This window comes from Saccostrea echinata, unplaced genomic scaffold (assembly GCF_033153115.1).
Source record: "Saccostrea echinata isolate AGI-Se365-2 ecotype Australia unplaced genomic scaffold, CSIRO_AGI_Sech_v1 ptg000062l, whole genome shotgun sequence".
NCBI classification, from domain to species: Eukaryota; Metazoa; Mollusca; class Bivalvia; order Ostreida; family Ostreidae; genus Saccostrea; species Saccostrea echinata.
Genome location: NW_026889811.1, coordinates 2,671,450 through 2,742,750, shown reverse-complemented (window position 1 = coordinate 2,742,750; position 71,301 = coordinate 2,671,450). Strand labels below are relative to the sequence as shown.

General features: G+C 33.9%; 9 protein-coding genes and 1 long non-coding RNA gene across 11 annotated transcripts; 6 read left to right on the top strand and 4 right to left on the bottom strand.

The window, feature by feature from the left end:
• The first annotated feature begins 675 nt into the window (after nt 1-675).
• On the top strand, nt 676-2,209 carry LOC133175385 (CCAAT/enhancer-binding protein delta-like). Its single transcript, XM_061310483.1, has one exon. The coding sequence runs from the start codon at nt 785-787 to the stop codon at nt 1,874-1,876; it is 1,092 nt and encodes a 363-aa protein (XP_061166467.1). The 5' UTR covers nt 676-784; the 3' UTR covers nt 1,877-2,209.
• A 21,102-nt stretch (nt 2,210-23,311) lies between these two features.
• LOC133175401 (CCAAT/enhancer-binding protein beta-like) lies at nt 23,312-25,055 on the bottom strand. The gene has a single exon (XM_061310504.1). It carries the CDS (start codon nt 24,781-24,783, stop codon nt 24,001-24,003), a length of 783 nt encoding a protein of 260 aa, XP_061166488.1. The 5' UTR covers nt 24,784-25,055; the 3' UTR covers nt 23,312-24,000.
• A 2,595-nt stretch (nt 25,056-27,650) lies between these two features.
• On the top strand, nt 27,651-29,084 carry LOC133175293 (putative nuclease HARBI1). Its single transcript, XM_061310389.1, has 2 exons — nt 27,651-27,802; nt 27,968-29,084. The coding sequence occupies exons 1-2, from the start codon at nt 27,651-27,653 to the stop codon at nt 28,977-28,979; spliced, it is 1,164 nt and encodes a 387-aa protein (XP_061166373.1). The 3' UTR covers nt 28,980-29,084.
• Nucleotides 29,085-29,435: 351 nt separating this feature from the next.
• On the top strand, nt 29,436-30,259 carry LOC133175292 (uncharacterized). Its single transcript, XM_061310388.1, has 2 exons — nt 29,436-29,665; nt 30,082-30,259. The coding sequence occupies exons 1-2, from the start codon at nt 29,436-29,438 to the stop codon at nt 30,257-30,259; spliced, it is 408 nt and encodes a 135-aa protein (XP_061166372.1).
• A 514-nt stretch (nt 30,260-30,773) lies between these two features.
• LOC133175463 (uncharacterized) lies at nt 30,774-31,618 on the top strand. Its single transcript, XR_009719290.1, has 3 exons — nt 30,774-30,919; nt 31,150-31,253; nt 31,532-31,618. It is a non-coding gene; the product is annotated as an uncharacterized LOC133175463 (long non-coding RNA).
• Nucleotides 31,002-34,741, bottom strand: LOC133175461 (uncharacterized). 2 transcript variants are annotated; one of them, XM_061310563.1, is made up of 8 exons: nt 34,131-34,741; nt 33,618-33,770; nt 32,761-33,480; nt 32,398-32,584; nt 32,039-32,281; nt 31,685-31,856; nt 31,433-31,581; nt 31,002-31,312 (listed from the first exon to the last, which is right to left on the bottom strand). In XM_061310563.1, the coding sequence occupies exons 1-8, from the start codon at nt 34,509-34,511 to the stop codon at nt 31,125-31,127; spliced, it is 2,193 nt and encodes a 730-aa protein (XP_061166547.1). In that variant the 5' UTR covers nt 34,512-34,741; the 3' UTR covers nt 31,002-31,124. The 2 variants fall into 2 exon arrangements, with proteins under 2 accessions (XP_061166547.1, XP_061166548.1); XM_061310564.1 differs by having other exon boundaries at nt 31,166-31,312; nt 31,449-31,581.
• A 7,011-nt stretch (nt 34,742-41,752) lies between these two features.
• LOC133175221 (transcription factor ces-2-like) lies at nt 41,753-42,928 on the bottom strand. The gene has a single exon (XM_061310330.1). It carries the CDS (start codon nt 42,926-42,928, stop codon nt 41,984-41,986), a length of 945 nt encoding a protein of 314 aa, XP_061166314.1. The 3' UTR covers nt 41,753-41,983.
• Nucleotides 42,929-43,481: 553 nt separating this feature from the next.
• On the top strand, nt 43,482-44,557 carry LOC133175548 (CCAAT/enhancer-binding protein gamma-like). The gene is made up of 2 exons (XM_061310666.1): nt 43,482-43,635; nt 43,992-44,557. The coding sequence occupies exon 2, from the start codon at nt 44,000-44,002 to the stop codon at nt 44,372-44,374; it is 375 nt and encodes a 124-aa protein (XP_061166650.1). The 5' UTR covers nt 43,482-43,635; nt 43,992-43,999; the 3' UTR covers nt 44,375-44,557.
• Nucleotides 44,558-48,177: 3,620 nt separating this feature from the next.
• On the bottom strand, nt 48,178-64,081 carry LOC133175562 (large ribosomal subunit protein mL38-like). The gene is made up of 8 exons (XM_061310682.1): nt 63,905-64,081; nt 57,468-57,611; nt 56,319-56,527; nt 54,639-54,757; nt 52,186-52,344; nt 51,446-51,582; nt 49,253-49,340; nt 48,178-48,432 (listed from the first exon to the last, which is right to left on the bottom strand). The coding sequence occupies exons 1-8, from the start codon at nt 64,068-64,070 to the stop codon at nt 48,225-48,227; spliced, it is 1,230 nt and encodes a 409-aa protein (XP_061166666.1). The 5' UTR covers nt 64,071-64,081; the 3' UTR covers nt 48,178-48,224.
• Nucleotides 64,082-64,615: 534 nt separating this feature from the next.
• Nucleotides 64,616-70,900, top strand: LOC133175229 (heat shock factor-binding protein 1-like). Its single transcript, XM_061310337.1, has 3 exons — nt 64,616-64,773; nt 70,196-70,262; nt 70,458-70,900. Exons 1-3 carry the CDS (start codon nt 64,702-64,704, stop codon nt 70,541-70,543), a joined length of 225 nt encoding a protein of 74 aa, XP_061166321.1. The 5' UTR covers nt 64,616-64,701; the 3' UTR covers nt 70,544-70,900.
• The last annotated feature ends 401 nt before the right edge of the window (nt 70,901-71,301 follow it).

Genomic DNA, 71,301 nt, shown 5'->3' with positions numbered 1-71,301 from the left:
AAAAGGTCTACGTGCTAATAATATTCTATTCGAGATAATAGTATCTAGGTCGCATATTTGTGACGTATAGGGATTCCCGTTTTATGAATGGAGTCTCGTGATTTTTAGTAGGCTATGACGTCACAGAGCAGCTTGCAAACTTCTTTGCGCCAATATTGCATGATACTAATTTTAACAACAGTTACTGTATTGAAAAAAGCATGTGCTTTTCATACACAACATACATATAAGCGATATTAAAGAGACTTTATTAATACATACCCTTGGGTAATAAACATCACCACAACACATATCAATTATTGTGTTTTAAATTTATTATAGTTTATAATACATTTAGCAGTACACTGTCTATTATAATAATCTTTTGAAAACGACCTGAAAACATCTACAAAACATTTAAATACGTGGATATTCTTTAACATATAATGTAAGTATCTCGGAAATAATTAAAACAGCAATTTGCATGAATCACATTTTACGCCATACTAGCGTTCCGATTGCGTAACTCGTGCACTTCACTTTTCATTCATTTATTTTTATCAATCGATGAGTGCGCATGCGCCTGCTTACTCTAGGATTCCCCTTTCCAGTGCCGACGAAGACTATTTCAACATATAATAGCTTGTATATTGTAGGCGGGTTAAAGTTATCAAGTACCAAATAGCAAATATCAAACAAGAGACGGGCCAAATACAATACTTTCGCAACATCTCCTGTATATTTCCAAAGTTCAGTTTTTCTTGAATGTTTTCATTTCTCGTCAGTCGGTGTTTGCTCCTTCTCCATGCTGGGTCTCCACCCAGATCCGGGGACCTATATGTCCATGAATTGTAAGGGTAGCATTTCAGATCATTCAATGCCCCTTTCTATTCTGCTCTGGACCACCAGTGATGAAAGATACCCCAGTGATAACATGAATACTTCTGAAAATGGCGATAAATTGACCAAAGACCCGCCTTCCAACTCCGACATGTTTTCAGAAGACTTTTCCTCTCATCTTGAATACGGAATAGGTGGAAATTCTAATTCTCAGATCGTGTACACTGGAAAATTTCGAACCGAGTCTGGAGAAAATATGGCCGAAGTTGATCACTTGGCATATTCTTACGAGGTAGAACGTTTACTGATGGGAATATCAGAGAGCGTTGGACAAAATTTTGACACAAACCAAGGGGACACAGCACTTCCGGAGGACCTTGCCTCAGTTTCACTCATGCAAACAGACACTCCCTTCTCTCATGGACCCATAGTAGGTAGTGCAGTACAAAACACGCCATCTTCCACGTCACCTAGTATAAGCTATGACCAACCCATGACAAGTGCTTTAGATAGCGTATTTTCAGTCCCCACCACCACTGACTCGCTTGTTATAGACTTACTAACACACGGACAGTACAGTTCTGGGGCAGCCAAAGCAGCTTCGTCTGCCCCACAGCGCCAGGATTCCCTCATTGAAAGCCTCCCAAGCACATCTAGTCAGCTGTCCGATCCGCTGTCCCCTGTGGATGTAACTTCGGATTCTTCCTCCCATAGTATCTCTGACCATCTCCAAATTTCACAGCCATCATCATCGACTACGCATAGGTCGTTAAACCTTCCACCCCCGGGTCGCCCCGGCCGAAAACCTGGACCTAATAGTAATCGCACCTATAAAAGAAGAACTGTTCCAAAGGATACCGAGGAATACATGATCAAACGTGCTAAAAACAACATTGCTATCAGAAAATGTCGTGAAAAGGCTAAACGTAAACAAGAGGAGATGGAGGAGAAAATGAAAGAATTAGAAAATGAAAATAAAGTGCTCAAAAAACAAGTGGAGGATCTAAGAACGGAGGTGAGGAGACTGAAAGGCTTTCCAGAGGGGAAAACTCAGTGATACATCAGATGTGAGAGGTACCGTACGTATTGCCCGTACATGCTTTGTTGTCCCAGTGAGAGAGTTTTTCATGATTAAGCGCAGCATTCTCTCTTTTCTACGAGAAAATATGTATACATTCTACATGTATATACAAGAATGGTGATCCCTGTGGCTTACACTTTTTCATCAATAAATTATGTGTGAAAGGCATTATTCTATAATGTGACAAGTTTTAAACACTATTTTTGGTGACAACTTTGGAGAAAGTATATTAGATATAAGTATTTTTCTAACACTTTCATTAATCCATACACAAACTACAAATATGCTGTGTTCAATAGCTAGGCCATAAGATATAATAAGTTCAAGTTTATAAAGTATGGTTTGTATTCAATATAAAATATTTTTATTATAAAGTACAATGTGTTGTTTCTTTGAATTTGCAAAATATTTTGATAAATATTCCTGATGTACATGTATAAAGAAATTTTATTAAGATTTTTTTAAGTAATTGAGTAGACTTTTTTGAAGCATAAAAAGTATTTGATGTAAACTTGATTTTTTTCTTTTTCAATGAAAATATATGTAAACTTTATTTTAGTAAATAACTGTCATATATGCATTAAATAATTCACCCTTGAAATATGTACTTCTAAAAATATTAACTTAATACTGAATTAATACTGAACTAATACTGAAGTTTTTTTTAAATGAATAAAATGTGCTAAATAAAGAGTCAACATTTTGTTTATTATACTTAATTTTACTCTGATTTTTTTTAAATTCAATTGCTTAATAAGTTTTTTGCAGACAACAAAAACAAAATGAGAAAAATTTGCAAACAATTAGATTTTAGTCGCATATTTTTTGTTTATTTGTTTGATTATGTTTTGTTTGTTTGCTTGTTCTGTTTAGTTTTGATTTGAATTCTTAAAACATGCATCGTGGATCTCGTAAATACATGAAGATTTCAAATGTATATTATTAACTTGAATTTATATTTTTTTGTTTATATATATTCATATGTATTTGGTTTTTTTTATTGTTTGTTTTTTTTTTCCTAAAATCGCTGTTATTCTCTTTGTTTTCCACAAAAGGTTTTGGACAGTGAATGAAATGAATGTTTTGATTTCCAAACAAAACCACTCACCGCCATTTTGTTTCGCCATATTTGTAGTGATGATAACTTTGTTCTACTTGTATATTTGATAATGATTCGCCTCTGACACTTTAAAAATTAATTTTAAAATAAGCTTCTATCTAAACGCTTACACAACCTTTTTCTTTTTGAAGGGGGTTGGGGTATATGTAAATGTATTTCATATAAAGTCATACTGTTGTTTTGTAGGAAATATTTTTAATTTTTAGTTATTTATGAACTGAATAAAACTAGATTTTTTTCTTTAATGTTTCTTTTTTAATATATCCTTATTGGTAACTCTATAATTACTTCCATGATGTTGGCAGTATACTCGTTATGATTACGTAAAGGGTAACGTTGTGAAATGTCAGTGATTCATTTTAGCTGGGAAGTTGTTTGTAAATGTTTCCATGGTTACTTTCCTAAAATATCCTATTGGAGATGTAAAAAAAAATGTTTTTGTTGATTGTGTATAACTGAAGGGGTCTCTGTGCTATTGATAAAATAGGAAAACCCCACAGTTAACAAACATTGATTGATTGAGTTGTTATAAATATGCCCATTTTAAGATTGTGATTGATGATACTATAATGACTATAGAGTGTTCCAAGGAACGCAAGTGTCGCTATTTAGCATCATTAAAGATATAAAAATAAATCTTATAGTGGTATTTATTTGCTACTAGTATTATAGTTCATGCATTTGCTTGCAAAGAAAAGACATCCACGGATAGAAAATCTTCTTGTCATATTAATTGTGACAATTAAATAAAAATATGAAACCTCAGCCCTCAAAAGTAAGGTAAATAAATTGAAATGATTAAAAATAGTTATTTTTCATTTCATTTATGCGTGTTTAATCCAACAATCCCTAGAGGGATTTTCCTTCAGTCTACCTCTACCGCAATTGTCAGTCTACAACGAAGCTGTATGTGCTATACTTGAGTTTCGAACCCAAGCAATGAAAGTCCTGAGTGTCATTTTTCTTAATTTGTCAACTATGTTACACAAATGCACTGATGTGCATGTACGTACAAATATTGGGATTTAAATCACGTTTGTGATATGATCCTTGGCTGAATGGCAGACTTCAAATATTCTTGGAAAGATACAAATGTTGGGTAATAAAAGTGTAATTTTAAGGTATAGTGGAGTCTTTGCTCCTTTTGTTTGTTAACCAAAAGATGTATATTTTTACGCTAACTTTGAAGGTAAACATTCAAAAAAAAAAAAAAAAAAAAAAAAAAAAAAAAAAAAATGGAGCAAAGACCATGCATGGAATCTTTGTATTATAGTAATTATAGTAAAATGAAATTTACAGGAAATTATCATTTTTGCCCTCTTTAGTGTGTGTCTGCTATTTCATAGCCAAATCATTTCAATTTTTGTTAGATTTTTGCAAACTGTGGAGATTTTACATAAAATATACGTTAATGTTAAATGAAATATCAAAGAAAATTTGTTATAATTGAGATTTAATTTTTCATCTTTTATTTGTCGCACCATAGGCATTTTGCTCGCTTTATTCGCTCATCTTTATTTAAAAAACGATCCATTTTCGTATATATACTGGTCATGGTGTTTTTTCAATGTATTTGGAATTCAGTAATTGTGGTAAGTATTTATTACACAGTTTCAAAGTACAGTGTCATGAGCCTATAAACATGTGATATATATGTTACATAAAAGTTTTAATCTTATGTTTTAACTTATCTATAATTATAGATATGCTTAAACTTTAGATTTAAACTTTTAATTTTACATATATGCTATAGTTATCGAAACTCTGCCTCTCGAAATTCAAAAGACACGTTTTAATTTAACTGTTCCAAGTTTTTTTGCGAATGAGGTCAAGGTCAAGTGGACTGTTCACACACATCGCACATACAATTACATGTAATTCATGAAAAAAGCTACAAAAAGATTAAACATTTTTAGAATGCTTAAGTATAAGGTTATTTAACTTTTCGCAAGTTTTTCGGTCGATACAATGACCTTGTCAGCACATACAACCTGTTATTGAGTCAAATGCTGACTGACGTTTTTCATACTGATTGTTAGGCCATTATTTATCCCATGTTTACCCCTTTATCCCGTGGATATGACTCATTGGATAAATTTTTCATAATCCACAGTTGTGACGTCACAATGGTTTTTGCGTTAGCGCGATGAAGTAAAATAAAGTGGAGTCCTATATAAAACAGTGTAAAACATTGGTTGTGAAGTATTAAACATGGGATAAAAAGAATCTCCCATGATTTTTTTCGCCAAGGCTCGGGGATAAAAAAACACACAACTCGTTGGATAAAAATCATATCCAACTACAAATCATGGGAGATCCTATATTTATACACTGAACTGTCTACGGATATTTCCGGTTTTTGTTTCCCGATCATGAAAAGGAGCACACGGCGGATGTGACCGGTCGGTAGGGGATGCTCACTCCTCCATGGCACCTGATCCCTCCTCTAAATTTTGAGGTCCGTGTTTGCTCTGCTCCAAATTTGTATCGTGTCATTGGACTCTCGAGATTGAATACTGCATATTTCATTCACCTCAATATGTGTATGATTTTATAGAATATCTTAACGCCCATCAAGTCATTCTTAGAATCTCGGACCCATTGATGTACAATTCAAACTTACTCACATTAGACAACATCTGATATGGAAAGCTTTCTTTCCTCCACAGTCAAACAATGGAATATCTTGCGAAATTATATTAAAAATACTCCTGGAATATTTTCATTCAATTTTTTTGTAGAAAAGGTAATGAACTTTATTCAAATTTGTTGGAATAAAAAAGTACAATATAATTACATTATGTATTATTACACGGAAGTCCTAATCATGGACTTGCTATCGATATTCAAATATTTCAAGCTGTGTATACATTTATAGCAACAACAAGATTTTTTATATAAATAATGACAAATATATGTAAAATTTTTGAATATTTCCAAACCGATACTTCTCTGTAAGGAGATGGGTGAACAAGGCGTGCAGAATGCATATAGCTTCAAAAAGGAGATGGGTGAACAAGGCGTGCAGAATGCCTATAGCTTCAAAAAGGAGATGGGTGAACAAGGCGTGCAGAATGCCTATAGCTTCAAAATTAAAAAAAATCGTATTCATTTTGTGAATTCAGTATTTAGGGTAAAGTTCTCATTATTGAAATTTATGAAATTATGATATGCAAAACTTTTCTGAGGAAAATTTCTCGGCAAAAATTATTCTGTTTTAAAAAAAAAGTGGTATTCGTGGGGTTCGAAGCCTAGCAATAAAAATACTGAGTATCCTTTTCCTTTGGGACTAACGCGGTATCCACTACGCTACACAGCTCCGGTTGAATAGTGGCATTAAAATCATGTTTGTGACAGTGTGATATGACCCTTGACTGATGCGAATGTTGAGTTATAAAATTGTATTTTCAAGGTATAGTTGGTCTTTGCTCCATGTTTTTATTATCCAATATATATATACGCAAACTATGAGGATAAACTTTCAACAACAACAAAAAAAAAAACAAAAAACAAAAACAAAAAAAAAAACGGACCGAAGACCCACTCATATTTAAAAAATTGTATAATAGTATGAGAAAATGATCCTTTTAGCCCTCTTTAGTGTGTGTTTGCTATTTCAAAGGCAAATAATTTCAGTCTTCGTGAGATTTTTTGCAATTTTGGAGATTTTGCATAACGCATTCTTTAATGTTAGATAAAATATCAAAGAAGATTTTGTTATAATTGAGATTTAATTTTTCACCTTCATGTTTGAAGCACTATAGGCATTTGGCTTGCCTTGTTCGCCCATCTTCTTAGCTTATTTTTTTCTTTTAGTGCATTTTTTTTTTACTTTTTGTTTTGATTATTTAATATCAAAACTTATTCACCTTGTATTCACCTTGACTCTTGATGTAGGGAGAGGGTTAAAATAACTTTTGTGAATAAAATATTATTTAAGTTACGTGTTTTTCTTTCTTTTCTTTTTTAATCTGCTCAAAATTCTACTTGGTTTCCATAATTTCCCTCATTTTTGAGATTGGCTGTGACGTCAAAATGCATGTTGTCCAATTGTAATGATATGTTTTATTTATTTTAAAAGAAACATCTCAGGTATTTCTATTAATATTTTGGAGGTTTCCATTTCTTCTCATTAATATTAATAATCCTACGTTTTCTATATCGGAGGCCTTTCGCGTAAAAGTCACAAGTAAACATTGAGCAGTCAAATTTGAAGTAAAACCTTTCCCGTTTCCGGAAATCATACACAGCAAAATTGACATTAATTACGCAAATTATGTGCGAAAGCTAGGGGTAAAAAATATTCTTTGCATAACAAGTAGATCAGTGCAAGTTAATGATGTAAATTAATGTATAAAATTATGATTAAATTTTATTTTTTATTTATTTTTTTATTTATTTATTTATTCATTTTTTGGTGTGTTTTTTTTGTTTTTGTTTTTTGTAATTCTATATTGTACTTACCAAAAGTTTTTTTTTGTAATTACCTATATTTATTGAATTTTATTTATTTATTTTTTATTTATTTATTTATTTCCTTTTTTGTAATTACCTATATATTGTACTTACCAGAAGTATGTTAATTACGATGTGAATGCTGACAATCTATTTTTTTTCCTTTATCCCGTCTGCATGGAAATAACAAAGTTTGAAGCTTGTACATTTGAAGAGACGAGAAGAGGGATTATAATTCAGCCTATGTTATTGCCTTAAATATTAAAATGAAAATTACTGCTTTATTGCCTTAAATATTAAAATGAAAATTACTGCTTTACTGTATTTGACAGTAAACAGAAATCTTATAAATGCTATAGAAAAATTTTATTTTATTGACAGTTTTTAGTATTTGTTTAAACAAGAATGGCCTGCGTTTAATGGATTTTTTTCTATTGGTATTTTGTTTGTTTGTTTGTTGTTTTTTTTTGATCATCAAACCATGACATTCACCTTTAATCATAAGAAGTTTTGGTAGGTAGGGGTTGTTGATAATAGTAACCTTCGAGTGACCCTCTTCATGAGAAAGTTCATAAAATAAAACAACTATAGTAACTTAATACATAAATATGGCAGTATATTACAACAACCAAAGTCCTCAATTAGCAGAAAAATCAATTAAGTTATCAGATAAATTTTTATTCATGTAAAGAGATAAGCAGCATACCTTTGTCTACAAAATGAGTTTCACTGTATTGTATGTTCAATCGATACAATTAATAAGGACGTTTGTTTCTTGACTATTCATAACATTTCTATGAAAAACCAATCCCCTGTTGACACGTTGTCATGACTGATATTCAAAACGAAGATTGTAAAAATACTGACTTTTAAGTTGGTGGTTAATTAATTCAAAATATATATACATGCAATTTTCTTAGCAGTTCATCATCAAAGTTTATCATATCATATGGGGAAAGTTACAAAATCTCAAATATTTATTTTAATGAAATATGAAAAACATGAATAATACATTTTAATGAACTGAATTTATTTAATAAATTTAGCTCTTTGAACCTCAATTCATAAATACATGTAACGTGTAAATAGTATATGGAATCATAGCAAGATTTTGAAGAATTCTGTGCCAACAATCATTGGTATGTAAGACGGGATCTAGAAGAAATATATATTTTCAAAATTTGACTGACCTTTATAGGAAACATTAATATTTTTTTACAGACTTCAAACTACATGTACCTCGGATCATGCATACTTAAAAGAAGCATGGAATGAAAATACAAATTGGTGAGAAATATGTCACTGTGTCATGACCTTGACTTTCCCAATGATCATAACTTCACTTTTCAAGGTTTTTAAACCTTTTTCACAGTTACATATTGGCAAGAGCAATCTAACTTTATCATTAATTTTTGACCTTGACCTTCCTTATGACTTTGTTTTTCCATTGACCTGGACCTTTATTTTTAAAATTTTTCATCGAACTTCTTATACTTAGATACATATTGGTGAGAGCAATTCCACTGTGTCATTATTTTCATACTTTGAGCTTTTTATTGACCTTGACTTCCAGTATTCCTCCATTTTGCAGTTACCTGATTAAGTAAAAAGATAATAAATTTAAAAAAGAAAACAAGATGTGTTTGTGAAACATTGATACCCCTGCAGGGCAGCTTACGGCGAAGGTTAAAGTCTATCAAATGCAAGTCAAACTCCAGGTCAAAAGATAAAAAATGTTAGTACCCAAAGAAAGGTCTTGTCTCGAGGAATATACCTGTGAAATATGAAAGCCCTAACACCAACCGTTGAAAAATTATGGCGAAGGTTAAAGTTTTTCAAAAGTAAGTAAAACGTCAAGGTCAAAGTCAAAAGGTGCCCAAGGGAAGGTCTTGCCACAAGTGATACACATGTACGTGAAATATGAAAGCCCTAGAACCAAATGTTCAAATATTATGGCCAAGTATATGTTTTTTCCAAGTAGGTCAAACTCCAAGGTCAAAGGTCAATGGGCCAAAATTGTTGCTATCCAAAGGAAGGGCTTATCCCAAAGAATACACGTGTGAAGTATGAAAGCCTTAGCACCAATTGTTCAAAAAGTAAGACCAAGGTTAAAGTTTTTCAAAAGTAGGTCAAACTCCAAGGTCAACTACAAGGGTCAAAATTGTTGGTATCCAAAGGAAGGTCTTGTCACATGGTATACACATGTGAAGTATGAATGCCCTAGCACCAACTATTCAAAAGTTATGGCCAAGGTTAAAGTCTGATAAAATTTAGCAAAAGTGGGTCAAACTCCAAAGATAAGGTCAAAAGGTCAATTTTATAGTACCCAAAGAAAGGTCTTGTCACAAGGAATACACATGAAATATGATAGCCATAGCTCCAACCAATCAAAAGTTATGGGCAAGGTTAAAGTTTTTGCGGACAAACAGACAGACAGCTAACCAGATAGACAGACAGACGGACAGGGAAAAAATATATGCCCCCGAATCTTCGGTTACGGGGGCCACCGAATCTTCGGTTACGGGGCATAATAATATGTTTGCATCATATGCTACGGAAGATTAGGTAATAAGGAACATGAAGAGGTCTGGATGTAAGGAATGACAAACTAGAAATTTATTTATATTGGCATTTTTCTAAGACGCCTTGGAAATTGTTCTTGTCTTTTTTGCAAATGTTAAATAAAATTTACCGAGTGGCAGTAAATACCAAATTTTCGAGACAAATTTTGTATTTACTGCCACCAGGTCATATAAAAAGATTATTACAACATGACACTATGTCGCAAAAAATTAACATAATAAAGTGTTAATTTACGTCATCCCTTGTTATTATTAGTCCCCTACCGGTGAAACCGATGGGGACTATAGGTTTCCTCTGTGTCTGTCCGTCCGTCTCTCTGTCTGTCCCTCTGTCTGTCTGTAAGTCTGTCCCACTTGGTTTTCCGCACTTTTTTTTTCTAAACGCTTGCAGATACTGAGCTGATTTTTGGTATGTGAGTGTATCTTGATGAGTTACAGATCAAGTTTGCATTTTGTTTCGCTTCATTGATTTTTTACGGAATTATGGCATTTTCAATTTTTAACGGGAACCAGATTATACTTGCCGGTAGGGGACTAGTATTGCTAACGCAATACTCCCAGAATGCTTGTTAGTCCCCTACCGGTGAAACCGCAGGGGACTATAGGTTTCCTCTGAGTCTGTCCGTCCGTCTAGCTGTCTGTCTGTCTGTCTGTCTGTCCCTCTGTCTGTCTGTCAGTCTGTCCCACTTGGTTTTCCGCATTTTTTTTCCCTAAACGCTTGCAGATATTGAGCTGATTTTTGGTATGTGAGTGTATCTTGATGAGTTACAGATCAAGTTTGCATTTCGTTCCGCTTCATTGATTTTTGACGGAATTACGGCCTTTTCAATTTTTAGGGGTTTTCCGCAATTTTCTTCTAACGCTTTCAGATATTGAGCTGATTTTCGGTATGTGACTTTATCTTGATTTGTTATAGATCAAGTTTGCATTTCGTCCCGCTTCATTGATTTTTGACGGAATTATGGCATTTTCAATTCTTAACGGGAACCAGATTACACTTGCCGGTAGGGGACTAGTATTACTAATGCAATACTCTCAGAATGCTTGTTTTAATAGGTTACACAGCTAGATATTTGAAATAAGAAATCGACATAATGTTATTAAGATTAACCTTGAAAAATTTACGTGTACTCTTTTATACAAAAAGGTTTGGAACTTCAAGTAGGTTAGTATGTGCTCTGTATTGTTGTATGAAATAATTCTTATGGAATTATTTAATGTTTCCGACTTCAAAAAAGGTTATTGATATAATAGTACACGCTGAGAATTCTTTTATGAAAAAATAATGTTTTCGGTATATATGTTGATCAAAAATAGACACAAATTGTGTCTCAGTATGTTATTACTACACGTAGAATAGATATAATTGATTTCATTTTCCTCCATGGTGGGAATAAAGTCTATACTATGGATAATTAAAATTTGACAATAAGTAAGGAATGCGTACATCTATCTCTCTCTGTAAACAATTTTTCAGATCGCTTAAATCTTCGTAGACAGTTTTTGTCTGATATCAATAAAACATGGCATACAGCTAGACTTAATCAAGATTCTATTGATCGGTTATAGATTTTGGTGAACAGTATTATATACCAGGATCATAAAAATAAATAAATAAATAAAAAATAAAAACTTTAAAAACGTTAGTCTCCACAGTTATTGTCTGATTGCAATAAATCTTGGTAATGTTTTGTTAAATAAAAAAGTACTCTAGTATAATATCTGTATTTGATTGCAAAAAATATTAATATTGCTGTCATGGCTATTAAAACAGAATAATTTGTGGAATTCTTTTAAAGCATACTTGATACAGTTTTGAACAGAGAACTTGGTGAACAAGTAGATCTTACTATTCCAAAGCTCAGTTTAGCTTTGGATAGTTTAGCTTTGGATGAATAGTGTTACCATGGTTATTTTAAAAAGTTTATCAGTGAAAATCTTTCATAATTCTACTCCTTCGACAGTTTTGTTTGATTTCAATAAAACTTAGTTGCAGTTTAGAAACATCGAGATTCATAAAAACAAAATAGAGGCCATAGGCCACAATGCTCACCAGAGAATTTTTAGCCCTTGTTCATCTTAAGATTTTTCAAGATTTTTCTGCTTGATATTCCCAAGAAAAATTGTAACTCGATATTCTGGCCTATCCTTACTCTAAGGGGTCTCTGAATCTACACAACGTAGGGATCATTCAATATGAATATGACTAACATGACCTTGCAATTTTGGTGAAGAAATTTCTTTTCCTGCATACATGCATTATGTAAAATTTGATTCTGGATTTAGTCAACTTTAACCCAGGGATATAATGTGGTCCTTAAGAAGATCTTTTTTAAAAAAAATTATATAGTTCAACTTTTGTAGGACTTTGATCCCCTATTGTGTCCTCACCCTACCCCGGGGTTACGATTTGAACAATTTAGATTCTACATTTTCTAAGGAAACTTTCACATAAGGGAACAGACAATGTTTATCACAAGGGTGGAACCGGTTCCAAAAAATATAAAGAAGTCTTTGTCCAATACCCTACAGAATGAAAGAAGTATATGTATATAACACAACCTTAACAAGCATTCTGAGAGTATTGCATTAGCAATACTAGTCCCCTACCGGCAAGTGTAATCTGGTTCCCGTTGAGAATTGAAAATGCCATAATTCCGTCAAAATTAATGAAGCGGGACGAAATGCAAACTTGATCTATAACTAATCAAGGTAAAGCTACATACCAAAAATCAGCTCAATATCTACAAGCGTTTAGAAGAAAATTGCGGAAAACCCCTAAAAATTGAAAAGGCCGTAATTCCGTCAAAAATCAATGAAGCGGAACGAAATGCAAACTTGATCTGTAACTCTGTAACTCATCAAGATACACTCACATACCAAAAATCAGCTCAATATCTGCAAGCGTTTAGGAAAAAAGTGCGGAAAACCAAGTGGGACAGACTGACAGACAGACAGAGGGACAGACGGACAGACAGACGGACGGACAGACTCAGAGGAAACCTATAGTCCCCTCCGGTTTCACTGGTAGGTGACTAATAAGCATTAGCCATTTAGAGGGGTGGGATAGATGGATCTCAATACTACTGATGTACAAAAAGATAGATATTTTTATATTGCAAGTCTTGAATTTTCATAGAAAGCATCCATAATCCTGTTTAGGTCTGTCAATCGATATTGGTGTGTTCTCTCAATTGGTCATAACTTTTATTTTTCAGTGAAGTGTGACAATTTGGTATAGCTTTTCTTGTAATAAGAAGTATTTTCCAGACAATTTGGAAATGTTTAAGGAGGCAAAAGACAGTTCTGCATCCAAGGCCAAGTCTAAATTAGAGAGAGAGAGAGAGAGAGAGAGAGGGAAGAGAGAGAGAGAGAGATTCAAAAATTAGTACTGGGTATTACGTTCCATAGTTGGGTATTTGCATGCATATTTTATAATTTGCGAAGAAAAATATGAATGTTCCATCTACATTACTGTTGTGAAAAAAAAATGCTTGTCTCACATAAATGAATGCCCCCTCCCCCCAAAGTACATATCCCATCATACTTTGAACCGGCCCCACTCCGGTGAAAAATATTGCCCAGTCTCTAAGTTACACCTTTTCTGGCCCAGTGATTTTTGTGAAGATTTTTAAAGAATGCTGCTTATCAAATTATTCCAATGTAAAACTTTGACCCCCCCTCCTACTGTGGCCCCACCCTACTCCTTATTCCAACGTAAAACTTTGATCCCCCTACTGTGGCCCCACCCTACTCCTTATTCCAATGTAACACTTTGATCCCCCTACTGTGGCCCCACCCTACTCCTTATTCCAATGTAACACTTTGATCCCCCTACTGTGGCCCCACCCTACTCCTTATTCCAATGTAACACTTTGATCCCCCCTACTGCGGCCCCACCTTACTCATGGTTCTCATGAATTTAAAAGTTTAATATCTACATATTCGAACAATTTAGAATTACCTTTATCTAAGGATACTTTTTACCAAATATGGTAAAAATTGGCCCAGTAGCCAGGTGAGCTAAAACAGGGATTTTAAGGTTCTCCTCTGGTATTATTAGTACAATCTAGTAAAACAGTTTCATCAGTGGCCTGCTTTAGGACATTTTACTTCGTTGCAGAAGCAATTATCCTCTTGATTTTTTCCTTGTCTTCTACATGTATGTTCTATTTTTTAGTTTCCATATTCTTTTCCCAGCTTGAACAAACTATATTAATTGACACTGGAAGACTAATCTGCAGCCGATCTATTTATCAAAACACTGTGTATATTCTTTGCAGAAAAAGCTAACAAATATTCATTATGCTGCCAAATCTTAATATTAACATGTAAAAATATTGCACTGATTAACCTATGGATCTAGTCATTGTAGATATGTTCTGTAGAGATTGGGTTCCATCCAGCAACTGAGTTCAACTATTGTACAAGGCTGAATTTTATTAGCATGTAACAGTATTACAGCAGTCGAAATCTTTATGTGAATATAACGACTTTAACACGAGATGTAAGTTCCGGGGTACTTCAAAACATTAAAGTATTTTTTTTTCAACACTAGATGCCTTTTGATAAAACATATTAAGCCACTTAACATTGCGCACACGGTGCATGAAAGCGGGAAATCCCCGTGTTCGCCCTGTTTATGTTTTGGTTCCATTTATTCTTGCTGACTCAAGAAATCAATAAAACATTTTTAACCGCATTTTTTGTTGTTGATGATTTGAGGGAAAATTTTATTTATAATTTTCGGGTATAGGAAAAATACTTGAGTTTGACAACGTACTTGTAAAAGAGGAAGATACGGAATGAAAAAAAATTGTTTGTTAAAACGAACGGCGAAGAATAATTTTATATATTATATTTATTATTAAACTTATTTGATAAATATTTCGAAAGGCACTGGGTCAATGGTGATTTTTTTTAAATGCCTTATTTTGATATTTTCAAAAAATCGACGTAACAATATACAAATTTGTGGTGATGGTTGTTGTGGGAGTAGGGGATCAAGCTTCAGAGGCCAGACTTGTAGGATTTCTATATGTGACATTCGATATTATGTAGTTTTCTTTATTAGCATCAAACCTTAACTATATTTTTCCAGGTGAGTGGCCAGGTTAACATTCAGGATGGTGGTGCTGATTGTTGTGGGAGTAGGGGGTCAAGTCTCAGAGGCCAAACTTGTAGGATTTCTATATTTCCACACCTGTAACTATTTAACATTGTAACGACAAAAGAATTAGTGTATTATATTGAACATTACTATTCCATGATACAAAACATGATACAAAACGCTTTGTCTTACTTATGGAAACATTCGTAAAGGTGACCTTGATTTTAATCGCCATGATTTTTTATAGTACATCGGTAAAAGTTATTTTGGTATTAAACATCTCTGGATAAAGGAGAACAATGTGAATTTCATGATCTCTACCTCCCTGGGGCCCAAGGAATGGAACCAAAACCATCAACATTAATGCAATCTTAAAATGTCTTTTTTCCTTCTTTACTCCTGGATATGATTTATGAATGAATCAGTCAAATTGTTGGCATGATTAAAATGAACAATGAGTTCTCTAGTAAAATTGTGAAATTTAGTGCCCCGGCTTAAGGGCTCACTCTTCAGGACAGGGCTAAGTTGGTCATCTATTGAAGATGCATTATATAAAATCTTATAAACTTTTCGTCTTCACTCATAGAAATCTAGCGAACATCTATTATTTATTATCAGTGCATATGAAAGGCATTATGTACCGTTTTGGTAAAGATAATGGTACGTATTACTTAACAGTGCCCCTCCAACTTGAAATTCTGTATTATCCTCCAAAATACATAATTCAGGTATTAGGGGGCGGTCCCATTCCCAATGCTTAAAAGCAGGCATTTCCCCAAATTTCTCACCAGTGAAAAAAAGTCAAAGAAGTGTAGTCATATTGTTTGAACATATTTTATTGTAATTTATAAATACAATGGGATTGGGCACAAGTTCTGAAAACTTATTACGTCCTCTCCCTACATGTAAATTACACATTTAAATCGTCACAGTTAAACATGAAGTTTTAAAGTATACAATATTTGCAAAAGTTTACAAAACGATGCATTTTGCTGATATATAGATACACTTAATTTTGTACCAATGCATATATTGATACATTAATTAATGCTAACAAGGAAATCTATCAGAATGTTTAATAAATGTTTGAACAAAAGAAAAGAGACGTTCATTTTCTGCAGCATTCAATGAATCTACCCCCAATAATAAGACATGAGTATCTAGAATGTGGATCTTGTCAAATTGTAAAAATTTATTTAAAAAATCTTTTCTGGCTTTCTCATACTTTGGACATACAAAAAAAATAATGATATGTAATGATATGTAGCCTCAACTTTACCACAGGAGCATAAAAGACTTGATATTGAATTGCATCTATAAATTCAATACGCAATTATGCCGTAGTCTGGTTTGCAGAACATTTAGTCATATTGTTCATAAATCTCCTTCATCTAATCAATTTAGTACTTACTAAATGATTTATTTATTCCTTAAAAAAAAAAAAAAACAAACAAAACAAAACAAACAAACAAACTACAACGGTAGTTTCTGAAATCTGAATTTCCTCCATTGCTCTGTTCATCGTAAATATATGTAGATATCCTTTCTATTACTTTATTTCGAATTACTCAATTAACTACAGAGAATATTAATATGTTTACAATGCAGTTAAAAGATTTAATTTTAAAGAATAATAATAATTGATATATGTCATTTAGGGTTAGTAAAACTAATGATCAGAAAAAAGGTCTATATACTATACTGTGTTAAAGGGATTGTAAGATTGTTCATTCTTATTTTCTAGGTTTAGTTATCAAACATCTAAAATGTAAAAGGTGAAAATAATGAATAGTTTCCATTCTTATAAATTTAGTAAAGAGAACGAATCGTGAACAGGTCAAAAACAGGGACCTTTGGAAACATCAGAGGTACGTGGGATCAGGTGTCTAGGAGGAGTAAGCATCCCCTGTCGACCGGTCACACCCACCGTGAGCCCTATGTATTGATCATGTAGACGGAGTCTCCGTAATCAAATTTAGTATAAAAGCCATAGGCGCTTGGGTCAAGGATAATGTATATTTTCTATATAATATATTGTCGAGGAAATTCGAATTATATTCGTAACATTTTTTTAAGCGCACAGTGGTTATTTTTAGTTTTTTGTAAATGTTTCTGCTTGATATACACTAGACTGTCAAAGAAATTTGATATTATGCACGTTTTAGAATACAGTTGGGATATGTCATTCTTAAAACGGGCATAAAATCAAATAAAATAAATGAAGTAAAATCTTGACCATCAAACCGCTTTGATTTGTGTGATAAAGGCATACCTCTGAATGATTGAGACTTTAGGCGGGAAGATTCACCCGTGGAAAGCTTCTAATCGGATGAAAATCAAACAAAAACGATATCGTTTTAAACTTTATCATTTCCTTAAGTAACTGTTGACTGCATAAAATATAATAAATTAGAATCAGACACATGTAGCACCTAGTATCATCAAAAATATATTTGACTTAATGAATATAAAACACAAACTGTGTAACGTACGTTTTTATGAGATAAGTAAAACTCAATGTTCTAAAAAAAAAAAAAGAAAGAAAAAAAAAGGGACCTGTCGTTTTGTCGATAGTAAATTAAAATGAAAGGCAACTTTGTATATTACATATATGAAAAACATATATTTTTAAAGATGTACTTCATGGAAGTAAATATATTGTGTATATCGTAATTTATAAAGGGAAAGAACATTCTAATGTGTAATCTTTTTAATATATAGATAACCTTCAATTCTGAATAACTTCTCCCACCTCAATCCCATACACCAAAACAAACTTATATGTATAGAGCAGCCCGGTCCTCCGGGCTGCAATAATTGTCTCTACTCGTTCTCTTAAAGGGACATGTAATGTTTACAAGTCTTCAAAAACTTTTTACTCATCAAGTTGATCATCAATTTGTTGATTGTTAATTGTACATTTAACAGGTATATACTTGTTCAGGTAATGGCATTTGCTCGCTGTATAACCGGAAATTGTGCATTTCTCTCTCTGAAAATAGATTGACATAATGTAACAGATTTTAATTCTATTCAAAATTCAAAGAAAATGGGGAAATAAGCCAAGAAAAATACCGATGTTTCGCCGAATGAGAAAGTGAAAGATTAAATATCTATCATAACAAAATTATCTTTGAAATAATGTACATGTATATAGTTCATATATAACTGGGATCTACACAATTTGCAACAATCTCACATGGATTTAAATTATTTTCAGCTGTGAATAGCCTGCGCATGCCAAAGTCGGAAAAAATGACCAATCTCCATCCATAATTATCGCATTTTTTCAATATGAGAGGATTTTCGCTGTATATATTTCGCCTTATAAACGTACACTTCTTGATACAACCCCCTAGTCTAGTCTCACCGTTTCCCACACAAGGTTGGACTACTAGAAGATGCATACATCTGTTTTTCGCTTGTAAAAATTATGCAAAAGCAAGGAATTCCTTCATGAATAGGCTACTGTCATTTAATAATTTATATGTTATAGATGTACATTTAATGCTATGGGGTGATGATTCTCTTACTAATGAACAAAATGCTGAACTTTTCAAGATTATTCAAACTTTTCTAAATGGATGTGGTCGCTTTTCAAGAAAGCTTAATTTTTTACCAATATAAATCTATATTTGTACATTTAAAGAAGACCTTATTTTCTTTCTATTACAGAAACTACTATGTATATGTAGTAGACCATATATATACATTTATTTTATTTTGGCAATTTTACAAAATGTTGTATAAGGAGAAGACTATCTAAGTTTTTGAACTAGTGTCTAATCCTTTTGACTCTGTGTCAATAAAATATGTTCAATTCACCACACAAGGCTAACGTTCGTCACCTCAAAATGAAAGGAAAATATAATTATTACCTTAGGTTCTTCATTGAATTTAATTGCACTTCATTGAATTTAATTGCACAGACTTAGGTGTTATTTTTTTTTATTTGTTTACATGTCCGGTTGACAATGATTTCTTGGTTTTGATATTGTGCGATGTTAGAACACCTGTACAGGTATAGAGGGGAATCCAGGATTAATTTATACACACCTTCCTCTTGTGACAAGAACCTGTTTCCCATCCTAAACTATTGAAAACATTAAATTTAAAACATTCCATTGATGACAAATACTAAATGCGCATCTACCTTTCAATATGTCATGTTTGCCATGTCTTGTCACTAAAATTAGGTCACATTACTTGCTTTGATTTTGCTCTCTAAAAATCAACATTTTCACGATTTTCCAATGAATGAAAAAAAGCGTTATGATGTTGGTTATCCTCGAGCAATATAACCTTATTTTTTTTTTTATATTTGCTGGGTTAATTACATGTATTTTTATATTTGATGGGTTAATTACATGTATTTTTATACTTGCTGGGTTAATTACATGTATTTGCTTAAATTCGATGGTCATATTTTTTAGTGAACGCTTGCAGGTGGGTAAAAAACTTGGTCGTATTCATGCATTTTATAAGGTTAAAAAAACGGGAAACTTATTTAAATCGAATTTTATTTTTAACGCTAATTTTATTTGTTTGAATGCATGGGGTTGATAAAAAATATGCAATATTACAATTTGTCAATTTTGTATTTATGTACAGTCAGTTTAGATATGACACTAGCTTTAAAGAGCTATGCTGAAGTTACACTGTTCTTGTTAATGGGTCAGTGGGAAAGTTTTGCTGAATTGTAAACAAAGGTGACCGATATTTTCACTGTCCCCTCAGCCCAAGTCGTCCATACTGGCCAGATAATGAGATACAAGTTACAACAGATTAAACAGATCGTTAAATAATCCAAGATAGTCCGCCATCTCCGGTGCTCTCTATAAGAGGAGCATCCGCTACATCTCTTCATCCAAGTGCCACATAACGTTAATATCCGGCTTGGTAGCGATTTATTCAAAATTACTCTGTTGAAGTGAATATAATTTGTTCTATTTCTCATCACTGTAAGAAGTGCATACATTATACATATTTAAAGGCAAATGAATGGTTCTACACTTGATTGTTCTGTCAATCATCACTTGAGTTTTCTGTTAATTTTTAGATTTTTTCAAATTAAATATGCAATAATAGTAAAGCAAAATTAAAGTTGTTGACGTTTTGGCCTTGATTTATCATAGTGAATTAAAATGTTGCCATTCAAAAAACGTCTCTCGTCTGACATGTTGATTGTTTTCGCGAAGGGGCACGTGCTTAACATAATTATTAATGAGGTGGGAAAATCCAGACTTTCCCTAGATGTTTATCTGAATGCATCAACTTGTGTCTCTCTCGTGTGCTTTATAGGTACTAGTTCATTAATCATGATGCATTTTAACGTGCATCATGGAAAAATACATCTTGTTTATAGTGACAAAATCGCTTAAATTAGAAAACGTATTCATAGGGTTTTCCTGGAAGTGTGTTGAAGATCTAATCGGTGAAGGGTTGAGCCTAGATCTACTACATGTTCTTGTATATATAACTCTCCAGAGCCGTGTAGGATGATAGCTGATATTTTTACCACCGAGCCTATTGATTGAATAATCAATATATAAACGTATTTAGAGAAATTAATGAAAATTCACATCAATTGCACATAGGTTTAAAACATTTGTTTTACTCATCAATTAGGGGTATAACTAATTGTTTCAAATCCCTACTTTTACGTGTTTCTTGTGTTGTTTTTTTTCCCTTTTCTATCTCTATTTAATCAATGAAATTCATAGTTTAGAGTCTATGTTGTAAAAAAAAATGTTTTGTGTGTGTGTGTGTGTGTGTGCACCATGCAAACAGACACTCTTCGCTTTTATCTACCATTATTAAGTCTGTGTATCTGCGAACCAACTCGCTCACCCGTATCGTGGTTGTAGGAGGCATTCAAAATTGGTTTTTAGTCAATGATATTTACACTAGAAAGATCACGAATGTTGGCCAAATTTAAACCCTTTTCAAAACACTTCATTTTAAAACTTTGTATGTGCGTGAACAAGTTGAGATTGTGGTTGTATGTGGGCCCCTCTGACCGTATCTCACCAAGGCTTCCTCAATATCACGCCATCATAACAGCCAACTCGTGGAATGCATCTTCTCTTTATCAAAAGTAGTGATTTAGCCTTGAGTTGAGGAATTCCTCATCAATGGCAGCCAAACATCACATCTACTCTGAATGAACCGACAGAATTCTAGGTTCAGATATTAAGAATGTATTTAGGTTATTGGTAACGGATCAATAAGAATAAAAAAGTGTAGAGTCGAATGGGGAAGACGATATATACTCTTCCAATCGACATTGAGGATCAATTTATGTAGCTCCATGGGTTGATTATTCTATTACCATAGCGATTTCAGCGTTTCATTGGTCAGATGTCATACCAAGAAATTCAACAATTTTAAATGAAGAATTCGATGGTTAGAGAGTGGAGACTAAAAATAACGGTTTTGAGCACTTTTTTACAAACTGGGTTAGTAATATATTGTAATACAAAGATGTTCTCTTAGGGTCTGTAGGACCTGTATTTTCAGTTGAGGGGGGGGGGGGGGCTACCAAGCAAAAATTCCTTGACATAATTTTTTTTTTAAAAAAGCCATCAGACGTAAGACATTATTACTGAGGGGGCACAAGCATCTATAGTAACTATGTTTTCTGTAGTGTACTATAAATATCGACAGCATTATTCTGGGGACGCTCTCCGTACCCCCCCCCCCCCCCCGGTTCATAGGCCAACCTCTTTATATGTAAGAAATCATTGCATATATCATCACAAATTCATTGATAGAGCACTTTACAACATAATGAATTTTTGCTGGGTACCTCTCCAGCAATTTAATGTTAACCAAGTAGGTGGAAATGGAATTTCAAAAGAATTTATTTCAAACCACATTTTCAAAATATGCCTTATAATATCCATCCTAACATATCTGATTTGAAACTTAATCTGAACATTTTGAAAAGAAGATGAGCTAAAGTTCACCACTTACAAGTGCCACAGGGAGAGAGAAAAATCTTTATTATTTTCGCTTCATTGATAGCTGAGCAAAACTCATTATTTGGATTTCAATGATTTATACTTTAAAATCAAATTTTTATAAGTGAAGTCTTCAATCTTGCTTTCATTGCTGAAAAGTACTACTTCAAAAATGTCGGAGATGAAAACTTGAAAATTTCGGAAATGAAAACTATAAAATGTCGGAAATGAAAAATTGAAAATTTCTAAAAATGTTACCAATTAAATGTGGTTAAATTTACTTTGAACTCCATGATTAATTGCCACGAAATAAAATGCAATTACCCTTTTCATCCCCTTTTAATCTTTTCATTTACACTTCACTTTAAAAAACCATATTTGATGATATACCTGTATATCTGCTCTCTGAGATGTTCAGGTTTATACATTGATTGATATAGATAGGCCTTATATCCCTTTGGAGAGAGGGGGTCAAGGTGTATATTTTCTTTTCATGGTGTCTTCATCAACTTGTCCATAAGAAATCGATATATGGTTGTCATACAAATCTTGGCTAAACATCAAAATTGCTTGAATATTTCATAACCATTGGCTGGCGGTGTTTATCGACTCCGGGTGGACAGAGTGAGGCTTTAGCGTACTTTCTCGCTCTCATGTTTCCCTTTTTTTTTTTTTTTTTTGGTCCCGTTCTCTTCTATTTTTGAAAAAAAAAATTGTCATTTGATAGTATTTGTACAGCGAGGGATTAGCGTTAGTTCTGGAGAAGGTTAGATTGTGATTTGACTAGTTTTCCCTTTAAAGTGAAAGCTATTGACAATCCATCGTGCGTGCAATCAATGTTGACTGAAGAAAAATGGTATTATTTACATATAACTTGAACTAATACAAACACAATTCGGCCGCTTGTAATTATAGGACCTGACACGTTCGATTTTTTGCCTCTATATCTCCATTACTGTCCATTATTCTGTGGTGTTTGTTCAGCGGGACCCATGTACGGAGGCTAACAAAACTGAAATTGTGGCGAACAGGCCAAAGGTCAAGTGCCATATTGCAAATCTACAAATCAGGCCCACAGAATAAAGCCTAAATAATGTTCCGAGTTCATGCTGATCTAGATTGCTCCGAGTTCAGGGTGTTCCACTTCTTTCATTATCAAGAAAATGTAACTACAAACAAAGGTTTTCAATTATTGAACATAATTTATTAACATAAGACTGTGCCAACCATTGCATCAAAAGACAATGAATGCATAGCCAGTTTATTATAAAATAACACTTCAGGTCTACTGAAATATATATTAAAAAAAAAAAAAAACATTGTACATCATGTAAAGGACGAACTGCTCGCAGTTCTAGAGTAAAATATTTACACTGTGTATAATAATCATGATAATGCCACATGCAGTAAAAAACCACGGTCAGCTCTGTAACTAATACCCACTGGCGATTTTAACTGTTGATTTTTCAAGGCCTTTTGTTATAAAAAATAAGACGCGTTCCAATTATTCACATCGACAATATACTTCATCGATTAGCCCAGGCATTTACAGGTAGGAATAATAGGTTCTGCATGACTGCCTCCTCTCAACAAGAAAAATCGTGACGAGGATTTAGGGTAACTTGGGTGTAGGTTAAGAATTGGGGCAGCGTTCAGGCTGACTGCATGCACGTAATTCTCTTTAATATGTAAAATGATATGAAAATTGCTTGCCATTTTAGAGATAATGATTTAGAAGTGACATCTTGTAATACCGACAATATCTCGTTAACAATATAGAAAAAGTACAAAATATTAAGTCTAAATGGAGCATCACAAAATGCACAACATAGTTCGATTGTCAACGGATGAATGATTGAACTTAAATCCTGTCAGCTCTTCGCTACTTTTGCAATGTTTTCTGGAAGATTGGCACCATTTGAGATCACAAAGTTTTTCAAAAGTTCAAGCTGTTTGGACATGGCGTCTAGTTTTCCTTTCAGTTGCACATTTTCAGATTCAAGATATTGCATTCGCTCTTCCATTTCAACTTGTTTTAGCTTAGCTTTTTCACGACATTTACGAATTGCAAGATTGTTTCTAGCTCTTTTTTCAAAATATTCACGAGTACCTTTTTCAGGCTGCCTCTTCTTTTTCACCGGTCCGCCCGCGGACGGCTTCCTTCCTGGTCGTCCCCGGGGACGGGGAACGTACTCCACATCCATGGGACTTGGGGGCGGGGTCACAAGTGATGAAAGGTCCTGGTCTGAGGCGTCTGAATCTACGTATGACCCGGATGATGAGTGGTCGAGATCGTCAGATCCCGCTGACCCGGTGGAATGAAGAGTTTCTCTGACAGATTGTAAACAGGACGACACCTGCTCCGGATTGAGCACAAACTCAAGGTTGTCAAAGCTGCTGAGCTGGGCAATAAGAGATTGATCAGGCACGGGCTGAGCCTGCACTGTGACCGGGGCAGCGTTCACAAGAGTAGTCAAGTCTTCGCTTCCAGCTACACTCTGGACAATGTCATTAGATTTAATATCCAAGATAAGCTTCTCTAATGTTTCGTCATTCACCTGAGTGGAGTTGTCGAAAAGTTCTTGGATGTCCACAGAATTTTCCAGCACTGGGTCCAAGTCAAAGGGGTTTCTTTCCATCGTAGTTTGTATCATGCAATGCAATTATCTTGTAATGGCCAACAGGATTCACTAGGCCATCCGGGAGCTTAACTGTATACAGCTGGAGCGCTTATATAGTACACACGATGTGCAAGCCTTGCTGGTTAACTACGGATTGTGGATTTCCTGCTGAGGCCTTTAAATTTATATCGGCTTGCGCTCAGGTAAGTCCTGATAGTGTATTACTAATTCAACATGTGACGCTTCGTTGTTGCTACACAAGTGACGTCACATTATGTTGAAATGTTCGCTCTTGTGTAGCAAAACAAATAGACCACCTTAGAGTACAATGGAATGGCACACATGAAATGGGTTATGTCTATCTGTCGTAAAAATAGCTTAATGACGTCTGAAGAATCTATTTTAAGATGAATAGTTGCATAAATATCTCGAATTATGTATACTTAGATCCTGAGATGATATGTGTTTTTTATATGTTTAGTAAAATGATTTTCTTTTAATGTGGACCAACACGTAGAAGATATGAAAAAGAAATACGGTTCTTTTTACTCATCGTGTGCTATACAGTGGCCCACCCTTTTCATGTCTTTTTGGAATATAAATACTTTTTATTCTGCATTATATTTAAATTCCATACCACGAATAAGCATGTTGATAATCATTCAGATGTTTTTGGCCACCAGGAAGCGCATTTCAATGTCATAAATACTGAAAATACTTAATGAGTCGTTTACTCAAAAAAAAAAAAAAAAAAAAAAGAAAAGATCTTTTGTTTTTATATAATTTTAATGTAAATTATATAAAAACTATATTTATCATTCCTTTTACGATGAACACCAATTATAGATAAATCTTGCTAGCTAAATTATTCTGTACGTTTTAGCATCTCTTTATGATATTACTAGTAAAGGACAAATGATCGTACTTTTTGTCCCCAGAACCCTGAAAATAACAACTTTAGTCATGTTCATGTAAGTAAAATGAATAAGTTTAACCGCGTAAATTTTAATTTTTTATTCAAATTTCACAGTAGTGTGTTAAAAAGTGATAAAAAATGTATAGATTTATAAGGGTGCTTGCAGAAAGGTACAATTATGAACATCATAGAAACTTTACAATTGTCTTATATTTAGAAATTTGTTATTTTCATCATTTACAACCAAAAAAGGTCCTAAAATATCTACCAATCCAGATATCCATCTTTTTTATGTGTATAATCTGTCCTTAATATACTGGTCATTTAATAGTCGAATTTGTAAAAATTTTGCTTAAGCACCTTTTCATTTGTTGCCCATCTCTGGTAGTTGTTGACACAATACTATTCATTTACTGAAAAACGAACTGGAGTGCTTCAGTCACAATGCAGTAAATATATATCGCTGACACGCATATTTTATTGTTCAGTGCTTCCACAATTTACTTACCATAAGGCATTCCAAATAAATAATAGATTGGAAGGCATTGTGTGAATACCGACAGGAAATAATTAATTACTTTTTGATATTTTCTATTCAATCATTGAAAGACCACTTGCCATGCTTGTTATTAACCCTGGCTTAATTGTTTTTAATTAAATCTACTAATCTCCGTAAACGGATTATATTTGGATTAGAACATCTAGATCCCTGTTGTTGGCAGTAGAAAATCCTGAATGGACAAGAGCTCGGAGTCATTATTCAGTACAAAGTCAAGAATTGGAACACCGAGAACCGGGTCAGCCCCGGAGAAGTTTACAGGTTCCCATGGCAACTGGTAAATAAAGGAAAACAAATCAATGTCAGAGAAGCACGCAGCATCCGAGGCATTCACCGGGGGAAGAAAAATCATTATCTGCCACCTTTATGTTTGTGTGTATTGAATGCTATATAATTTTAATATTATTGGATTCTATTTTTCCTTTTGATTAAATGCTAAGATAAATGATCTTCTAGAACTCAGCCTATGATATATGCACTTTTTAGGAATTTCCTTTTTTTGGCAAAAGTGAAATAAGCTTAATTATGAATAAATAATGAGCATGTGTTGTTTACTTCAAAGCTGTCTCAATAACAATGCAGGAGTTATCGTTTCTGCACAAAAATATTGACAATGCAGTACTCCTCTCTCATGAATCGCAGCCATTTACACCTTCAGGGAAAAGGCACCGAGAGACTATTTATTAGCCATTTTCTTCTATGATAATCTATCTTTAAAATTATATATGGCATGCTTGTCTTTAAAATATTTTCAACAGTAAACTACCGCAATTTATTTATTGTGTAAAAATTGATATTTTGTCACTGTGAAAGAATATCAAAGTGATATTTTGTCACAGTGTAAAAGAATATCAGAAGTGGGATAAAACTCGCGATTTTCCTTCTCTTCACGAAAACTTTTCATTCGTTAGATGAGGTTCGAATCGACTAAGGTGTGCCGAGTGGAAGAATTTTGTAAAAAAAAAAAAAAAAAAAAAAAAAAAAAAAAAAAAAAGAAAACAACAACAAAAAAACTCCCTGTCCTGTTATAAGATTAGAGAGTTAGAGGATATATCAATGTTGTTGGATTTGGAATTTATTTCACGGGTGCGATCGAAAGGATTTTTAATTTTTTTTTCAGGACTGGGAAATACGAACATATTATATATGGTTTTGTAGATAAATTATCGTAGAAGAGAATGGTAAAAAAACAGTTTTCCAGTGCATTTTTCGAGGAGTGTAAATATATGACTGCGACTCTGGGAAAGGGGTCCTCCATTTAATTCGGACTTCTACCTTGTATTATGGTTTGAAAAATATTACAGAAACAAGTGCCCGTGGTCTGTTATCGTAATAAGGAAGTATATGTACATTCTTGAAACATCCTCTAGAGGATGCGTTCCATTCATTCGTTCCGATTCGATTCCGGACGTTCTGTTCTCCGTGATGAATGGAATGAACCGGAACAGAAGAGAAATTTTCAACATGGCTGCCAATGGGCGGAAAACCTGTCTGCTTTTTGTTTTATTTCAAGATTCCGACACTGACTCTGATTCTGAGGACGAAAATATCTTATTACCTGCACTAGCAGGCGCTATGTAAGTAAAGGCTATTTATGAATCAATTAAAAACTAAAAGGTTTTTGATCACGTGTGTTTTATAGTGGCTTAGGTATTAGTATTGAAACAAAAATGAAAAAAAAAAAAAACTAAATGAGGTTGGCATATGAAATAAATATTCATTTGGATGTTTTTTATTTACAGAAAGAAAGAAAAACCAAAAATATATGGATATGTGGAGGATGTGGTTCCCCTTTATTCTGATGCTTCATTTAGAAGAATGTTTCGACTGTCAAGACAGACATTTCAAATCCTCTCTTCATATCTAGAGGAAGTTCCAGAGATGAAGAAAGACGGTAATGGTGGTAAAGAACGAATGTTTCCACAAAAAGATATTTTAACCACATTATGGTACCTAGGGACTCTCGACAGCATTGACAGGATAGCAGACCGTTTTGGCATTTCGCCATCCTCGGTAATCAGGGCTAGAGACCGAGTTATGAATTCAATTCTAACTCATCTCAAGTCAAAATTTATAAAATGGCCCAATCCCAATGAATTAAATCAAATCGCAAACAATTTCCAGCAAAAGAACGGATTTCCAGGGATTGCTGGTGCATTAGATGGGACTCATATTAGAATAGCAAAACCAACAAACCATGGAGATTCATACATCAATAGGAAGGGATTTCCTTCCTTGCAGTTACAAGCGGTATGCAAGGAAGACATGATGTTTACTCATGTATTTACCGGATTTCCAGGAAGCTGTCACGACGCAAGAGTTCTTAGGAATTCCGATTTATGGGAAAATGGATTACAAATGATTCCAAATATATACCATATCATAGCTGACGCAGCCTATCCACTAAGAATATGGCTACTCACTCCCTACCGAGACAATGGTCACCTGACACACGAGCAACGCCGCTATAACAACTACCTGTCCAGCAACAGAATGGTAATTGAGAGAGCATTTGCTCTTCTGAAGGGTAGATTCCGCCGATTGCGTTTCCTGGAAACCCAGAAAATTGAGTATGCTGTCAAAATTATCATGACCTCTTGTGTTTTACATAATGTCTGCATTTTCAACCATGATGAAGTCGACGATTTCATTCAGCAAGATGTTATTGCAGCAAATTATAATGTTCCAGGAATCCAGGACTGTGAAGCCCAGGGTGTACAGAAACGTAATCAAATAGCCAGGAATCTTTTGTGATAGGCTAACTTCAGAATGAATGCATCATGTTTTTAAACATCATATTCAATAAAGAATACAGTAACTGTTTAATACAATACAATTTAATACAGAAAAATATAACAATGTAACAAAACTCAACAAAAGATGTCAAATCGAACTTATATGTCTTTTTATGTAAATAAAACTATGGAACATGTTAAAAAGAGTAAGATATATCTTGACAGGTATTTAAAGTCAGCTGTAAAAAGTCCTTTACAGATGTTTTGATGAAATTTACAGTGTAATCCATGTATTAAAGGTCAACTGAAAAGGTTCTCAAAGTCTGTTTAAACTACTTATTTAGGAAGTTGATACCTAAAAAAGAATTGTCCCATGATTATTTTTTTTTTACCCGTTGAAACACAGGTAAAAATTTCTCAAATCCGAAGCTCAGGTAAAACGGTCCGATATGAGTTATCTGCCCTTTAGTGGAACATGGCGTCGCCCATAATGTACGAGTCTAACGAAAGTGACACGGACGAAAGTATACCTGAAATAGACTTAACCCTTAAACTGACTGTGCAGCCGTATCAATACGAGCCAGTTAAAAGACAAGAAACAACAAGACAGCCGTTTGACGATGAAAGTGACTCGGGGCAGTCGGCACAAGGCAGCGTCCATAGTGATGATGAAATCTCTGAACAACTGCCGTCAGACATGCACTGGTATACAGTTATACATGTATTTTAAGTATTAACTAAAAGTATATGAAATGATCAGCATAAAAAACGTTTAAGAACCTTGAATTTAGAGGTAGATTTTAAGTATGCTGATTCTAGGATTAGTACTTCATGCTCATATTGGTATACTGGTCCTAAACACGATAGGACAGCTGTTGATGGACGAGAATAAATAAATAAAAAAAATTAGGGTTTCAAAGCCTATGGAGATATAAAAGATAGTATGAATTTAAAGAAATTTAATTGTTGTATGGACAGTGTAAATTGGATTACATTTACTACTAAGTATTTTTCATGAATTATGATTTATATAGTTATATTCATGAAAAGTATACTTTATTTACATGAATGCTAAAAAATTGCAAATATGGGTGGTAACATTTTTTTATTTTGGGGTGCAGGTGTTCCTGTAAAAATTGCATTACTATGCCAACTGCAAGAGAATGCAAATGTTGCCATTTTTATGCTGCTATTGAGTCAAGGTTGGAAGAGAGAGGAGAGACCTGCATCACAGAACACGAGGGTTTTGCAGCAAACTGTCTCAACAGATGGGTTTTAGAGACATCCTTTAATTTATGAATATCTAGAAGAACATGGACCACTGGAAGAAAATGAATTAGTACACAAGTAGGTTTTTTTGTTGTTGTAAAATTGTAAAATGTAATCTTGATAATACAGATAAAGAAGTACTATACATGCATGTAAATACCTCTGGTCATTCTGATTGAAAGGAATATTTAATACTGTCTGAACTTATGGAGCACTCAAAAACAGATATACTTCACAATTCTAGAAAATATTTTAAATGTTATCTTTTTAATGATCATGATTTTATGTCAAAGGATTTGGAATAAAATTAAGCAATCGTTTACTTGTAAGCATGAATGTTTGTGTGTGGATGGGGGGGGGGGGGGGGGGGGGGGGGGGGAGTTGTACCTGGTACTGCAACTGTAAAGACATGTATTATAGATTATACATTTCAAATAATAGCTTATTTAAAACAAAAAAAAAATCACTGAATCTAACTGCAAGTGTCGTTAGTTCTGATTATTTTTAAAAAGTTTGTCTGTTCTTAGTGTTTACAGGCATCTAGCATATCGATGATTTGTGCGATGGATATGGCAATGTTTGGGGAAAAACAACAGGAAGATCTTGCCATCATGTGTAGTAACAAAGATTAGAACTGCATTTCCATCTCAGCAATACTGTGGGTTTAGGTATCCAACGGGAATGTCCTAGGTACACATATTTGGGGAAAAAAAAAACAATGGAATCTTTTTAAAGGATTGTAATATAAACAAGCAACTTCATTATCCCTGTATTCATGACTCAAAAGACATAATTTTATTTTTACAAGCTTAGAAAATTATTGATGTTTACAAGCTTAGAAAGTTTTTGACATTTGAGCACAATTCATTTTGTTTGTTCATGATTGTATGGTAAACTAACATTTTTTATTAAACCGACAGATATGGCGCTCCACAAGTTCTGACTTTGGGACATGTTGGTACGAGGATGCAATTGAAGCAGGACAGTTCACCATGGCAGCCTCACGACTCTTTCTGGACTCACTGTACGAACCAAACTCCAGTCTCACTTTGATCACTTCTTGCATCAAAACCATTGCATAATCTTTAAACAAACAGAGAAATAAATTTTAAAGAGATGTATGTTAATATGAATAAAATTAAGACACACTATTACATACTAAATGTATTGAGTTATAGGAAAAGTTTTAGAATTTTTACTTACTGTATGTTTGCTTTACTTTGACTTCCTTTGGAATGCCAGCTCCATTTCTGCCTTTTGGATATGACACAGAATATATTAGCTCTCCACTTTTGTTTACAGCTTGATCCCGGCTGGAGTTTTCATTGAAGTGCAGGGCTGCAATGTATAGTCTGGAAAAAAGAAGAACAGTGGAATTCATGAATTATGATTAAAATCTTTTTTTAAAAAAATTCTTAGCATTTGAGTTTTGAATAAAAGAAAAAAAATACTTACCTGGCCTTCATTGAAGCATAAAAGAAATGCAAAGATTTGGGTGCAAAATGACACACTACATTGTGGTAGGCTTCAAGTGCTGAAGTTTGCTCTGCAGGGGAGAGTTTCTTAATGTCTTGCACCAGCAGTCTGCCCTTAACAACTTTTTCCATCTCCTGGAAAGCTAGACTACCTGAAATAAGGATACATTTTTTTTGTAGTTCAGATCAATATTGCTTCATAACAAAGTACAGACTTTCATATATTTATGTATTGTAGAATATATGTGTCACATAATTACACTGTATATCTGCAAAGTAGAGGCTCAAAAATGTTGTGTGTTTTTTTTTTTCAAGCCCATGCTTACATAGTTACCTTTCTTAATCCAATCTCTGTCCTCCAGGTCACCATGTAAGCACTTGGGGAATCGCTTCCCATGACCCTCATGAACATCAGTGATGTGGTTGAGGATAGACAGCCATTTCTCAGACACCAATTCACCATCTCCTTCACTAGATGCTGCACACCAGTATAGGTGGTTTGAAACTGACCGTGCCCAATCACCCACTTGCTTGTACTTCTTTTTCTTCCCAATAGCCTCCAACTTTTTAAACACCCCTACAAAACACAAATAATTTTTAAATGATAAGTATATATAGCTATTCAGGTAAATAACTTAAATGAGGAATACCTAATGCATTAATGAATTGTATAAAACTGTAAAGTGAGTTTACCTTTGGCCATATGCCACACATCAAACCAATGGTTGATGTCACTTCTTTCTTTTTTCATGTAAGCTTTAATCTGGGGATGTCTGTCAGTAACAAGGTCACTAATAACTACTCCCTCCTCTTCAACTCTCTTAAGGCACCTCGTCAAACCCTCCATTTCCATCCTATATGAACTTTTGACTTCATTGCTCTTAAAAAGTTAAGCATATAATGTTTTGAGAACTTGAACTCATTTTAAACATGGCATGCTATTTGGTATTCAGTGCTGAATGTTGATGTTAATATTTCCACTTTTGGCCAAGTAATATATGCATGCAAGTGCAGTAAGGTAAAAAATAATAATAAAAGGTATTGCACTCTTCTTACCTGAACTAGTTGAACATCAAGTATCTGTCTCAGCTCCAGATCCATCAAACTATATGATCCATATTTAGCTGTGTGTCCAGGTGAACAACATCTAGCATCTCCCCCAACAACAACAGCTACATTTTGTTGTCTTATTACATCAAATATTGCATCTTGATGTACTTTCCAAACCCTTTCAACAGCTGGTACAAGATAATGCTGTTGGATGTTGTGATAGGTTCTCTCTGAGAAACAGGATATATTAGCATGTTGAAACATGGTCAAACTTTGATTTATGCTACTGCCACTAATTAAAATTGCTGCTGACAAGACCAAGTTTCCAGTAGGAATTAATCCAGTGAAGGGTTGTGATCCCCATGTGAAAGTCTCCCCACAGACACATACCCTGGACACAAACAACAGAGTTCCAACTATGGTTTTCTTAATGTCACACTTCTGTCCACATATTGTACAAATCTGGAGAAGCTGGTCTAAACATTCTTCAAATACAATAAACTTTCTTCTACAGTGACTTGGAGGAACATGATGATGATCTATGTTGTTGTTTTCATCAAGATCAGGTGGAATCCATTCTGAAGCTGCAGAATCAGTGCTGGCCAGTGACTCGAAGCTCTCGTCAAGGTCCTCAGGTGCATCCAATGAAAACATTGTTTCTGTTTGGGTACCAGTTGATATTGTACTGGGCCGAATCTCTGTCTGTATAGAGACATGCCTGCGTTTCTAAAAGTCATGAAGTAAAATTAAAATGAGACATATGAAAATTATTTAATTAAAATATTTTCTTTATAATAAATTGATAAATTCAAAATGTTCTGTTTCAATCAATAGCAAATCAATACAAATGAAACAAAACTTACCACCAACCCATAATTAGTCTGTGTAGACATTTCAAAAGTCATTGTGTGTGCTCCACTTTGACAGCTTGGTTCTGTGTTTAGAGTCTCTGGGCTGTCCTGAAACTGGCTCGGAGGAGGAAGAATAATCTCTGCATCTTCATTAAGGTTCTGAGCCTGATTAAGATTACAAATATTATTAAAGTTTACCACATTGTGATTAACTTTTCAGTACAGGTACCGTTATATAGGCCTATATATTTTTAAATTTAATTTGTTTATTTACCAAGGCCCCACAGGGCGAAAGGAAAGTTCATTGTAAACACCTGTATATTATCATTATATACGAATTTCATTACAATACCTGCATGAATTACATATATTATATGTAATTCATGCAGGTATTGTAATGAAATTCGTTATTTAAAGTACAATGTATGTGGACAAATCTACTCTCTACACCACAACTAATAATTTAAACAAATATAGATGCATTAAAATTTCGTAAATCCATTTCAAAAATAAAAAAAAACTTACTGCGAGTGCACGTCTTTTCTCCAAAACTTTCGATGTCCGACCTTGTTTTGGTACATAGGAAACATCTACATCTGCTGTTTTCCTTTTATGGCCTTTAATGGCTTTAGTATCCAATGGAGTATAGTCAAACATGCTAGGTATGGCATCTTTTTTTAACTGGAGTCGACTATACCCCATGCATCGCGCTCTGGAAGGCTCAATTATAAAACAGTCTGGGGTAAAATGCCGCTCGCAAAGCTTTGAATGTTTGGATGGCCAATAATTAATGGTTTTCAGCTTTCTTACCCAAATTTGGCATAATTTGGGATCCTCGGGGAAGGAAAACATAGACACACCCTGTCCGTATCGGATATTACAGTTTGGTGCTGCACACAGCACCATATTTTATTTCTCAATCCCCTATCGTCTGAAGCATGACGTTTCAGCGTCTGTAGTTTCAATATGGCGGGTTCGTGTCAAGGGGCATAACTCGCACAAAATTTTAGGTCAGATTTCAGGTGTGACAACTTTTACCGTAAATATTTCGGAAATACATTAAGATATAACCGAATAACTAATATAATTTAAATTCTATGGTTTACTTGAAGATAATAAGGGGTTAATTAAATGAAAGTGAAAAATCATTTCAGTTGACCTTTAAGACTACATGCCACAAACATTCTTTTCCTTACAGCTTAAAAGATAATAACAACAAATAATACTTAAGTTCAATATATCATGGTCATGGAAGAAAAAAAAGATTGTTTCTCCAATAGACATTGCCATAAATGAACGTAATACAAGGTCAAAAAATTAATTATTCATTGCAGCTGCCTACAAATCCACTTATAGATTCAATGAATCTAACCCCACCCCCACCCCCCACCCCCATTTCACCTATTCATCAAACTTATTTTTTAACACTTAAGTTTAAGAGAATTTAGTTGTCTAAGCAATAAATATTACAAAAATTTTACTTAGTTCTCAATTATGTCCATCAATGAACTTGGTTAGGGACTCAAATAAAGCAGGTTGGTGCATTCAAGCATCCTTTAAAAGTCACAAGATTTGTAATGTATAAAAGCCAAACTATTTCTTTAAAAAAAAACTATCTAGCCACTCTTAGAATTGTGGGTAAACAACTGCAAACAAAGTTTTTTTTTAGCTGTAGCCAAGTCTAAATTACATGTAATACATTATCCATCCATGTTTTTTTTTTTCAGTTCCAAGCAAGTAATCATGAACTAATGTAGAAAAAAATGTTTAATACTTGGACATAATAAAATAGAAAAATGATAATGAAAATAATGAAAATAACCTATTTGGGAGTTTGTAGTAAATAATAAAAACTATTTGTTAAATTGTACCAAAACAAAATAAAAAATGCAAACAATTCTGACTAGCAATTATCCAATAACAGTTTGTGTAATGTATAGTACATAGTTGAATTTTCAGGAGAATAACTTTTCCTCTGCAAGAAAAAAAAAATCAACAAACAGATGAAACAAAAACAACTGCATTGCTTTCAGTGATAAAACGAAATATTAAAAATCCTACCACAAATACTTTGAAAAGTTTTATGGCACAACTCAGAACAAGTTTTAAAAAATGAAAGAAACCATTCACTATTTTGTGCCCTTGTGCTTAAGAGTCTACGTAAAAAACACTAACTTTTTTCGCAATTCTTGATCTGCATATTGGACAGACTTCTAGAGCTTTGCTGCATGGAATACAGCACACAAGGTGGCCACAGTCAACAAACACTACTTCTTTTGGATGACTTTCTTCCATGCAGATTTCACATTCACCTGAAAAGAGATTATATCAACAAAAATTAAACAGGAGTTCCTATGAGCAAAGTCAAGATCATGTAATATGTAATCTTTAACATGGAGTAAGAACTTGTAAATGGATTAAATGTAACAATAGTACATGATTGTACATGTATTGTAAAAATAATGACCAAACGCATGTAATGGAATGTTTCCTACTCTTTGATTTCAAGGAACTAAATGTGTACATGTATTTAATATAATAATGTTAAAATTAAAATTAGATAATTCAATTTTCTAAGGATTTACACAAAAAGTATTGTAAATACATGTAATAATAATTTTCAGCCATATGCATATTTTAATTTTATCATGTAAGGATATTTGTGCTGAGCCAAGGTATAAGGAACACAACACTCACTAGTGATGTGCTCCCATTGTCTCAATGAGTTTTTTCATCAAATCCATCTTTTCATGATGCATTTTTTCTTTACGCTCACTTTCCTCCTTTCTTCTTTTTTCCTGATTTTCAATAAAGTTTTTCATTACATCAATGACCTCTGTTGAAGTAGATGTACGCTTTCTTTTCTTTGGATTAGTACCTGAACCTGATGGTGTGGGCGTAGACGACCTTGAACTCTCATCGTCACCATCCTCTGAATCGTTGGGAACTTCTGCAGAAATTTTGGAGTCAGTGCTACAGGCAGTTACTTCTGGAGTAATGGCAGGATCTTTGGAATATATTTCATCCAATTCAGACTCATATTCAAAACGCTTTCTTCCAGTTCCACTTTTCTTCTTATTGTCTTTGACTGCTTTGTATCCTCTCTGCAAAGTCTTCCATCTCCCTGAGACTTGCTCATGATTATAGGAGTATCCTTCATCTTTCATCCCTGTGGCAATTTCCTCCCACATGGTTTTCTTCTTCATCAAACCTTTCTTAATTTTCTCTTGATATGTTTTGTATTTGGTTATTAGAAGTAAGGTACTAGAGCGTGTCCAAGACATACCTATATCCGCAGGACTGCATGAGGCAACTTTACTCTCCTTTTCATCTCCTAGAAAACATTAAAATTAATAAATATATACTTTCAATGCTTAACATTTAAAAAAAATACATGTTAGACACAACCTGTTACATGTATTTATTTATGGTGTTTATTCCAGAATATGAAGATCATATACTATATAGAATTACTTCTTTTGAGTAACAGTTTCAATATTTTTCTCTTGATGTGAAATATATCTACTCCTATGTAATTAGTACAAAATTAGTTACTACTTATTATGGGAGGAGGAAATATTAATCTCTTGAAAGTGCAACCTCCCAGGTATACTAATCTGTAAAATTTTTAACTTTAACATTAATTACCTGATGATGGTGTCCCTGCTAGTGGTTTCTGACATATGTGCTCAGACATCAACTCCATGTCGTTGAAGTTGTGGCACTGGGTTACCGTGCGTTTTTTCATTTGACTTTCGGCATTAATTTCATGTGCTGTTTGTTTTGTCACAAGGATGGAATTATTTTCTCCGCCTAAATGAGAAAAAATATCTTTTATACTAATAGTATACATTAATATCAAAGTACATACTGCTGCATTGCAAATTATAAAACTCAATTGCAAAAGATATAAATAGCAGAATTAAAAAGGGGGAGGGGTGCTAAAAGGTAAACCTTCATTTAGTTAATACCATTTGGATATGCTTTCAAAAAGACGAGGAGATTCGAAAAAAGATCGCCACTGTGATCGACCCCTTTCCCTACTATTACAATTTTTACTTGTCCTTTTTAATACACTTTTTTCCTCGTAAATATGTCATTTTTTAGGTTTGTACCCCCCCCCCCCACTTTCCCTTTAAAAATCTAAGATTTTCTTGACCCATCTTGGGCCTTTATGATGGCTAATAAGGTGCGCACTAAATATCCCTATAAATTTAAGTTTCTAAATAAGCATTTGCAGTAAAACGTATACACAGTAACAAAACTCACTTGATTCCGTTGTGCATCTATGCATTTTAACATCATCTAAGCTGGAAAAGTACAAATTGCAGTCTTCACATTGATAAAGCACGTTTTTCTCCGCCATTTTTGTTACGTAATAATTCCCGCTGCACCACCTCTTTAGAAAGAACAGAGAGAATCCGTCCGGAATCGGATTCCAAATCGTTCCATTGCAATTCTACGCGTTCTGGACTTTCGGAAGCGTGAAAGGAACGCACCCAGAGTGTCAGTCCAGTATGCAACAGGAGGGACAACCCAAGAAAGCAAATTATGATCGATACCTTCAAAACACTACTAATATATTAATGCAATGGAATTTTTTGAAATTATAGTATTTTCCCCCTTTTTATCGGTCGCAGGGGCGGCCGATCTATCAGTGGTTGTGTTTGAAAGTGCACACGGGAAAAGTATACGTTATTTTATAATAGTTCGATAGAGAACAATACATTTACAAAATTAAAAAAAAAATATATGAGTAAAATTTTTCAAAAAATTGATTAAACTAAGTATTAATTGTCATTATTTTGTTTCAATTTTATTTTCATTTCTCACCAGATAATTAATACTTACTTAGATTTTATTAAAAGGGTGTAGAGTATGTAATTTAGATGTGAACGCATATCTTTATGAGATTCCAGATACAAATGCCAAAAGTGTATAAATAAAAATAGAAAAGTTGGTAGAACTAGTAATTTTGATTTTGTTTTGAATATGCCATAGTTGCAAATGAAATAACAACTACACTTTGAATTGTTGTCCATCACTTTGCCATGCATGCATAGTCTGCAGAAATGATCGGCATCATCCAGGGTATTATCATCAAGTTTTATCCTCTTGGTCATCTGGAGATCTGATTATAAATTTTGGGTATATATTTTCATTTTGATGATAATACTTTCTTTTCATAAGTACCGATTATTACTAGTATAGCGACGAATTACATCTACACTCGAACTCGCTTACATTGAACTCTCTTTATTTGAAAAATCGGTTAGATTGAAATGTATTCGGTTTCCCCTGAAAAACTGGTACGATTTCTTTTTTTTTTCTTTTTTTTAAATACGCGTTGTAATTTGTTTTGATTAACAAATGCACTGAAAACTGAAGTGGTACCTGTCATTTATGTTTATCTTGAAAATAACTGTTTTTCTTCTCTCTTATTGGGGTGTTCCTGAGTATTTGAGTAATATTGTCCTCAACAAGCATGGAAACGTATCAAAATATAATACCCGTAATAAAGAACAGTTTTTTGTTCCAAGATTAGAAGTATACAAAAGGTTCTTTGTACCAGATGCTGCGAAAAGTGGAATTTATTAAAAGTAGAAGCGAGAGAAGCCATCTCAATTAATTCATTCCGTAAAAACTTATGTACTATTACAAAAGTCAGCAATCCGCCAACATATTTTTCTTTTGGTAAACGCTATACAAACATAATTCATACCAAACTAAGACACAATTGTTTTACTTAATTATGATCTTTATCAAACGTAATATTATCAATAATCCTTTTTGTTCATGTGGTAAACACGAAGATGTTTATCATTTCTTTTTTGCATGTAAAAATTATACAAATGCTAGAAATAAGCTTTTTAACCGCCTGTTTTTGCTTGACGAGTTGGTCAATATTGACACAAATTTGTTACTGCGGGGTGACACAGATTTGTCTCTACAAACTAATCGCACAATTTTTGCTGCTGTGCATAAATTTATTGATGAAACCGAGGAGATGGCGCAAGGGCAATAACTCGTATTATATCATGTTTTGTTTTGTGAAGACCCCCCCCCCCCCCTCAAAAAACCAAAACAAAACAACAAACAAACCCAAAAAAAAAACACAAACCAACAAACCAAAACAAACAAACCAAAAATAAATAAATAAATAGGAAAAAAACCCAGCATGCTATTCAGGGTTGGTTCACAGATGCTTTGGGACGCCCCCCCCCCCCTTTCCCCCCGGTACCCAAGGGTTTTTCTGCTTTTGTATATACATATAGTACTAAAACATTTTTCTATGACACATTCACAAAGTATTGCAATTACATGTATATCCTAAAACTTACCTTTTATAAAAAATCACATTCTGCATGTTACTTATAATTTTCTTTTAGTATCAGAGAGTGTGAATTTTTATAAAGCTTAGTTTTAGGTTATATTTTGAATTTTTATGCCCCCGGATCGAAAGATTCCGGCGGTATATTGTTTTTGTCCTGTCTGTCTGTTTGTCTGTCTGTCTGTTTTCAACTTTAACCTAGCCCATAACTATTGCGCTTTCAAGGGTGAGGCTTTAATAAAATTATTTGACATGAGTGTTATGCAAGACCTTTCCATTGGTACAGAAATTTTTGATCATGTGACCTTTGACCTACATTTGAAAAACTTAAACATTGGCCATAACTATTGCACTGTAGTCTACGTCCCACTCCAGAATTGTGTTACCATCGGGGGCATAGTGTTTCACAAACACATCTTGTTCAATTGTAAATTCTGTGTGAGTGTATCATAGAAAAATGTTTTATATAAAAAATAAGTTGAAGAACCCTTGGGGTACGGAACACGTGGGTGGAGAGTCCCGTTCCCAAGCACCTGTGGGTTGGTTCAAGTTGTCTGTGTTTGGGAGGAAGAACTTTTAAGTATATCAAAGTACATCAAATATACTTATTTTCCTGAATTCTATTTACAAATTCCATATGACCTAAAATTTATGCGTATGCCAATAAAACTTTTTTTTAATCAAGCTTGCTTTATCATTTGTTTAGTTACGTAGCGTTATTAAAAAAGAGAATGAGCAGTTGAGAGTTTTAAAATCTGAAAATCTTAAGAACCCTATCTACACTGCATACTTAAGAGTTCTGATTCGGTGTTATTTTTAATGCAGTAAGAGTAATCTGCCGCTAGATCTAAATAAGAGAAATTTAAATCTAAGGGTTTTACTCAATCCGTAATCAATTCAAGCATTTTAAACATTTTATTAGGTCCAGATAAATTAACTGGACACTTTATTTGCATGTAAAAGCATCCTCACAAGTAAGCAACAGTGATTTCTGATCATAAATATACTTTACCATCTTTGAACATTTTCACCTGGGGGTAAATGTCAGGTACCCTATGTTGAAAATTAAATAGATAAGCTCAATATTTATATCTTCATACAATATAATTTTCTTAATGTAGAAATACTTTTCTGTACACAGGGTCTTTAAATCGCAGGAGGAAGGTGCCATGGTCAGTACAACAACGCGGGGTGTCTTAACCATACTGAACTGGAACAGTAAGAAATGGGGGGGGGGGGGGGGTTGTCGAAGAAAAGTTGGGGGCTGGTACTGCCTTAATGTATGGATGTTGATAAAACAAATTTGTCATTTCTCGTGTAGGATACAACTTTTCATATACTGTATTTCTACGCATGTACATAAAATATGAGTATAGATTGGGAAGTTGACGGTCTGACACACCTTTCACATGGTTTTTCGTCATCACCGGATTTACCAAGTCGGCCCGGGGAGTGGCGCCTACCGTGTCATCCACATGGACAACATTAAAAAAAGATCTAAAATAAACTGGCCATGCTCCAACTTATCTTCAAATTACATGACAACACCTGTGGTACTTAATTTTCCAGTATAGTACATCTCCATTTCGCCTTTTCTCTATTGAGAAGTTGATGGCTCGTTTTATAGGGGGAGTATTAAAACGAGCCATCAACTTCTCAATAGAGAATACATTTCACCCTTCAGGAAAAAAATTGTCAACATTTTCTTTAATTTAAAACAAAGTAGTTCTTATTCAATCGCCCACTATTACAGCAATTTTTGTTAAAACTACTATCTTGTTTTCTCTTGATAAAACAAAGCAATGAACAAGGACAATTAAGTTTTAAGTTTTTATTACTACAATTATTTAGAAAAGATATAAAATGTGAATTACAACAACAACAAATACTTGTTATAAAAACAGTTTTGCCGTCATCATTTTCGGCTTTGGTTACACAATTTTTACAAGTCTCAAATACAAAGCAGCTATCTACATGGTTTAAAGAAGGTCTATTTACATCAAAGTCCCACCAAAAGTTGGGGCTTATCAAAGTTCCGAGTTCAAGGTCACCTTGCCATAATTTCTTCAAATTTTGAGGGTAGAGAGGCACCGACATTGATGAACAAACTCTTGAGCACATTAAGTTCTTTTGTTAACAAATCAAGTTTCTTTTGTAAATTTTCGTTTTCTGTGGTTAGTTCTTGCACTCTCTCTTCTGTTTCTTGTTGCTTTTTCTTTGCTTTGTCCCTACTTTTTCGCACAGCAATATTATTCCTGACTCGTTTATCTAAATATTCCTCGGTCCCCTTCGCTGGTTGTTTCTTTCTGTTTGGTCTGATGGGACCCCCAGCAGATGGTTTTCTGCCCGGGCGACCACGCACAATCTGAAGAGGCGAAGACGGAGGGGAGAGGGTCGATGAAGTGACGTCGTGTTCAGACCCGGACGGAGAGTGAACGAGACTTTCGACGTCACATGTGCTAAGTTCCTCCGCCTTGATGGTCGAGACTGACCAGGCAGTCTCTGTACTCGTTGTTATCTGGTCCTGACTTGACATAAAGTCAAATTCCTTTAAAGTAGGTAAGGCACTTGTTTGTGTTGTTTGCAGTTCACTAAATGGGACAACGGTAACTGGGTCAGCAGTCTTCTCCCCCAAAATAATGCTCTCTAGAGCAGCGTCGTTTACGTGTGTGGAGTTATTCAGCAGTAATTGAATGTCGACTGAATTCTCTAAGAGCGGGTCCAAGTCGAACTGGCCCGGATTATCAAGTGAAATCGTTACTTGCGTTTTCTTGCCCTGTTCAGTGTCGTACAGGTTTAGCGATTCCATCAAATTTTCTTGAGGACATGGTGAACCTGGGAAAATGTTCTCGTCAAATGAAATTATTGGAAAATCCAGCGCCTCCGCTTGTGTTGTCACTCCAAAGACAGACCCGAAAGCCTGTGCAATGTTCACACGCGAATCTTGAAGATTGCGGTCGTTTACTTGTCTCACTCTGGAGTTGTCAGACATACCACTGACGAAACATCGTGATCTCAACGTATATATAGATATTAGTCGGGGTTATCGATGTATTACTACGCAAAGTCAAGAATCGCCTAAAATATACAATTTAGGGTAGCAAAAGATAAATCATTCATGCTAAGCATACATCATTGACATTTAAGAATAAATATAAGTTTTTAAAAAGTAATTGCATATTTATTTTGTTCTTTTCTCTGATACAAATGTAGAACTATTTTGTAAATCGCAATAATGTATCAGGTTTAACTTTGCCAGAAATCTAAAATTAGAATATGATGTAAGAAAGATCGATTTTCATTGGTTCATAAAAATAAACATTACCGCTTCATTATTCTTGACGTAAATGCTTGTGGAAAACTCCTTAGATTGTCTCGAGTGTGGAGTAAAATTCTAGAGAATTCCGAAAAATGGGAAATTCCATTTTGTGCGGTATGACCACGTTTAATTTTTCTAAATATTTTCAAATTTGATATGGTTCTTTGTAAAATATTTGATATTTCGTTTGCTTTAATATACAAGAATTCAAGTGGTATTATTGTTATAACATTTTAGTGATCATTCTGCACTGAATAAAGGAAGTGCTTACCGATTGGCGAAGAAGTTGATTGCATCACAGATAAATTGCATGGAAGGCCATTAGTATACAGATCCCTTTCGAAAGAAATATTTGTTCTTAATATCTTAGTGGATATCAGGTAAGGATTTTCTTCACTTCATTTTGATATGTTCTATCAAAAAACACGAGTATCGTTAAGGGATAATCGGTGATCAATGATCAAAGCTTCTTTTGGTTTGTTGATATTGACAATTCTACTTCCGGTTTTTGATTTTGCAATCATTTATTCCACTGTTTTGTCACTCAAGTTTAAGATTGTGTTTATATTTTCGCTAAAACTAACTAGATTTATTCCATTGTTTTCAACGATATGAAAATTATTGTATAAAAGGTCATTTACACTAAGAACGTTTATTGCATCAGGTACTAAATCCAGAGAGGGGGAGATCACTCTATATATAACTTGTGATGCAATAATGAGTGTTGTATTTGTAGGTTGTAAGATGGCACCAAAGCGGCCAGATTATGATGGCTCGGATGGAGAGTCATGTGATAAACCTCCCAAACGTGCTAGAATGGACAAAGACACAGATGAGTATTTGAAAAGGAGAGAAAGAAATAATATTGCAGTAAAAAAGAGCAGAGAGCGTTCCCGACAAAAAGCGAAGGAGACAATTGAGCAAGTGAATAGATTGCGAGCAGAAAATGAAATGTTGGAACAAAAGGTTCAAATTCTTTCAAAGGAACTGAGTGTGTTAAAAGACTTATTTTTGGCTCATGCAGGCAGCGTAGCTCAGTCAGAAAGTGCCATAGAAACCACTGATACCAGGGCACCAATATCTGATCATCAGTACAGCTCATCTAAACAGAAACAGTGACTCCAAACATTGGAGATAGATCTCGATCTTTCATATACACTTAGTGCATTGGTCCATTTTATTATGTATAAATCAGCAAAAGTTAATGTTCTTTACAATCAACACACATGCAGTGCTCTAGTTTCATACATTTTAGTTACATGCAAACAAAAGATGACGGTGATGAATAAAGTTCTGTCTTTATGGATGTCTTTCTTATTTTATCCAAAGCGGTTAACTATAGACCTATAAGAGAATAGAATTGGTATCCATTTCTCATTTAAAGGAATTTGATGTCAAATATTATACTAATATATCGGTGTATCATTCATGTTTTAATTTGGAAGCTGTATCACAAGCTTACGAATATAATCTTAGTATAAACCTACTCCAGCATTCTAGGAGTTCACTGATATATACATTTGACTTGGTTTTATGTTTAGGTATAAAGAGCAGAGACGTTAACTGAGGCTCTTGTTAGAAGTACTATAATCCAATGATGGCATCAGGTAGAATTTGCTTCATTTAATGAGTATCTTGATGAATAATGGATGACACCATAGTTTTTAACAAGTGACTGTTTCATATTGGAAGCATGTATCATGAGCATCCTCTATTCAGACTAACATCTTTTACTCTGAAGTAAAGTTTGTAAGCTATCTGAATTCATGTATATCATAAAGATGAAAGGTAGGCAAGGAACTGTGCAAATGAACAGAAATTTTGAGCTGTTTGACAGACTAAGGAGAGGGTCATCTTTTCTCTTTACTGATTCTCTTTATGGAAACCTGATCGCAAAAATTCTGAACAACCCAGTATAGCAGACCCTATCACAGTATTTATTAGAAAAGTCAAATTCTGACAAATGCAGTTACATGTTTTTAGTAGCAGTAGTGGATGTATACCTGTTGCTTGTGATGACTGGAACATTTAATATATCTAATTCATAACTTTTCCTCTGAAGAGCACATGTATTAACTGGAAAACTTTTACAAAGGGCAATTCCCTTCTTAACACTTGAATTTTCATCACTAATGGATATCACTCAAAAACTATGAAGAAGAGATCCTTGACCCACAATGTTTATCTATATTTCCTTGTATGTAGAAAATGAAACCTCTTATCCCCCCCCCCCCTTTCCCAGCCAGGAACAGTAACTAATGATATAAGCATTTGTTTCAAGAAAACTCAAAATGAATCTTTAAATTGAAATTTTTTCATGCAATAGATTTCACTTCTTCCTATAAATAATCCATTGTAGATTGACATCTTTGAAATGGTTTTATAAGTAGTTGACACTCCCTCTAACAGCCAGGGGCTCAAGGCAAGCAAGTTATTTAAAAAAAAATAAAAGCTTGCTTAATCCAGAAAAAATTTTCAAAGTCTTTGGAAAAATGGGGAAAATTGTTTATTTAATAATAAAAACTTGACCCCAAAAATGTAAATAACACCTCCAAGGCTGTAACTAGCCTCAAATTTTTAGTGAGGCAAGGGATCTGGGGGACCACCCTACTTCCAAGCAGTTCAAGGGTAGTGTCCTGATAGAGGTTCTTGATGCGAAGGGGGAGTTCCTGAGTCCTGACACCTGGGTTTTAGTAAATTGAAGCTTTAATCTTTGAGAGCTTTCACATTTTGAATTATTTTTTTACATGCTTTCTAAACAATGAAGCACCTGGTGAAATGATTGATTTACAGAAATTGAAACAAAAAAGTATTTATTTAATTGGTACAAAGACACACATAATTAATTAAAGCTCAAAGTAAAACTTTTTCAGAAAACTCTAAAATTTTAGTGAGGCATTTGCCTCAATGGTAGTTATGGCCTTGACCTCAAAGTAACAAGTAAAATACTTCTTTCCAATCCTCATCTCCATTGGAGTCTGTGCACTGTATCTTGTATTACATAATGGAATCCCAAAATGCAATATACATTGGTGGAAAATACAAAAACCTTAAGATTTCAGACAAATCAATGACCCATTGGGATATGAAAGTAAACTTAAATAAATTACAATGTATCATTAAAAAAATTGTGTGTGAAATAATTTATGCAAGTTATTATTTTTCAAATAACCTGTTTGCATTATGCATCTGGCTGTCTAAGGGACAAAATATGATGACATTTTTGACAAATCAAATGTCCTTTATTTTTTGTTTTATAGTATTTTACAGTATATCATTTATAAAACCTGATCCCATTCTACTGGGAGATGCTTCTATATATGAATAATAATTTCTTTGATATTCTTGAGAGAAAGATTTCTTTAAATAAAAAAAAACATGTTGAGAAAAAGATTTCTTTAAAAAAGAATCATGTTCATGTATATTCCAATATAAAACTTTTACCCCCTATTGTGGCCCCTGTCTCTTGATTTGAAAAAAAAAACCATGAAATATACACTACATAAAACTTTGATACATGTGCAGATCTAGAGAAGGGGTTGGAATTTGTAGAGTTATTAAAAAGCTTCTTTTTTCTTTTTTTTTAAACATTTTTTTTCCTTGCTTGTCAAGAAATTTTCTGGGTTTGATATGTTTGGGAAAGGAGTTTAGGTTGTGTGTGTGTGTGTGTTTTTTTTTGCTTGGCTAGAAATTTCTGGATTTGAAATTTTTTTCTTTGACTGGACCCCCCTCCCGGAAAAAAATCCTGGATTTGCACCTGTGATATCAAATTTGTAGCCTGGAGCTGATCTTTCAAGCTTTCAAGTGAGCATAATTAAGATAACTGCATCCTAATTCCCCATAAAGAAGACATGGCCCTCCATTTGAAGAAACTTCCCTTCAAACAAGCATACTTGGTGCAAAATTTGGTTGAAATTAGCCCTAAGGATTTGATGGAGATGAAAATGTGAAAATTTACATTTGACTAACTGACATGTCAGAAATTTTCAATTCAGAAAAGCTCATTTAAGCTATTACAAAACTGTACCTGAGTTGAAACTTGAGCTAACCTAAAGAGCAAATTCTAAGTTACAAGCTGGACATGAATTTCTGACCAGGTCCTGACAATACTCACTTCCTGGTTCTAATATTCCCTACCAATGGTTGAAGCCAAGGTCATTTACATATTAGGATAACTGAAGGTGTATGGGTTAGATTTTTTTGTTCTGTTTACGCATTATTTCACATGGATATGAACTTCAATTTTAATACTCAATCAAGCAAGCATTTTGTTCAACACAGCCAGCAAAAGATTAGAAAGTGCGAGTTCTCCAGAAACCATTGTGACCCCAGTGTCCTTAAAAAACAATGATGATTCAGCTTCTTATTAAACTGCTACAAAATGCAACAAAGGATGCTTATACAGTGCCAGAGCAAAACATTCTCTTAATCAGCTGGACATTTCCGTATACAACATCTATTTTTTTAAGTACACATGTATTCATTACATTGCAAGATCTAGTTAGAATAATCTAACTGTGTCTCGGGACAGGCCCTCACTCGCGTCCGTAGGACATTTATCATTTTAACGATAGAACATTCTATCTATGCAAGATCTAATACATGTAGTAGTTTACAGTCATCCAGTATTGCATTAGGTGAGATGAGTTGTTATCATTTCAATATTCATATGCACTAGTTTTATATACTTAGTCTATTATTTGGTTCTTCTGGCAAAAAATGATGACCTAGTACTAGTATTTATTATTGTAATAACATCCAGACTGGCTTACAGATTACAAAATGGCACCCAACCACTAGGATTTCAATGTGTTCATAAAAGGGATTCATATTATGCATTTTTTAAAACTATACATACTGAATTCTTCTTCACCCCAAAGTATGTTGACAAATTTTTCATTTATCACAAAAAAAAGATAACCTGGTATTTAAATGAAATTTATTAGAGAAGAGTTTATGAACATTACAATCAAGATTCCCTCCACTGCATGTTCTTCAATAACATGTGTTTCCTCTTCATCTTTATCCAAGAGGGTTTTCCTCTGACCTCATCGTTGTAGTGTAAGAATGGGTATTTAGGGGGAGGTGTGGGAGGCTTAAATGGATGTACAGATTTTAATTTCTCTCGTAAGACCTCTTCATCAATATCTTTAATGTCTCTGTATCGATCTAAATATCTGAAATTTATAGCAAAACAATTGTCAAAAGAAACACTGATGACCTTTATGACAGCTCATTGCCAATGTTAAAGTTTCTAAACTACAAACTCTAGGGCCAAAGTCAAGAGGTCAAAAAATATTGGTACTCAAAGAAAGGTATTATCACAAGGAATATGCCTATGAATTATTAAAGCCATTGCACAAACCATTCAGATTATGGTCAAGGTTAAAGTTTTTCAAAAGTAGGTCAAACTCAAGGTCAAGGTCATGAAGTCAAAAAATGTTGGTATGCAAGGAAATGTCTTGTCACAAGTAATGCACTTGTGAAATATCAAAGCCCTAGCACCAAATAATTTTAACTAATAGCAAAGGTTAAAATTTTTCAAAAGGAGGTCACACTTCAAGATCAAAAGGTCAAAAATGTTGGAAACTGAAGGAAAGTCTTGTCACAAGAAGTACAAATGTGAAATATAAAAAATGCTAGTACCCAAGGGAATGTCTTGTTAAAAGGAATGCACATAGTATACAACAGTATAGCCAGTGTTAAAGTTAGGTAAAATTTTGCAAAAGTGGGTCAATGTCCAAGGTCATTGTCAAGAGGTCAAATATGTTGGCACTCAAAGAAAGGTCTTGTCACAAGAAATAGACAAATGCTCTAATCAATCAAAAGTTATGGGCAAGGTTAAAGTTTTTGTGAACAAACAGACAGATGAAATGACAGACCAAAAACAATCTTCAATTGCATAAAAATTCATTTCGTGAGAAGTAGCCATCATGTTTCATACAAAGTGTAAATCGACATACATTAGTTAACATAGAGATGTTAAAATGTACTCACAAGTCAAATGGCTGTTTATGTGGGAACTTCTTCTGCTTTGGGTGGTAAGAAGCTGGGAATACAAACTCAAAACATGGCTCCTTCATACCTACAATAAATTACAAGTACTATCATAGCTGTGTCTCCCTCATACAGCTAAAATCATACCTAGGAAGATTTCAAACATTTTGTCTTTTTCTAATTCGGTGGTTCTTGAGAAGACAATGTTCTCCTATACATTTCAATGAAACACTTTGATCCCCTACTGTGGCCCCATCCTACCCCTAGGGGACAGGGGCCCTGATATGAACAATTAAGAATTTACAATACTGAAGAAGCTTACATATAAGTTTCACTTTTTCTGGCCTAGTGGTTCTTCATCAGAATTTTTTTTTAATAACCCCACCCTATTTTTTTTCCTTTTCTTGATTATCTCCCCTTGGAATGGGCTTGGCCCTTCATTTGAACAACTTAGAATCCCCTAAACCCAAGGATGCTTTGTGCCAACTTTTTAAATTGGCCCAGTAGTTCTTGAGAAGAGGTCGAAAATGTGAAAAGTATACAGATGGACACTAGACAACCGGTGATCAGAAAAGCTCTTTGACCTTTCAGCTCAGATGAGCTAAAAATATTCTGTTGAGTTACTCCTACCAACTCATACCAATTGCCCCAACCCAATCATTCTTTTTACAATACCAGGTACTTTAATTTTTTCCCCTTGATTTTCTGGGAAAAATACAGATTGTCAGCATTGCTTTTAAATCTTACTGGTCTATATATTATTTATATATTTATTTATTCATTCATTTATTTAATCCTTTATTTATTTATTTTCTGCTGCACTTTACTAACATCTCAACTACCGTATATACTCGCGTATAAGTCGGTTTTTTGGGAGTTAAACTTTGGTCCAAAAACCCCTGTCCGACTTATAGGCGAGTTATAAAAATACTGGTATTATATCGGGTCAATCCCTTTAATATAAGCTTAAAAAATACAACCGACTTATAGGCGGACCTACCTATAGGCGAGTATATACGGTACGTCAATGACATTTAGGAAAGAATCCTGAAGTTCCCTGAATAAACGTGTAAATATTAGGGATGTGCGATTTTATCGGTATACCGGTATATCGTGATTTTTAATTGTGTGATACGTATCGTGATACGGAGACTAAAATACCGGTATTTAGGTACATTGTTAAAAATTCCAGAAATTATTCATTTTTTGTTCAGTCTTTCAAATTACAATTACAGGAAGTGTAAAGAATGTTGAAAACGGTAAAAGAACGGCATCCTAGTATCCAAAATTTCTTGATATTACGTAAATAAAAAATGAAAAAAATGAAGTTATGTTTTTCCAGCATTTTTTTCGGAAAAAATTATGAATATTCATCTAAAATCATTGTAAAATTGCTTGTAAAAATATCATGATATTATCATGATATTTTGGGAGAAAATTGTGATATATTGCGATACGAAATTTTTGGCGATACCCATCCCTAGTAAATCTGAGATTTTAATAACATTTATCAATGTCTTAGATAATTCCAAAAAAAACCCTACCAACCTCTCTACCCAATTTGAAAAATATGGTGCCCCCAGGTTATAAAGTTTTACATAGCAATATAAAGTAAGTGATATAAAATATATAGAGGATATTCAATGTTTTGTAGATGAATATGGAATTTATTTCACGAGTGGGACAGGATTTTTTGATATTTTCACGAGTGCGAAGCACGAGTGAAAATATCAAAAAATCCTGTCTCACGAGTGAAATAAATTCCATATTCATCTACAAAGCATTGAATTTTCTGTTTATTACATTTTCTTTGATTTTCCCTTTGCCTCTGTCTTTTCTTAACACAGTGTCATAGGCTTGACGTCATAGTTGAGCGGTTGAGACGTCATAGCTTAGAAGTTGTGTGTCAGATTGAAAACATTACATAGCATGGATTTTAGCAACATATTTAGGAAGAAATTTGCAGTTTTAGCTCTATCAAGATGCTTAGTTACTATCTCTTATGACAGACCAGAAATTATTTTTTACTTACTTTGATATCCTTTCACACTGTGAGAGAATATTTTTGGTATCCTTTCACACTGTGAGAGAATATCACTTTTATTCAATAAATAAATCACAGTATTTCAATGTTGAAAATGTAATAAAAATATATATATACACTTTTCTTTAAATGAGGGTCATGTAACTTACCAAGCTTATTCCAGAAAACATCTCGAACACTTTCATCATGCTGACACTGGAAAAAACTAATCCCAGCTGGTGTGATATGATCTTGATGTTTTTCATAAAAGTCAAAGGTTTTGAATGACCTTTCCCTTAAAGAGCACCTGTGAAAATAGGCATATACTTTTGCTTTATCATGAAATATTCCTATATTCAAGCTAGTGTTACAAAAATAAAATATTACAGTAGTGGATGTGTAACAGACAAGTACTTCAAGAAAAATTCCAAAAGGCCCATATGCCTTAGGCAATTCCAAGTTTTTTTCTCTGTTTAGCTTCCCCATATCTTTCAAAAACCTACTTATACACAAAAAAACACACACTAACTGATATCAAGTTTATAAAAATCTCAGTCTGGATTTTTCAAAGAAAGTACAAACATTTCACTCTTCTCCGAGTGTGAAAATTAGAACTTTATCATGAACATTTAGCATAATGAAATTCAGGGAAAAAAAAAGTAAATTTGGTCTCAACCAAGTAGAGCCATAATGGTCTCAACCGTCCAAGTAGAAGCCATAATGACCTTGTTGTCATTTTTATTGCTTCAATTTCAAATTCAACACAACTAATGGAAAATTATGCAATGATAACTGACTGGCAGGACCCCATATTACACTGCAGTCATTTCTGATCTATTAATTTATCTGAACATTCAGCATGGATTAATTAGAAGATTTAACTGTTACACTGGTAGAATGACTGTCTTACGTGTTTGGATTCAGTCTGTCACTACTGTAGTCAATTTTCTGCTCCTGTTTAAACAGAACAAATACACAGCGATGGAATCCAGTTCCCTTCACAGGGAACACCTGCAGATAATCACAGAGTACTTCCCCTTTGCTGATCTCATTTCCTGGTATATTTCCCCTACAATTATCACAGATAAAAAAATAAATATAATAATAAGAATAAGATTTATAGATCTCAAAATTAAAAAGTTAATGAGTTTGTTTACAAGAAGATTACAAAATTAATCTTTTTTAATTCAGAAAACAATGTAAGCACCAGTAATCCTTTTACTACAGTAATATTTGCCATATTAAATATCATTACAGAGACAGTGTTTCAAAATTATGATAACAAGATGTGTTTCCTTCAAAAGTTATGACCAAGGTTAAATTTTCATGCCCCTGTATCGAAGATTTTGCCCAGTCCGTCCATCTGTCTGTCTGTTTGTTTATCCACAATAACTTTAATATTGCTCATAACTTTTGATTGGTTGGAGCTATGGCTTTCATATTTTACATGTGTGTTCCATGTGACAAGACCTTTCTTTGGGTACCATTATATTTGACCTTTTGACCTTGACCTTGGCATTTGACCCAGTTTTACAAAATTTTACCAAACTTTAACCTTGGCCATAACTTTTGAACTGTTGGTACTAGGGCTTTCATACTTCACATGTGTAATCCTTGTGACAAGACCTTCCTTTGGATACCAACAACTTTGACCTTGACCTTGGAGTTTGACCTACTTTCAAAAAACTTTAACATTGGCTATAACTTTTGAACGGTTAATGCTAGGGCTTTCATACTTCACATGTGTAATCCTTGTGACAAGACCTTCTTTTGGATACCAACAACTTTGAACCTTTGACCTTGGAGTTTGACACCTTTTGAAAAACTTTAACATTGGCTATAACTTTTGAACGATTAATGCTACTGCTTTCATACTTCACATGTTTTATCCTTGTGACTAGACCTTCCTTTGGATACCAACAACTTTGACCCTTTGACCTTGACCTACTTTTGAAAAACTTTAACCTTGGTCATTTCTTTGGAACAGTTGGTTCTAGGGCTTTCATATTTCATATATGCAATCCTTGTGACAAGACCTTCCTTTGGATACCAACAACTTTGACCCTTTGACTGTGGCATTGGAGTTTGACCTACTTTTGAAAAACTTTAACCTTGGTCATATCTTTTAAACGGTTGGTGCTAAGGCTTTCGTATTTCACAGGTGTATTTCTTGTGAGAAGACCTTTCTTTGGGCACCATTAATTTTGACCATTTGACCTTGATGTTTGACTTTTTTGAAAAACTTTATCCTTTTCCATATCTTTTCAATGGTTGCTGTTAGGGCTTCCATATTTCACAGGTATATTCCTCGGTACAAGACCTTACTTTGGTTACCAGCATATTTGATTTGCTTTTGAGAAAGTTTAACCTTCACTATAAGTTGCCATATGGGGGCATCTGTGTTTCACAAACACATCTTGTTTTCATAAAGTATGTGAAGTATGAAAGCAGTAGCATTAACCGTTCAAAAGTTATAGCCAATGTTAAAGTTTTTCAAAAGGTGTCAAACTCCAAGGTCAAAGGTTCAAAGTTATTGGTATCCAAAGAAAGGACTTGTCACAAGGATTAAATATGTGAAGTATGAAAGCCCTAGCACCAACTGTTCAAAAGTTATGGCAAAGGTTAAAGTTTTCCAAAAGTAGGTCAAACTCCAAGGTCAAAAGATCAAAGTTTTGGTATCCAAAGGAAGGTCTTGTCACAAGGATTAAATATGTGAAGTATGAAAGCCCTAGCACCAACTGTTCAAAAGTTATGGCAAAGGTTAAAGTTTTCCAAAAGTAGGTCAAACTCCAAGGTCAAAAGATCAAAGTTTTGGTATCCAAAGGAAGGTCTTGTCACAAGGATTACATATGTGAAGTATGAAAGCCCTAGCACCAGCCGTTCAAAAGTTATGGCCAAGGTTAAGATTTTCCAAAAGTAGGTCAAACTCCAAGGTCAAGGCCAAAAGGTCAAAGTTGTTGTTATCCAAAGGAAGGTCTTGTCACAAGGAATACACATGTGAAGGATGAAAGCCCTAGTACCAATCGTTCAAAAGTTATGGCCAAGGTTAAAGTTTTTCAAAAGTAGGTCAAACTCCTAGGTCACAACGGACGATCAAAATTTTTTACATATGACCTACTTTAACTCGCAAATATTAATCGCTGCGAACCATTTATTTTGCTTTCTATTTGTAGAGAATGTTTCCTCAGTCAGGAAAACTAATCGTCGCTGATTCATTTCAAACTGACGAATCATGAATAAAAGTTGATGCAAATAATAGTTGGTTTACAGTATTTGATTTGCATTTGAGAAAGTTTACCCTTTGCTATAAGTTGCCACACGGGGGCACCAGTGTTTCACAAACACATCTTGTTTTTTACTTACACTAGCCAATGGAGGTACTCTGTGTTGTTGTCCTGTAAGTGACTGTCTGGCGCAGTCATTAATAATGTCCACAAAGTGTCAGGTTCTGCCTCGTAATACACATTTGGAGGTCTGCCAGTCTAGAAAGCCAATGAAAAGCATAATAAACTGAAAATAAACACTTATTTTACCTGTATTATGATAGTACCATCCCCACATAATAACATTATAAATAAATATACAGAATCATGACTTACTGTGAGTACCACAGAAGCAATTCTAGTCCCCTATCAGTAATTTGATCATTTTATTTTTCACACTTGGGAAGGGGGGGGGGGGGCTACTAAAAAGTGATGCAGGCTAGTAAAGTTTTGTCATTACTAACCCCACTGGGCTAGTGCTGTAAAAAGTTTTTGGAGCACACTTAAGTGAATTAAAAATGATCTTTCATGAATGCAGTTTTTAACAATGTGGGGCAGCTATATATACTAGTATCTCCATATATCGAGGTACTTATTTCTTTCACATAAAAAAATTATTCCATAAATTTACTTTTTCATCAAATGCTATTCATAAACCTAAGAATGAGCTAACTTTTTTTTTAGTGGCAAATTATTTTTAAACCTTGCTTTGTTTAATTTGTAGTTTATTTTAAAACAAGAAGTCTCATTTACCTCCTAAAGTGGAGAGTCTCTTTGTATCGCGGTATTGAAATACATAGAAGATTGGCACTGTCATGAAGTGCAATTTTTATTTTTTAATTCAGCATGTGAATCTATACGAAAATTAAACAATAATAACAATTTAAGGCTTTCCAAATATGAACTTCATTATGGTTATTTACTATGTTTATATATTCAATGGTCTAAGAAAAATAAGAAAGGGAATGGTAGTCTGTAAACTACTCTATATCATCCTCACAATGCCGAGGTTTTGTAATTTCGGAACTCCACACAAACCCTTGACATAAGTCTTTATTTAAATGTTGGGCTAGAAAGCTACTATTTCATTTGTTCCTGGTCTAGGACTGGAACCAACCAGAAAACAGCTTTTATTGTGGTAAGTTTCGTAAGCAAATATGACTCATCTTTAAAATGGAAAATGTCAATATTGTAGGATTTGTGACTAGTTACTTTAAATAAAACATCGGGGATTAATTTTTTGAACATCAACCTCCTTACAATCACAAAAGATATACTCTGGAGTTTGGCAATTTGATAACGACGGATTTAAAAATATATATTCTCATTGGTTAGTTTATAATTACCCATTACGTCATGTGTAACCACAAGCCCAACTTTTAAATAACCACTTATGTCAAGGGTTTGTGTGGAGTTCCGAAATCACAAAACCTTGACATTGTGAGGATGACTCTATATTTGAATAAATCTTTCTCCAACATGCGTTCCATACTTTTTTATTATCACACAAGTCAAAAATCAGATGAAAGACAGACAGAACATTAACAAAAAGGATATGTGTTATGTATCTTAATTTTTGGAAAATACCGCGATACAATGGAACCTGCGAAATGATGAGAATGGAGAATATGTCCCAAGTTAAGGAACTTGTATCCAATTCCAATTGTTCAATGATGCACCATAAAAATATTCAGTTCATATACAAATCAGAATTGAAGGTATAGCAACTGCAGGGCATAATTTTTTATCTGATCAATCCTATTCAAACTCTATGACTTGCCTGAGAGGGTTCAATCCTGTTTCCATGATACACTGGTAATTCATAGTCATCAGGAATATCATAGCTTACGTCCAAGTTGACATGTGGGTAAAAATAAGCTCCTCCAAACAAATCTCGAAATATACCATAATGCTCTGTAAGTCGGTGTAGCTGCTCCTGTTTGTTTGTGTTCCAAGATTCTTCATCCACTTTGTCCAGGTCAATTTTTACTTAAAAAAAAAACAAACAAAAATACGTAATGGAACAATTAATTTTAAGTGCTGCTTTGTAGATTTACAATTACTTATATTTTTACCAGTTCGAAAATGGAAATGTGAGCATAAAAAAATAGATAACAAGGAAAAAAAATCACAAGAAGACATATACATGTATTTATTTATAAAAATCTAAAGCTATAAATTCTATTTTTTGTATATTAAGTAATATGTATTTTTTTATTATAAAATTGATATGTATTTAATATTCAAAATAACATTGCCAAACCTTAGAATTAACCCAGTAATGTTCAAATTAACAAGAAATTTAGAAATGTATGTGATTATATTAAGGAAGCATCAATCTAATTAAAATTAGATGTTCCAAATCCGCTACCACTTCTCAAACATCTAACAACATCCCATTCGGGGTCACATCAGAGAGACCTTACGATTATGAATAAACATAAAAATTTTGGCCAATCAGATTCAAGCTTCTGTATATGATTCTAAAATTAGTTCCACAGCTGCATCAAAATAATATTGATGCTCAGTAAACTGTCTTACGTTGAATTAAAGTAATGTTGGTATAAATTGAATGTATAGTCCACCAATCTGGCATTCTTACCTGAATAACGCAAACGAAAATGCACAAACTAGGCATATATGTCTATATATCCCGCACATCACATTCATCTTTACCATGCATATTTTATTTACTACAAAACCCCTCGGGCGTTTAGGTTTGGCAGTAAAAAAAGAAATGCATCTGAACTATATTAAACCAAGATTTCGAGGACGGCGATTTCATTGGGTAATCCAAAGGTCGTTCTGACTTTACCCCGAATGGGATGTTGTTTGATGTTTGAGAAGCTGTAGCGGATTTAGAACATCTAATTTTAATTAGATTGTGGAAGCATAAACCATGTATGGACAAACACTACCAAAGACCTACATTTTCCATCTTGAACTATGGCCAGTAACTGTCTTCTCTTTTTCTTTATCACAGCTTTAGTTTGTTCTTCTATCAAACTATTTTTTGTTAATGGAAAACCAATGTTGACATTGGGAGGCTTGGCTTGTTTTGTCAATTTCATGTCTGCAACATAAAACTTTACAATCAAACTCTACAATCAAATAAAATTCTTGTATAACAGCGATACAACTCCACAGACAACATGTGCACATGTCAGCGACAACATGTGCACATGTCAGCGGGTAAAGATATAGCAACCACAATCTACAGTGAAAACAAGTAAATAGATTTCTTATCATATCTAAAAATGAAAATCTTATCATATGTAGCATATAATTCTTGGCTATTTGCAGTGTGTCAATAAAATTTAAGGAAGCTCTAAATATTGCTCTTACAGTGGTCTGCCCTTTCATACATAGTTGTCAACTTGCCAAACAGAAGAGAGTGAAATAACAGTTATTATGTCTTTTGTTAAATTTCGAAACAAAAAATTAAGTAAGTTTCGAACATCATGCAGTACAAAGCCTCAGGGTCATGATTTGAACAAACTTGAATCTACACAACCATGAGGATGCTTCCATATAAATATGACCAATCATGGCTTTGCTGTTCTTGAGAAGATTTGTAAAGATTTCTCCTATATATTCCTATGTAAAAATTTTGATTGTCCATTGTGGTCCCATCCTACCCCCGGGGGTCATGATTTGAGCAAACTTGAATCTACACTACCTGAGGATGATTCCACATGAGTTACATCTTTCCTAGCCCAGTGATTCTTGAGTAGAAGATTTTAAAAGATGCCATTAATTTTTCACTCATTCATAATTATCTCCCCTTGGAAGTGGACATGGCCCTTCATTTGTATAAATTTCAATCCCCTTTATCCAAGGATACTATGTGCCAAGTTTGGGTGAAATTGGCCTAGTAGTTCTGGAGAAGAAGATGAAATTATGAAAAGTTTACATCGATGACACACAACTGGCAAATTTTGATCAGAAAAGCTCACTTGAGCCTTTGGCTCAGGTCAGCTAAAAAGTCATCTGACATTATTACTCACTCCGAGGGTCCGGCACAAGCAGAAAATAGGTAACGATGTTTTCTATAGCATACTTACTATAAATTGGCAAATAGGCTAACGTGTAAGAACAGAGAAAATTTGAACTAAAATCTGTATTTGTCAAGCAAATTTTTGTGTGAAACCTTTCCAGAATTCTTTTACTATCAGTATTCCATGCCATAATGGTGAATATTACAGTCCCACAGTTATCTTGATTATTATACGCCCGTCTTAAGACGGGACGTATTATGTTATAGCCTTCATGTCCGTCCGTCCGTCTGTTAGCTTTTTCGTGTCCGGCTCATAACTTTAATACTATTAGGCCTAGAATTATCAAACTTTTTCAGCTGATACGTCTTGGGTAGAAGGTGTGTCGCGCATTAAAAGTAAGTTGCTCTGACCTTTAATTTAGATGCTATGGCCAAATATGGAAAAATCCTGTCCAGCTCATAACTAGAAAACTATTAGACTTAAAATCATCAAACTTGATTAATTTATGCATCTTAGGTAGAAGGTGTGTCGCAACCTATTTCAAGGTCACTGTGACCTTTAATTTAGTGAAATTTTTGAAAAAAAAACTGTGTCTCTATACTATTAAATTACACAATCCCCAAAAATATAAGAATGTTGCAGTATCCTTATTAAAAACATGTGAAATCAAGAAAATACTTATTTTTTTCATTATATACTTTACAGCAATCTATAACAAATGTAATGTACAAGAGAAATTCCACCTCTCCCATGGGTGTAATTATCAAGCACTGGTCAAGGAGAATTTGATAACAGAAAATTGCATGTCAAATTAGAGAGAAATTAATAAGTTTAGTGTGAGGAACTAACTGGTAGAGCATCTCTGATCAAGCAGGTGTTATCTGTATCTCCTGGGAACTAGGCAAAGGAATTAAATGAATCTAGTTGGCTAGCCTTTTGACTTTTAAAATGAATTTGGTGAAAAGTAATTAAAACTAGCTTGATTTTGTATAATAAACTAATTTGATATTGTATAATATATGGGGGGGGGGATATTGGAATCAGGATGTTGGGTTGTCTGTTTGTCAATATGAACTGCAGCTTAAAACCAGTCTGACATTAAATCTCAAAGAAATCATCAAGTATTTTTAAAAAAAAATGTTTTATGGTAGATAGTTCCTACAAATCTAAGAGTCATGCAGTAACCTTATTAAAAATATTGCATCTAGTTTACACAGTTTTTTCCTTCTTTTTATAAATCTTTGTAACAAGTTAAAAAAATCTCTGTTTTCAAGGGAATGACATAAATATGCATTTTTATTACAATACAGACTATTAAAGCAGATAGTGCTGATCCATTCATCCCTTGGGAGTAATGAATGGACATGCATCCAGTTAAAGATTAATGAGTTCAGTGTATAGGAAGGCTAGCTGTCTCAATCATTTCTGTTAGAGCATCTCTGATCAAGCAGCTCTTATCTGTATCCTTTGGGAATTAGACAGAAAAACTGCTTGTCAATTTATAGCATATGTCATTTGATGGCCAGCCTTTTATTTTCAAAATTAATTTGGTATAGATTAAATTGTTAAGACTATTTTGATATTGTTTAATACAAATTTTTTATTTAATTTTTTGAAAATATCAAATAAATATAAAAGATTGGGGGGGGGGGGGGAGCAGATGGGCATTTGTCAAGGTCTAACACAACCAGTTGAGAAATTTATTATAATTAGTGCCTGCACTACAGGAAATGTATAAACATCAAATATTATAAGGAATGGAAAAATCATGGAAATCTTTGAATTAAGGTTGACATGATTTTCTAGCACCCTAAACTGTTTATGAACGTCAATATTTGACGGGCGTATCATGCTGTGGTGAGGCACTTTATTTACTTCTTGCAGACAGCTTAAAAGAAACAAAAGTAATTGCATCTACTCTACAAACTTCCTTTAAAACCAGAAGTCTCGGACAAGACTGAAGCTCTACTGGTTTATACTTATAATAAAGGAAGACAAAAATAGCACTTGGACTTGAAACTTTGCAACAGCAATAAAAAGAAAAATGATCCTTGGTTATGTCTCTTTTTGTTGCAAGACTTATTGCAATCAGACTAAGATCAGACTAAATTTGTAGGAGGGGTAGCCTTTTGAAGAATTTTACAGATATTACTATTTTTAGAAACCATGGCAACATCATTCATCAAGACAATTGTGTATCTCGGTGTAGTCTATTTGCATGCCTAATTATTAATTCAGACCAAACTGTAGGACGAGTAGTGTTTTGAAAGTACTTCAAAGAAGAAACTGATATACAGAATTATGTATCTCAGTGTAGTCTACTTGTGTGCCAAGTAAAATTGAAATCAGACCATAACTGTAGGAGGAGTAACATTTTGAAAGTATCTCACAGAAAATTCTATTTTTAGTAACCCATCTTCGCTAGCCAAGGGTTTCTGATATGCTACTCTCCTCATAAACCCTTGGCATACTGTGCTGACAAAAGACGGGATTGTTTTTGTCACGTGATCATGATTCTTACCAGGTACGCACAGATTGCATCATCGACAGAAATAAAAAAGCGTATTTAAAAAAAAAAAATTTAAAGAATAATTAACAAGAAGGTACATGTATTGAGTTATGTTAATTTGTTATTTAAACATGTAAAAATGCAAATCTACATCTTCAGTATAGATTCTTAATCATATTTTGCACGTAGCTTTAGATATTGGATGACACCATATAGCTATTCATAGAACAGTGTAGAATGGAATGTTAATTTACGGATCATTGTTTACTTGCGTTTTACATTACCGATATTAAAGAGTCAAGATATATCCCGAATGCAAATATCGTCATTTACAAAAAACAATTGCTGATTGGTCGAACGATGTCGATCAACTCCAATCACAACTTGAGAAAAAAATCCCAACTTTTTTTAACACCGTATGCCAAGGGCTTATGAGGAGAGTAGCGTATCCAGAAACCCTTGGCTAGCGAAGATGTTAGTAACCATGCAAAATCGTTCATCAAAATTAAAAACTGATACACAGAATTATGTATCTTAGTGTAGTCTACTTGTGTAACAGGTTATATTGAAATCAGACCAAAACTCTAGGAGGAGTAGCGTTTTGGAAGTATTTCACAGAAATTTCAATTTCTACTAACCATGGCAACACCTTTTATTGAAATCAAAAACCGTAAAATCATGTATCTTAGTGTAATCTACTTTGTGCCAAGTTATATATTGAAATCAGGCCACAACTGTAAAAGGTATAGCATTTTGAAAGTGTAGAAATTTCTATTTTTAGTGACCATGGCAACACCATTCATCAAAATCAAAAACTGATATAAAGAATTATGTATCTTATTGTAGTTTACATTGTACTTGTGTGCCAAGTTATACTGAAATCAGACCAAAACTGTAGGAGGAATAGCGCTTTGAAAAAATTGTTTACAGACAGACACATGTACAGAAAGACACAGACGGATGATGGAAACCTTATTATCACATAAGCTCCTCTCGTCTCTGACCAGAAGAGCTAAAAATGCACTTGTCCTATTTCGACTGTGTTATGGAAATGCAACTAACATACCATGCCATACGTCATCTAGACTGTGTCTCATGCTGTTTGAAGTTTGAGGAGGTGGATCAAAGTTAAAGTGTAAGCTGTGTAAAGGTTTTCATGGTATATGTACAACTGTGCTCAGCCCCATGGTCAAACCATAAAACATGTTAGACTAAGATTAACTAATTGAAAACATTATTTGCAACTTTAGTTAACAGTGAAATGTGATCACTAATACTTCATTGTTTTTGAACATTTTGCTTAGATAAAACTGACCAGTGCGCTATGTTGAAAATAAAGTAAATATACTCGCATTGCAAGCTCTAACAACAACGTCTAGATGAAGAAAAAATTCAGATTTTACACATTGATCCAAATGAATTTTTTTTGTTACCTTGAGACCCACAGTGCAAAGCAAATGCATCTTGCTGCTAACTTTGTTTTTTGCAATAACAAAAATTTTAGATTCACATACAAAAAAAAATCACCTTGATTTATAATGGACATTGCATAAAGATAGATTAGATACAGAGAAGATTCTTTGATAAAATTATGCATTTTTCAAACTTTGTTCATGAAGATGCAGCTAACATTTGATATCATGTGATGTCACAGTCTAGACGTTCCAAATGTTTCGTGTGGTTTGAAGAGGCAGAACTTAGTCAAGACTAATACACAACTGTGCAGCACTCGCCCCAATGGTCACATTGCCAGCATATTTTAAAACAGGTCCAGCACAATCTCTTGATTAAGCTATATAGCTTGAAATAGTTATATACCTTTATTAAGCTATTCAAAATAGCTTGATAAAGCTATTTAAATGCAGTTTTTCAAAGAAAATGTTATTCGTACAAAATACACAAAAAGTCGCAAGGATTTTAATATTCATATATGTACTATGGGCTATCAAAACAACAATCATTCAAAATCAAAGATTTTACATTGCAGGATTTGAATACTTTTAAACAAAAGATGAATTTCCATTGTTTGGGTAACTGTACACTACCTTGTGTGCGTTGAGGTGTGGATAAGTATGATTGCTTCTCATTGTACTGAATTATTACCAATTAATTATCTTGTTGACCACATATGGCCTCCTTTATAATTCAATTTGAGAAGCAACTGTATCAATTGCTTTATATAGCCCCAAAACTTTTAGAACTTTGAGTACAAAGTCTCTTAAGGAGACGCAATTTGATGAGTGATTTTTACATGCATTATTTTCATAAGAGTTCAAGTTGAATATTATCACTGAACCAAGTTGCAACTTTTTGTGCATGCTGGGAAAATAACACATCTGAGAAAAAATGTGATAAAATAGCTAAATCAAGCTATTCTGAATAGCTTAATAAAGTTATATAGCTAAATCAAGCTATACAGCTAAATCAAGACATTGTGCCGGACCTGATTAATTATTATCTTATTATGTTTATTCAGATAAAAGGCATGTCTAACAAACAGTATTGACGGATTTACAATCATAATTTAAAATATCAGAATGAATAAAAATAAAGGATACAAATTTGCAAGCATTTACAACCACGTTAGACTATCACATTATAAATAAATAATAAATAGAGTATAAACACCGTTATATATATATATATATATATATATATATATATATATATATATATATATATATATATATATATATATATATATATATATATATATATATATATATATATATAAGTCCACAAAACATTTCTCACTGGTATTTAGAGCTTCAAATTCCTTAACTATCGTTGTACTTTTAAGTAACACAAGGTTGTTCCTGAGAAAATTCGAAATGAAAGAAAAAACTGATTGATTTTCACCTTCTAATCTCTGTTCAAATGTCCTTGCAACTCCTGGTAGTTTCCCACTTCTTCTTAATCGTAAACCTGTTGCATACCTTACATTTGTTAATCGATGCGAACCTTCGCTGTTTAAAAGGGATTTTATAAAACTGTTTTTCATTCCATTTGCCATGGACGCAGCCATTTTTTCAACAATCGGCAATCCTCGGCTAACTACAGAAAGAGGCGAGAGCGGCACGTCGATTTACCCAAATGGACCCCAAACGGATTCCCCCAAATGGATACCCAAAGGAAACCGAATGGAATATTAAATATATATGTTCATATTATCAAGTTTTACTTATTTAAAATAATGAACTTACAAATGCAAAATATTAATTATTCATTTCTAATATTTTATTTTAAAATACGAATTAATTATTTTTTTTTAGTATTCTATATATTGGCAAAATTATGGGGGGGGGGGGGGGCAAAGGCCCCGTGCCCCCCGGTTCCTACGGCCATGAAAACTATGTAAACTTTCAAATGAAATACTTCAATTTCGTATTATAAAAATAGAAAAATTCAATATTCTCCATTTGCAAGTTCATTATTTTCATCATTTTCAATAAGTAACAACTTGAGAATACGATAATATGTGTTTAATATTTCATTTGGATTCATTTGATTTCCATTTGGATCCATTTGGGTAAATCGACACATCCGGCGAAAGTGCGGGAACGGAATTGTGGGAAGGGCACCAGACCATCGAAGGAATCCTGTCAGCCTTTTGAGATTAGAACCTTGCATCTAGTGTTTTTATAAAGTGAATCAAAATGGCAGATACTGGCAAAGATTACATCACTAATAGTGCTGATCCAAAGAATATTCAGGATTTAACGCAATTTGTAAGTGAACCATGCTTTTATTATTTGATGCATGCATATACAAGTTCAGACTTGAACATCACTGATAAGATATTTTATCAAATTATTATTTTTTCAAGCACACATATGAATAATTTAATTTATGATATATTTATTTAAGCTTAAGCTGTATTTTTTTTTTTCGCTTGGATTGATGCAATCAATTTGGACTTCTAAGTACAGAATATTGTTTTCAATTATTACTCTGTATCTGTATCTATACGTCACAGCATCCTCTTGGGCTTTAATGTGATGGGAGGAGGACGTATTTAGTCGCGACGTTGTTGTAGCACAGACTTGAAGCTCTCTAGCTTTGGGGCGCGGACAACTTCCTCTTCTAGGTGGTTCCAGTCAATTGCAAAAAATGAGTTCTTGTATTGGTCTGTTTTTAGGTCACCTGAGTCACTCAGGTGACCTATTGCTATCCGTTTTTGTCCGTCGTCGTGCGTCGTGCGACGTGCGTCGTGCGATGTGCGTTAACATTTGAACATTTTTAGCTTCTTCTCTGAAACCGCTCAACCAATTTCAACTAAATTTGGCATATAGCATCTATGGGTGAAGGGGAACAAAAATTGTGAATTTCATGGTCCCTGCCCCCCTGGGGCCTGAGGGGTGGGGCTAAAACCACCAAAATTAATGCAATCTTTAAAAATCTTCTTCTTTACTCCTGGACATCAAGCAGTCAAACTGTTGGCATCATTGTGATAAGCATTGAGTCCTCTACCAAAATTGTGAAATTCATGGCCCCAGGGTCGGGTTCTGGTGCTAGGGCGGGGCTATATAGATCATATAGTGAAAGTGCATTATTTCTTTGAAAATCTTCTTCTCTGCTCCTGGGTATTAAATAAACTAACTAAGTATATAGTTATGATGAGTAAGAGTGACTCTTCCAAAATTGTGAAATTCATGGCCCCAGGGGCAGGGGTTCTGGTGTTAGGGTGGGGCTCTATTGATTATATAGTGAAAATGCATTAGTTCTTTGGAAATCTTCTTCTCTGCTCCTGGGTATTAAATAAACTAACTAAGTATATAGTAATGATGAGTAAGAGTACCTCTACCAAAATTGTGAAATTCATGGCCCCAGGGGCAGGGGTTCTGGTGTTAGGGTGGGGCTCTATTGATCATATAGTGAAAATGCATTAATTCATTGAAAATCTTCTTCTCTGCTCCTGGGTATTAAATAAACTAACTAAGTATATAGTTATAATGAGTAAGAGTACCTCTTTCAAAATTGTGAAATTCATGACCCCAGGGTCAGGGGTTCTGGTGTTAGGGCGGGGCTCTATTGATTATATAGTGACAATGCATTAATCCTTTGAAAATCTTCTTCTCTGCTCCTGGGTATTAAATTCAGTAACTAAGTACATAGTTATGATGAGCAAGAGTGCCTCTTTCAAAATTGTGAATTTTATGGCCCCTGGGTCAGGGGTTCTGGTGTAAGGGTGGGGCTCTATTGATTATATAGTGAAAATGCATTAATCCTTTGAAAATCTTCTTCTCTACTCCTGGGTATTATTGAAACATATTAAATACATAGTTATGATAATCAAGGATGCCTCTTTCAAAATTGTGAAATTCATGGCCCCAGGGTCAGGGGTTCTGGTGCTAGGGCGGGGCTATATAGGTCATATAGTGAAAGTGCATTATTTCTTTGAAAATCTTCTTCTCTACTCCTGGGTATCATTTAAACAAATTGAATACATAGTTATGATAAGCAAGAGTGACTCTACCAAAATTGTGAAATTCATAGCCCCAGGGGCAGGGGTTCTGGTGTTAGGGCGGGGCTATATAAATCATATAGTGAAAGTGCATTATTTCTTTGAAAATCTTCTTCTCTACTCCTGGGTATTATTGAAACAAATTGAATACATAGTTATGATAAGCAAGGGTGACTCTACCAAAATTGTGAAATTCATGGCTCCAGGGTCAAGAGTTCTGGTGCTAGGGCTGGGCTATATAAATCATATAGTGAAAATGCATTAATGCTTTAAAAATCTTCTCTACTCCTGGGTATTATTTAAACAAATTAAATACATAGTTATGATAAGCAAGGATGCCTCTTCCAAAATTGTGAATTTCATGGACCCTGGATCAGGGGTTCTGGTGTTAGGGTGGGGCTCTATTTATTATATAGTGAAAATGCATTAATGCTTTAAAAATCTTCTCTACTCCTGGGTATTATTTAAACAAATTAAGTACATTGTTATGATAAGCAAGGATGCTTCTTCCAAATTATGAAATTCATGGCCCCAGGTACAGGGGTTCTGGTGCTAGGGCGGGGCCATATATATCCTATAGTGAAGGTGAATTATTTCTTTAAAAATCTTCTTCTCTGCGCCTGGGTATTATTTAAACAAACTATTAGTACATTGTTATGATACGCAAGTATGCCCCTTCCAAAATTGTGAATTTCATGGCCCCAGGGTCAAGGGTTCTGGTGAAAAGGGGGGGGGGGCTCTATTGATTATATAGTGAAAAAGCAAAATTTCTCTGAAAATATTCTTTTCTGCTTCTGGTTAAAAAGCAAAGAAGCTAAGTGTATAGTTATGATGAGCATGATTACTTCTTCCAGAGTAGTGAATTGCATGACCCCTGGGTCAGATGTGCTGGTGTAAGGGTGGGGCTCTTGATAATGTAGTGAAAATACATTAATTCTGTTAAATAATCCTGTCTGCTCCTTAGTGTTAATCAGATAAACAAAGTGATTACTTACATGTATGATGAATAAACTTCTGGTCCCAGGGTGAGAGACTCTGGTGTTTCTCGGTGGGGATGGGAGGTAGGGGGGGGGGGGGGCTGGGGGGCTCTATTGATAATGTAGTGAATCTGTAGTAAAAACTGCATTATTTCTTTGAAAATCTTCTCTGCACCTGGGCATATCAGAGGCAAAAAGAGTAAAAGTTTAATAAATATTTTTGAACATCTGGGCCATTTTGTCAAGTGTTCTGGTCCTGGCCAGGGCTCTATTAATTTGTATTCTACTGAGGGGAGTTATTCCCCTTTGCCATTTACTTTTGATAATTAGTCACTGTAAATAATGTACTTGAAAGGTTAATAGAATAAGAGAATTTTGCAAGATTTTTTATTGTATAATACAAAAAGTACTTTCATAGTTTTAATGATCAGGTAGACTTGTAAGTAATAGATAAATAAAAATGAGACAAAAATAACTTGTCTTATTCAATGTTCATCAAAGACCAAGAGAGTCCAATGTAAGAGATTTCAACAGGGAATTAAAATAGTACAGAAGCATTGATAGTTTGTTAATATACTGTATGGTGATAGTGATAAATGGGGAACAGATTAGAACCTAATTCATGAACTGTTAATGAACACTAGACTAATTATTTTGTTGAACCTGATCACCCTATTTTTCTTGCTTTTGGGCAACAAAGCTTCACTTTTCAGTTCATTTTATACTCTATGGATTCTCTAAATTGTTGTATTATACTCAGGTGACCGTTAAGGCCCTTGGGCCTCTTGTTGCATTTGGTATTTCCACTGCTTTGCTGTTGTTCCTTACTCTACTCTTTTATTATCTAGCAAAGGAGTCCGCAATTTTATCAATAAAGTCAATAGAAATCACTGGATTGACCAAGCCATGAGGTATGTGTTAGCATTTTCTATGCTAATGCATAGCTCATGGCTTGGTCAATCCAGTGATTTTTATTGACTTTATTGATAAAATAGCGAACTCCTGTGTATATCTAGTAAGCTAAGTAATAATTTTCAACTATCCTGTTAAAGTGTTGTCACAGTTTCCCTTATATTGTTTATTGGATTAGAACCTTCAGTATGACCTTGTAGTAGCAATTTTTAATTCTCTTAAAATCACAGAATTTATATATATATATAATATATATCTACCAGTATATACTTGTCAGTATTGTTATGAGTTGTTGGTATTCAACACTATTTCTGAAAACAGTCAAGACACATTTCTCTGGATACTCGTGCTCCCAAGCAAATCGTCTGGACTAATGAAGCATCCAGATAAACAAGTCATGGCTCCACTGTATACACTTTTGATCAAGTTTATTGCATTGTAGCCCTCAGTATAACAGTTTGGGGTTACCTGTAAATATATATACATTAAGGCTATATTTGAGGTGTCCAAGGATAAAAACAAGAAAATCATAAGATACCCATGGCTTGAAGATTTTTAAACATCGTATTTTTATAGCTACATATGTAAAAGACTGCAGAATGTTCTCTTCTGATTAAAAAGTTTACAAAGAAGCAACTTTTTTTCCTTTAAATATTCTTTGCAGAAGAAAAGAATTTTTAGAGAATGCATATATAGGATCTATAATTATACTTTAATTCAGTCATTGTAAATTTTGATTTTATTATTATAGTGCTGATGTTGGCATGTTGCTAATTTTACATTTTTTGTTTTCTGCCTAAATATGCTGAGTAGTCAGCTTTGTGTCCAAGTAACTTATAACACTTTTAATTGTAAATTTGTCATGGAATTGCCATTAATATTGACACAAGAAAATTTGATCAAGGGCTCGATCTGAAGAAATAAAATGAAACATAACATTACAGCAGACATTTAAAGTGAACAATAAACCTTTATCACAGAACCTAAATCGCTTTGAAGATAAAAATCTTTCTACTTTACCATTCTGAATATTTAAACATGTTATTTTAAACAGTTTAATAAATGATCAGATATATTACATATTTGATAAGTTTCTTGATAAGGGCTGGAGGATTTAAATGCACCTTAAAGTATACAATCCCCTGCATTAAGACTTTTCTCCATTATAATGGCTCAACATTTATTATACTTGTCCACACTTGCACTTTCTCTTGATTCCTAAGAAGGAAGGCTCAAATCCCTTGTGATTTATAATTGGAAAGTATTGTTCAGAATGTCTTGTTTCTGAATTATTTAAACAAGATGTTAAGTCCTCTATTTTTTCCAGTGTTGATTACAGGTACTTAAAATTACTAAGTATTTGATATACACATATTTAATTCATATGTCTTAACATTGTAACCATGGAGGCAATATTGGTACGGGGTGATTTTTTACAATAAACGTACAAGTTGATAGCATGAATTCTGAATAACTTATGAGTTGTTATTGATCAGACAGAGATTTCAGGACTGTGTCTTTTTTCTGTGTTGATTCTACTGATTATTCCATATTGGTTTTGTAAAAAAAATATCATAACAATCAGAATCTAGATACAGAAAGATTAATGCACTACTAGCAGAGGGTTTTTTTTACTGTTATTATTTTTAATATTAAAAAAAAAAAAACAGTTAATAATCCCCTGAAAACTAGAAAGTTTTGCATCTAGAAAATAAAGTATAAAATCAATGTCATTAAGAGTTAAATGCATCTATTTAATGATTTAGTTCTACAAGAAGTTTTTTTTTTTTTTGACAGGTCCAAAACCTCCTACAACAGATGCAGGATAAATTCCAGGGAATGTCTGACCAGATTATCAATAGGAATATCCTTCACAAAAATTCTATAAATACCAAAAATATTTAAGTTTCATTGAAACTGATGTTGTAAAACTGATCTTTTCCCCATACAGAATATTCCATGTTCTTGAAATTCTCATTCACATATTATACATGTAATTATATATTATATATAGTAAGAAATGATGAATGTCTTGCGTAGTTTTCCTTAACACTTTTACTTGATGAAATGGGGAACCGCATTGATGATTTGGAGAAGAACATTGCTGACCTAATGACGCAGGCAGGAGTGGAAGATCGCGCCTAGTATCCCAGCATTCCATCAGTATTTTCTGTGTGGTTTTAGATGTGTGCCTTAGTGATCAGTGTTTCTGCACCTACCATTAGTTCATCTTCCTGAACGAATGGAACAAAAAATTATGAATGCAATAATGTTTTGAAAAATAAGTACATTTGACATTATAAGATTTTGGTATACATGTACTGTGTCAGCATAATTTCCACAACCTGCAGGCTTTTAATTGCATTAATAGTTCAGTGAGAGCTATACAATCGATCATTGATGGAAAATTTCTCTTGACTTGTTCTGACCATTGTGATAAGTGTAATATTATTTATTCCATTTTGTGTTTTATTCATGTATCACAAATATATTATAGTTTTATATACAGCTTTGTTATTTTTATATTTGTTAGAATTTATGCTCACCAGACTTTATGACCAAGGTTTATCTGGCAGTTAAGACACAGACTGACAGACAACTAAATACACTGGTGTAACAGGAAAGGAGAAAATGTATGGCTGGACCGGGAATCGAACCCGGGACCCCTGCATCACTAGTCAGGTGCTCTACCAACTGAGCTACCCAGGCCAATATCAAAGGCACAAACCATTACATTCCTGACTCCTTAAATTGTCTTCGCCCTTGAAGACACAACCCAAGTTCTTATTATCCCCTGGCAGGACTTTCACCTGCAAGTCCAGGAGTGGTCAATGGCACCAAATCTGTAACAGGAAAGGAGAAAATGTATGGCTGGACTGGGATTCGAACCAGGGATCCCTGCA

Coding starts and splice junctions, on each gene's coding strand:
- LOC133175385 (XM_061310483.1), top strand. CDS start 785: ATGCTGGGTCTCCACCCAGATCCGGGGACCTATATGTCCATGAATTGT.
- LOC133175401 (XM_061310504.1), bottom strand. CDS start 24,783: ATGATACAAACTACGATGGAAAGAAACCCCTTTGACTTGGACCCAGTG.
- LOC133175293 (XM_061310389.1), top strand. CDS start 27,651: ATGAATGGAATGAACCGGAACAGAAGAGAAATTTTCAACATGGCTGCC. Junction 27,803..27,967: donor CCTGCACTAGCAGGCGCTAT/GTAAGTAAAGGC, acceptor TTTTATTTACAG/AAAGAAAGAAAAACCAAAAA.
- LOC133175292 (XM_061310388.1), top strand. CDS start 29,436: ATGGCGTCGCCCATAATGTACGAGTCTAACGAAAGTGACACGGACGAA. Junction 29,666..30,081: donor CTGCCGTCAGACATGCACTG/GTATACAGTTAT, acceptor TTTGGGGTGCAG/GTGTTCCTGTAAAAATTGCA.
- LOC133175461 (XM_061310563.1), bottom strand. CDS start 34,511: ATGGTGCTGTGTGCAGCACCAAACTGTAATATCCGATACGGACAGGGT. Junction 33,771..34,130: donor AGAAAAGACGTGCACTCGCA/GTAAGTTTTTTT, acceptor AATCTTAATCAG/GCTCAGAACCTTAATGAAGA. Junction 33,481..33,617: donor AGACTAATTATGGGTTGGTG/GTAAGTTTTGTT, acceptor CATGACTTTTAG/AAACGCAGGCATGTCTCTAT.
- LOC133175221 (XM_061310330.1), bottom strand. CDS start 42,928: ATGTCTGACAACTCCAGAGTGAGACAAGTAAACGACCGCAATCTTCAA.
- LOC133175548 (XM_061310666.1), top strand. CDS start 44,000: ATGGCACCAAAGCGGCCAGATTATGATGGCTCGGATGGAGAGTCATGT.
- LOC133175562 (XM_061310682.1), bottom strand. CDS start 64,070: ATGGCTGCGTCCATGGCAAATGGAATGAAAAACAGTTTTATAAAATCC. Junction 51,583..52,185: donor GACAGACTGAATCCAAACAC/GTAAGACAGTCA, acceptor CTATTTTCACAG/GTGCTCTTTAAGGGAAAGGT. Junction 49,341..51,445: donor TGTTTTCTGGAATAAGCTTG/GTAAGTTACATG, acceptor AATTTATTGTAG/GTATGAAGGAGCCATGTTTT.
- LOC133175229 (XM_061310337.1), top strand. CDS start 64,702: ATGGCAGATACTGGCAAAGATTACATCACTAATAGTGCTGATCCAAAG. Junction 64,774..70,195: donor TTCAGGATTTAACGCAATTT/GTAAGTGAACCA, acceptor TTTTTTTGACAG/GTCCAAAACCTCCTACAACA. Junction 70,263..70,457: donor TGACCAGATTATCAATAGGA/ATATCCTTCACA, acceptor TAACACTTTTAC/TTGATGAAATGGGGAACCGC.